The following is a 72,089-nucleotide window of genomic DNA, read 5'->3' as shown; positions in this document are numbered from 1 at the left end:
TCTAATTCTGGTTTTGGAATCTCTGACTGGCGAGGATATATTTTTGGTAATGATGTGAACATATTAGTTAAAGGAGAAGCAAACCCTAAAGTTAAAAAAACCCTACCCTACAAAGACCCTCCTCCCCTAGCCTAGCTGCTTCCCTTGGCAAATGCCCCCACGTCTTTACTTACCCCTCTGTGCAGATTCTGTCCAGTGGACTTCACGGACACCATCTTCAGCCACTTCGGTAATCTTCGGGTCTTCTCCTGGTGCTTCTGCAATTTTCGTGATGGTAAAACTGATAAAAAAAGATATGATAAAAAATGAAAACCAATTTCATAGTGTCTCAAAAAAACACTTTCTACATCATAATTAAAGCTAATTTAAAGGTGAACTACCCGTTTGAAGCCTTGTACACAATTCATGAGTGGCTATATCCGGCTATTATACTATATGTGCACAGGGAGCAGGAGTTATCAATCTAGATCCTGTATGACTTATAAATAAGGAAGACATAGAAAGCCCAGTTTATTTTTAGCAGCAAAAAGTAGAACTTGTCCTACACAAAACTATGGCTGAGACCTGGTGTTAGGTACTGTGCATCTACAGTAGTCTTCAATGTTTACTAGGCCATTTAAAGGGGAACTAAAGACGCATTTAAGCAAGAAGTCAGCTGCCAACTTTCCCAACTGAGGGTGGAGCAAGGCATCTGCACTATAAGCTGTTTTGTTGTGACTGCATCTGGGAAGAAATCACAGCAGTAATGATGTGACACTGTATGGACCCTCGTATTGTATCCATCTGTTTGGTGCGGGGAAAGTGTGGGGAAATTTATGTTTCCAGGTGGTACCATACCCGTACTATAGTGATGTGCAGGCCAGTCCTAAACCCGCGGGTCAGGCGAGTTCGGGCCGACTCCTGCACCAAATCTTCACCGACCTAGCGCTTCTGGCGCCTAAATTTATAGACTCGAGCCCGCTCCTTTTGTGACGTCACTGTGGGGCGGGTTGGGCGCGGGTCTATAAATAGGGGGCAATAGCGGACCAGATGCGGATTGGGAGGGGGAGGGTTAGGGTCGGGTCGAGAATTTCTCAACCCGCACATAACTACTGTACTATCGTTTTCACATCTTTTTCAATTATCATTTACGAATCTTTTAAAGATAGAATTTAAAGAATGTTTTAATGTATTAAAGGAATGCTTAAAACCGAATCAAAACTGGTTACATCCTAACATGCATTTTACTAGGGATGCACAGAATCCACTTTTTTGGAACCTCCGAACCCTTTGCGAAAGATTCGGCTGAATACCGATCCGAATCCGAGCCCTAATTTGCATATGCAAATTAGGGGTGGGAAGGGGAAAAAATTTTTACTTCCTTGTTTTGTGAAAAAAGTCACATGATTTCCCTCCCCACCCTAATTTACATATGCAAATTAGGATTCGGTTCTGCCAGACAGAAGGATTCGGCAGAATCCGAATCCTGCTGAAAAAGGCCGAATCCCAAACTGAATCCTGGATTCAGTGCATCCCTATATTTTACTCATCCTGCCAACCAAAAAAATTCACAATGCAGCAAAAAAAAACGTTGCAGGCAGTAACACTATGAGCAGCAAATGAAATACTGAACAGTAAACAGAACTAATTGTACATTTTTCTTTTCTTTGCAGGTGGTCCCAGAATGTCGTTAGTCATAAAGTTACATGGACTCTCCACTGAAGCAAGTTCTCTTGATATTCGGCATTTCTTCAGTGGTCTGAATATTCCTAAGGGGTATATTTATATCATTGGAGGTCAATATGGTGAAGCTTTTATTATATTTGCAACCTATGAAGATGCCAGGCAAGCCATAAATTATTCAGGCCGACCATTGCAAAACGCCCGTGTTCAACTTTCATTCAGTAGTGAAGCGGAAATGCAACAGGCCCTTGACGATTTAAGCAAGAGGTACAATGCTGCTAATTCTGTTTCTAGCATTGGAACACCTATATATAAGGAGACAGGTTATTTCAAAAAGCCTGACACTTCATATATTTATGTACATGGAATGCCCTTGAACACCACAAAGGTTGAAATAAAACCGTTTTTTGCCGGACTGTCGGTGGAGGATGTCATTTTCTTGAAATATCCTTCAGGTGTAAGGAACGGCAATGCAATTGTAAAATTTACCACAAGTGGAGATGCTCATGAAGCACTGAAGCGAAACGGACACTTAATGGGTTCCACCCCTGTATCACTCATGCTCTCAGACGAAACAGAGTGGACTAAAGCTGGAGGCACCCGTGCAAGGAAAAGGGAGAGCTCTCCAGTAACTTCTTCTCATGATCGAAAGAAAAGTGTTTCCCACTCCAGACATGAACTATCAAGGGCTCGATCTCCTTATGAAGAACGTTTCGTTCATCTTATAAACCTGTCATATGATGTAAACAAGAGAGATATCAAGGCTCATTTCGGCAATCTCGCCATGAAAGATTCCCAGATTACTTTTCTGCGTGACTGGTCTGGTAAAAGAACAAGGGAAGGGTTTGTGAAGTTGACAAGTTTAAGCCAATATCGCGATGCTTGTGCACAGCACGGAAGAGTTTTTTGCAGCCGGGTAGTGGATGTATTACCTATTTCTGAAAGGGACATGTCGGATTTAATTGCACGTTCAGAAAAAAAACCAGGAAGGAGTCGCTCTTCGCGAAAAGATTCACCCAAAAAATGTTCACAAGAATCACATTCAGGCGGAGGGAAATGTATATATTTAAGAAATTTTGCCTCCGATGTGTCTAAAACTGACATACAGAGTTTTTTTTCTGGCTTCTCTTTAAAAGAAGAGGATATATTTTTGTTGTATGATGATAATGGGATTGGTCTCGGGGAAGCATTGGTTTTATTCTCAACTGAAAAGGAAGCTGAAAGTACTAAAAAACTTCATTGCAAGAAATTCCAGGGAACAGAAATCCTGATAAGTTGCATTACTGAGCAACAGATGAAAGCTTTCGGTGTGGACGCAAGCGCAAGGAAATCTGAAGCAAAAATTGAAGAGCGGGCACCAGATGAAGTAAGAGCTCCAGCAAGCGAATCACAACAATCGGTCACTGAAGTAGGGGGTTTATTTAATCTGCAGTGTGAACATTTAGACTTACCAGCTAATTTACAGTCCTCTAAAATGCCCGTTGCTCACGAAAATCTTCAGTCAACAGAGTTACCATTTACTTCAGGCTCCACAAACTTTCCCAAGCAAAGTGATTTTGCTCAACACGCACCTTACACAGCAGAGGACAAACCTTCTATTGCTAAGGATGTCCCTTTCATTCAAACACACATTAGCAACGAAAGTCTTCCAGAGAGTTCGGTTAAAGATGCCATTCCTATTAACAATGGAAACCAAGATGGAGTTGGACTCGTTTTGGTCAGGAACTTGCCACGTACATTTACAGTTAGCGAGGCTCTCGATTTTTTCCATGGATACAAAGTGAGCTCAGTAAATCTAGCCCAAATTGACAATGGCATTGCTAGAGTACGGTTCCAAACTAACATTGAAGCCGTGGAAGCAGTGAAAGAACTAAATAACAAACCAGTCGGTCATACTAAAGTATCTATGACCATAATTTAATGACTTTGAAAACTTGAAAGGAATCTTGAGAGCGCAAGCTTGAGAGGACTGGTTCGAGGATGTTGTCTTTTGGATGTGACTTATATAAAAGCCCTCTGCTTTTGTGTAAAATACTTTCATTTCTATGACGTGCACAAATATGTTTAAGTAAAACAAATACCAACTACGTCTTCTTCATTCTTGATCCTACGCAATTAGCCAGTTCCATAGTGCCATAAATATAATGCCTACGGTTATCTGGCTCTGTTGTGGTACATTTATAATGTGGTTAATTCTCGGAAGTGTATTTGCAAAACGAGCAAAAACAGAAGATAAATTGTAATTCCTTGTGTTTTAACACCCTACGGTCTCCAGTAGTGATCAAGCTAAAATGTTAAAAAGGGCACAATTCATTGTTTAAGCTTAAAAACGTTTCAGTTGAGTGGCAAAATGTTTTAAACATTAGGGTTGCTTTAGAATTGTCACTGCTAGAATGTACCATGGCCTGGATGAATAAAAATTATCATAGACATATTTAAAAGGACACTTATGATTTTTATTGATGGGTTTAATATAATATTACACTGTGAGCACTGCAAAAAAAAAGAAAAACCCTACCATTCAAACTAATAAAATGTTTAAAGGGGTGGTTCACCTTTAACTTAATTTTTAGTAGTTTATAGAATGGCCAATCCTAAGCAATTGTTTTCAATTTGTCTTCATTAATTCTTTTTGTATATATTTTGAATGATTTGCTGTTTTCTTCAGATTTTTTTCTAGCTTTTAAATTGCGGGTCACTGACCCCATCTACTAACAAATGCTCCGTAAGGCTACAAATGTGTTGTTATTGCTACTTTGTATTACTCATGTTTCTATTCAGGCCCTCTCCTTTTCATATTCTAGTGTCTTAGTCATATCAATGCATGGTTTCTAGAGCAATTTGGACCCTAGCAACCAGAATTCTGAAATTGCAAAATGTAGAGCTGCTGAATAAAAAGCTAAATAACTTAAAAAAAACACAATTAATAAAAAATGAAAACCAATTGCTCATTGTCTAAGAATATCACTCTCTAAATCACACTTAAATTTAACTCAAAGGTTAACTCAATAATGGTGTGTGGGCAGCATTCTACATGACCCCATGCTTGCAGAAACAGCCAGCACAGCATCATGCAAGTCATTTCTGGCAGCTACTGCCTCCTATCTCCAGGTCCAATATGATACACTACTACTTTTTCAGCTGGTCGCTATTCTTTATTCATGGCTACCACAAGGTGGCAGTACCCTTTTGTTTAACACTGTATAAAGTATTTTGTATGTGGGTATATTGTTCTTGAGAAGTCTGTGTATCATTATTTACAAGCGAATCCAGAAAGCCTGAAGTTAAAGGAACAGTAACACCAAAAAATGTAAGTGTTTTAAAGTAATGAAAATATCATGTAGTGTTGCCCTGCACTGGTAAAACTGATCTTTTTGCTTCAGAAACACTACTATAGATCATATAAACAAGCTGCTGTGGAGCAATGGCGGAAATTGAAAAACGGCTATATGGCACAGGTTAAATAATGGATAACAGATAACACCATTAGACACACAAAGCTTATCTGCTATCTGCTTTGTAACTTGAGATTTTTCTCCTTTGAATGGCTGCCCCCATTGCTACACAGCAACTTATTTATATAAACAATAGTAATGTTTCTTAAGCAAACACAGCACTTTTACCAGTGCAGGGCAACGCTGCATTATATTTTCATTACCGGTACTTTAAAACACTTTTTATTTTTTTGACATTATTGTTCCTTTAAAGGCATATGGGGCAGTTTTTCAACAACCTTATTTTAACTGGAAAAAGCCTAAAAAAACCCATGCCCCCTCCTACTGACATAAATTGAAACTGCAGGTACCGAAAACACACAGAGCATTTTAATAACAAATGGAGGTTAGTGGCCACTAGTAACGTCACTCCAACTTGCAGTGCAGAAGCTTATCTGAGCACAAGGTTAAGGAGACATGGGAAAGTAATAAAATGGCTCAAATATCAAAATGAAATATATAAAAGCTGCTCTTTTGAAGCACCACATGACATTGTCCCTTTAATAACAATTTTGTTTTAATTAATTGTGTTTGGCAGACCATGCTTTAGAAGCAAACAGTATGGCATAAATGTAATTAGGCAGAAAAGTAATGTTTTGTGACAAGTTACACTCATATTTTACATAGAGGTAAAGTTTATTACGAGAGGCCAGCGTGACTGTGTGGGAATTGTTACAAACATAGCACACATATAATAGGGAGGTTATTTATCAAAAACTATCTCATTTTTTTCCGAAATATACCTCCAAATTTCTCTATTTATCAATACATTTTGCCGAAAAAATTCAGTGCGGGATAAAGATGAAAATCATACAAAAATTTGAATCATAAAATTTTTTTTTGCTTTTCTGCCAAAAAACATTTTTTTGGGATTTTTGCATGAAAACCACAAAATGTTTGGATTTTTGCACAAAACCCAGCGCAGATCAGGATATCTTCGGGACTTCTCCTATTGACTTATTTACAACCTCGGCAGATCTGAGATGCTGGATTTTCTGATTCTGACTTTTTCCATTCTCGGGGTTTAATAAATCACTAAAAATCAGAGTTTTTGGCATTCAGACTTTAATAAATAACCCCCTATTAGTGTAAAGATGGTGTCAGGCAGAGCATTTGGTTAAACCGTTCTGGGTTTCAGTACAATAAATAATTTGTTCAGAGGTTTCTAATATACAGTATATTTTAATAAGTGACTTGTGAATAAACATTTCCCTTTTACCTTGAAACTTGAGGCACCATTTTGTGATGTCCTTTGTGCATAATATTGTTTAAAACAATGGGAGGGGGGCTGATTGTGATTGGACTGGTAACTTATATGAAGCAGATGAACATACCTTCTGGCCACAGTTCTCTGTGCATTCAATATTTTGTGAGTTTGCCTTGAAATGAATGTGGTGAGCCTGTCTAAAAGCTTCCATTGATAAATTTCTAACTGCTCATATCTGTCATTTATTGCCCATAGTTAAAGGGGTGGTTAGCTTTTAGTTATAGAATGACTCATTTTAAGAAACTTTAAATTTTTTCTTTTTTATATATTTTTTAAATTATTTGCCTTCTGACTCTTCCAGTTTTTAAATAGCGGTGACTGGTCCCACTGAAAAAACAATGTATTGCTCCTCGGTCGATTCAGGTCTTCTCCTATTTTTATTCCAGTCTTTTATTCAAATTAATGCATGGTTGCTAGGATCTTTTGCTGGACTGGAGAGCTGCTGAATAAAAAGCGAAATAACCGCAAATAATAAAAATTCATTGCAAGTTGTCTCAGAATGAAGGTTCCCTTTAAAGCTACGTTTCCACAAGCAACAAATCTCCCTAAATGTGGAGGAGTCAATTTCCTTAGGTTAAGCCATAGGACATCTGTAGCAAACTTTATTTTTACCCTTTGATAAATATGCCCCAAAATGTATGATTTGATGCACCATGGTGGTACACTGGTTAGGATTGATACCTTGCAGCATGGGGATTCTAGGTCCAGATTCAGCCAGGGCATTAAATGCATGGAGTTAGTATTTCCTCCCTTTCCTTATACTTCAAAGAAATAGACTAATTGTCCCTAGTGTGAATTTGATAGGCACCTAAAATTATCCATTGAGGCAAGGAAAGGGGAATGATCTGTTATTTCTTACGCCCTGCAGAATATGTTGGTGCTATATAATTAAATGATTCATTTTACTTGCTGAGCTACCCTGTCCTGCGTTTAGAAGCAGATACATCAGGTGCAGATTCTGTCTAGCGGAGTTCACGGGCGCCATCTTTTTCGCTTTGGTAATCTTTGGGTCTTCTTTCGGCGCAAACCAGAAGATTGCTCCAACTGCGCATGCGCCAATACGCTGTTCTCTTCCCAAAGATTACCGAAGAGAAGAATATGGCGCCTGTGAACTCCGCTGCACAGAGTCTGCACCAAGGGGTAACTAGGTGCATATACCTGGGGTAACACCTAGGTTGGGGGAAGCAGGGAGGGGGTTTTTATAATTAAGGATTTGGTTCTCCGTTAAGGCCCCCATACACGGGCAGATATAAGCTGCTGATAGATAAGTCGGCAGTTTATTGCCTAGTGCAGTGATCCCCAACCAGTAGCTCGTGAGCAACATGTTACTCCCCAACCCTTTGGATGTTGCTCTCAGTGTCCTCCAAGAAGGCCCTTATTTTTGAATTCCTGGCTTGGAGGCAAGTTTTGATTCCTTAAAACCCAAATGTACTTCCAAACAGAGTATCTTGTAGCTGCCAGTCCACATAGGGGTTAGAATAGCCAATCACAACCCTTATTTGGCACCACCCAGGAACATTTTTTATGCTTGTGTTGCTCCCCAACTCTTTTTACATCTAAATGCTGCTTATGGGTGAAAAAGGTTGGGGACCCCTGGCCTAGTGTATGGTGCCCTCCGACGAGCGTCCATGATTGGAAGTTGGCCAGATGTCGCTGGGCTTACAAATCCTTTCAGAACGAGGGCCGCATCGTTTTGTTGATCCGACTGCCCATATTCGCCTTGTTGTGATTTGATTGTTGGACACTAGGGCCCAAAATCAGATCAGCCAAATATCATCCACCTGAAAGTGGGCATACCGGGGAGAGATCCTCCCTTTTGGCAACCTTGATCAGCTGAGCTTAAAGATCTTGTCAGACTGAGGACTGTATCGGTTCGTTGATGCGCTACTCAATCCGTCTGCCCATTTTCTCCTCATTGTGATCTTAAAAATCTATTTCGAACGAGGAGCTTGTTGTGATCTGACTGTTGAGCCCTAGGGCCCACGATAAAATCAGACCAATATCACCCACCTGTAAGTGGGCATATCGGAGAAGAGATCCGCTAGTTTGGCAAGGTCTCCATATGTATGCAAAAAATGGGGGGTTGTGGGTGCACTCCTGAGGCTAAATTATAATATGTTTAAGTACAATAGAAGTGCTACTGACCTGGCCAATTAATCAATGCACATTCCCTGGTCCCCTGTCTAAGTAATTCAATAAATATGCAAGTGCATGTATTTTAAAAAAACACAAAGTTATGATCATAAAATTGATAAGCCACCATACCACGTACCATATGTGATCTTCCAAGAGATTTTATATGGCCCCCAGTCTACATAAGGGCTCTGCTAACTCCTTAAGGTCCCCATACACAGGCAGAGATAAACTGCCAACACATTATGTCAGCAGCATATTGCTCAGTGTATGGGGCTTCCGATATCTGGTCGAAATCCGACTTTGCCAAACGAGCAGATCTCCATATGTATGGCCATCTTTAATGCAAATAGGCATAATTTTAATATGCTCTGGCCCTTTAATGCATGTACAGATAGCCAATCAGCTACAATTAAAAGTTGTACTGCCTTAAGATATGAACAAAATGTTGCTGCTCTCTGGGTTTAGCAAGCTATGGCAGACAATATCAGGGAAGGCAACAAACAGTATGAAATTATAATCATCACTAGCGAGAAGGATTAGAGGTGCGGAAGCACAAAATTATAACAGACAATTTTTTTTAAAAAAAATATTTTTTTAAATTTATTACAAAAGAAAGAAAAAACACTCAAGGCTATAGCTCTCCTTGTTTCTTGATAACATTTTAAATCTGCATTGTTTCAGAAGAAAGGCAAGTTCAGATCTACTTGGCTTACCAATCAGCTCACAAACCAAATTCACAAAGTAATAACCAAATGCACAAGGAACAAAGTGAGTAGACACAAAACTGTGTTGGAATGTGGCATATTTTTTTTTTCAATTCTTTATTTTTCTCTTTGCAAGAAGGAAGGGCTAAAGAAGAAAACTGAGATAGGGAGAGGAATGTGGCATATTTAAACTGCAGTTTCACAAATATAAGGATATTATAAGTTACCGAGGAGTTTCATGACCATATAAAAACACGAGGCCGAAGGCCGAGTGTTTTTATAAAGGTCAGGAAACTCCGAGGTAACTTCTAATATCCTCATATTTTGCAACAGGGGGTACTTTATTTATTATAATACACAAGTTTCGGTGAGTCATGTGACAGAAATGACATCAGAACTCACCGTTTATAACTGATGACATCAGAACTCACCGTTTATAAGGATATAATTTACAGGATATTCATGGCTTTTGTGTATTATAAAAGAATACTAATTGCGGTACCACTTTCAATCTAGAAGTATGGAAATGTTACAAAGATTGCCGTCAATTAGTCCATAAGCGTGAACAACAAATAAACTTGAGATTACAGTGGTACACAAGTTTGTTAAACATAATCCCCTGTATGTAATAAAAGACACTACATTTGCCCAGGAGCAGTAACCCATAACAACCAATAAAATGCTTTTAAACAGGTGACCAGTACATTTTACCTGATTGGTCACTATGGGTTACTGCTCCTGGGCAAACTTAGTGCCTTTTATTACATAACCCCCTACAGGCTTTAGGATAAAGAGGCAAAGAGTATTATGGAGGCGTTATCTGCAACTTGGCCAACTGGCCACAACAAAACTAGTCACAACCAGGAAGTGACATCATATCAAACCAGAAGTAAGGAAGTAAAATTAACTTATATCGAGACCTGTGGCCCAACCTGCTTACTCGCACCAATAATCTTGAATTCTGCGTTCTGTACGTGTGCAGTAATTGCTGAGTACTCGGGCAATATCTGTGTGGGTCTATGTGGATGAAAAGTGATCTTTTTTGCACAGGGGGTAATTGATGTAATCAATGGTGCTAAGTTTGCACTGGTACGGTTACCCCATTGCAATCAGCATCAAAAAAGTGTGTATATTCTCTACTCTTTCTTCATGAAGGTATTGCAGTCTTGATCATTCTTATAAACCCAGGAAGTATCCAATGGAAATTATACTAATGCTTGGCCAAGGTAGGCTCAAATGAAGCATCCCCAATAAAGGCTTTTATCTGGTCCTCTGTGATACTGTTCAAGAGCACTTCTTTTCCCATAAACCACTCCTTGTTCAGTCTTGCAGCACATTTTGCCACTTTTTCAGTAGGAAATCTGACCAGAGCTTCTCCAGAAAAGTAACCGGTTTTATCATATTTCAAGAATATATCATATTCTTCAATAGGAAATCCATCAAAGAACTCCTGAATGTGTTGCTTTGTGGCTGCAGGAAACAAGTCTTTCATATGAATACACCGCTGTGGACATGGGACGGCAGACATGTCTTTTGAGAGCGAAGTAACCGTATATGTGACAGCTATGTCCAACATGACTTTTTTCGAAATAGGAAGAATGGATATGCGATAATCATGTAAGTGTTTCCCATGAGCCAATAAAGCCATCTGATACTGGGACTCGTTCTTCAACTTTACAAATCCCTCTCCTTTTGCAGAGCTCTTCAGAATCGAAATGTTAAAGTCTTCTAACTGAGGAACCTCTAAGAGATCTCGTATGTCACTTTTTTTAACGTTAGGAGGCAGGTTCAATATGTATATATATAATGGCTGCTGTTGTATTGGCGGCTGTTGTATTGGCGGCTGATGTATTGGCGGCTGATGTATTGGCGGCTGATGTATTGGTGGCTGATGTATTGGCGGGTGATGTATTGGCGGGTGATGTATTAGCGGGTGATGTATTGGCGGGTGATGTACTGTAGCAATGGCTTTTGTGAAACCCTCCCTTATTTTAGAGTTTTTTTCCACTGTTCCACCAGCGTTAACCCACTGCTCCTCAGTGGCGCTTATTACACCCAAACTTTTATTATTCAACAGGCATTGGTTAAATCTGACGGCTTCACTCGCATGTGCTGCATTGGTAAACTTGACAAAACCATTGCCAGTTTTTGAGCCATCGCGGCCTTTACAAAATATTATCTGTTCTACAGCTAAGGATGTAAAGAAATCTATGATAGCTGCTTCTTTCGTGTCCTGGGAAATACCAGTTAAATATACATACAAACTGGCAGGTTGAGCTAAAAACATTTCTACTTTTCTTTTTCTGCTTTGTTGCTTTGCAGCCTCCAGAGTTCTTTCCACCTTTTTTCTATAGACCTCAAATGCGCAGAGCATTTCTGTCTTGTTACTCAGTGAAAGGACAATTCTTTTATTCTTTATACAGCTGCCAGACTTTTTCATGGCTTCCCGTGCATCGTTATCCGACACAAATACAATATAGGCTTCTCCGCGCTCCCCTCGAACAATCTGAATATCGGAAACATTTAGACCCTTAAAGAATTCTTCAATATCAGTAGTGTCGGCATCTGTATGGAGGCCCTCTAAGTGAATGATTGTCTCCATTCTTCATATAAAACACACACCTGCAGACACAAGGAAAGAAAGAAAACTGTTAATTCCTACAAACCATATTCCAGTATAAGTCTATAAGTACATATACTAGGACTTAAACGACCAGTAACAACAAAAACATTTAAAAAAAAAAATTGTTTCTATACTCCAAAAAAACAAACACCAACACATATTAAACTTTAAAATCGAAAGTCTTTATTTCGAAATAACTTACCGAATCTCCACTTGTGCTCCTCTTCAGAAAAGGCGACGATCCATCATGCGGCGCTCAATTTCTCCTCCCTGGCTATCTCCTATAAGGAAGGCAGGAAGGAGAAATTGAGAGCACCATGATGGATCACCCGATCGCCTTTTCTGAAGAGGAGCGCAAGCGGAGGTTCGGTAAGTTAAAAGTTTAATATGTGTTGGTGTTTTTTTTCCGTAGTATACAAACTGATGTTGATGTTACTGATCCTTTAACAACTAAAACAACTTCATGGTGTTAGATAACCTTTCCTCTGTGTTGTTGGCAAGGTGTGTGCTGCAGATGGCAAGTGCTTACTGGGTATTAGTTATGTCACCACTAGGAGTTTTATTTTTTAATAGGCTTGCTATTACTTGCTGCCATCTTCTGCCTTTTTTCAGCTTTTAAATGGGGCCACTAACAATGTAATTACTGACCTTTCTATTCAAGCTATCTCCTATTGATGTTACAGTCTCTCGTTCAAAACTAGGGTAAACTTGATCCTAGCAACCTAATAGCTGGTAAAGCTCCAAACTAGAGAGCTGCTGAATAAACAGCTAAAGTATTAAAAAACGCAAAACATAAATGAGAAAGACCCAATTGCAAATGGTCTCAGAAGATTACTGTCCATATAATACGAAACATTCATTTGAAAGTGAACTGCCACTTTAATCCAAATACCTATACCATAATCAGTACTGTCCCAAAACAATCATTCTAAAGGTGCAATGGACTATTCTATATAGCAAGTTTTGTGGCTGGAAAAATTCCTGCAATGCTTATGAGTTATGATGCTCTGTACATGCCTTAAAGGAGAACTAAACCTTAAAAATGAAAATGGTTAAAAATGGCATATTTTATATATAGAACTTATTGCGCCAATCTAAATTTTCAGCTTCTCGATAGCATCAATGATCCAGGACTTCAAACTTGTCACAGGGGGTCACCATGTTGCAAAGTGTCTGAGACACTCACATGCTCAGTGGGCTCTGAGAAGCTAAACTTAGGGGTCGTCACAAATGATCAAGCAGAAAATGAGGTTGGTCTGTAATATAAGCTGATGCTACAGGGCTGATTATTAAATTCTGATGCTAATTACACTGGTTTCTGTGCTGCCATGTAGTAATTATCTGTATTAATTACTAATCAGTCTTATATTGTGACATTTCTATTCTCTGTGTACTGTATATTGTGAGTGGGTCCCTAAGCTCAGTAAGTAAGTCAACATTTTGAGGCCCAGAGCATTGTAGAGATTTTTAACTTTGACACATTCTTTGACCCGGGGTTTCTGGTAAGTAAATACAATCACTTGCGGGTGCCTAACATTTGGCACCCCAAGTCCACCAAGCCTTTCCTTCTCCTTTAAGGTTTTTTTTTATCCTGCTCATCACTCAAAGGCATTTACAATCTGTGACATTGCATTTCAAAAAAACAAGGGATGGGGATGCAGGTGTTATTGTTAAAATAAACGTCCTGCTCTTTGATGCTTTTTTTTTTTTAATGAAATAAATCATTGCAGTAAATCTGCCTTTTATATTAACATTTAATTGTTGTATTGCTTCAGCGCTTCCCTTACACCCCCCCTCCCTCCACCACTTACAAAGACTTGTAACTACTTTGTTGAGAGGCCCCAGAAAGTCCCCTTCCCCCCGCCCTTTGTACTGACTGTGTGGAGCAGTGAAACAGATCTTTACATAGCTGTGCTGTCTCCTGTACTTCTACTAACAATCAGCTCTCGGCTGGCAGGCTTCAAACAGCAGAAGGTCCGATGTGGTGCTCACTCTGCAATCCATTGATCATGTCTGCTGTGCGCAGCCTGCCAGCCGAGAGCTGATTGTTAGGAGAGGTACAGGAGACAGCATGGCAGAGTTGCCAGGTTCAGCCAAATTGGGGTACTTATTTGAAGCCCAGGCAGATTTTGAAAATACAAATTAGCCAATTAGGTATGGATTTGTGCTACTTTTGGGCCTTTGGCTGGTTTGTACTTTGGAAATAGGGTTGCCACCTGGCCGGTAAAAATGATGGTTGATCCCAATGTTATTAATATGGAAGAAAGATAAATATATTGGAAGTCGGTATTTTCCCCCCAAAAAGGTGGCAACCCTATTTGGAAACCAGCCAAAGTTTTATCTTGCCCGAATGTGCCAAGCCTGCGTCTCCCAATGCATGTTGGGTAATGTAGTTTTTGTTTAACAATTTGCCAAGTTTAAAGTAAAACTACAATACCCAGCATGCAGTGGGACTGACTTGTGTAGAAGTCTGGAGTTACCTGATTTTGGGCTTTGTGCCCCATCTCCCGTCCCTCTTAAGCATTCTCACATTTTCCGGTTACTTTCCTCAACTTGAGACAATTTTAAGGCTACAATCTGCTGGCCACCAAAATGTCTAGAGGTTGACCTGTTTTACCAATATTTATTGAAATTGTATATGAATTAGGGCCTTAAAGAGGTCCCCCTCTGTACTTACTAGGGTTGCCACCTGGCCGGTATTATACTGGGCTGGCCGGTAAAAATGATGGTTGATCCCAATGTTATTAATAGGGAAAAGAGATAAATATATAGGAAGGCCGGTAATTTTTTCTGGGAAAGGTGGCAACCCTAGTACTTACACCCCTGGTGAAAGTAAATACCATTTTGCTTCATGGAAAAAATTTGCAAATCAGTGAAAAAGGCATATTTTCACATATATCCATTTATTTATTTTTCACTGCACGTATTGTGCTACTTTAAAAGTGTCTCTTGGCTGCTTTTGTAGCCGAATTTGGCTGGTTTTGCAAATTAGACCTGGCAACCCTGCAGCATGGCTACATGGACTACAAAGGGGCGGGGGAAGGGTGGGTGAGTAAATCCTGCTCCTCCGCTTGTAATCCCTCCAAAACTAAATCAGACAGAGCTCATAGTGCAGCAGACTTTCTATAATCACCCCTGCATGCTATTAAGTGACTTACTCTGAGTGTGGAACAGTCCCACGTTGTATAAGTTCCCAGCAGTATCAGTCGCCTTCATACACAGATCCCCAGCTTGCTTCACTTCCTCCCATGTGACTTCCCTCCCGGTGTCTGCAGGGTCCTAGTGCTCTCAGCCAATCTCTCTCCACTCACAGCACAAGCATCAGAATGCACTGATAAGAGTTTTAATCAATTCAACACAAAATCAAAAGTCCAAATGTACATGTAAGATTCCTAAACGCCTTTCATGTATTCAATAGACTTGCTCAGAGGCTTCCTGTGTACCTCGAGCTCCTCCCCTAGTATTTATGGGTTAAATGCCATAAGGGAACACTGGATTGTCCAATTTAAATGTCAATTTGCATAAACAGGGAAAACATTTTGCACTCGGTTAGTTAAAACCTTATGGTTTAGTAAAACCACAGTTGAAAATATATAAAATAAAATGTAAACTCATAAACACATTAAAAAAAAAAAACATGTTAAGTGAAAGTCAGTATTTAACCCCTGCGGTACCAATGTCCCCAGCTGGTATATCCATTTAGTTTCTTCTTGGGAGAGACTTTGTTTTGTGTCTCCTCCTCTCCAGTTGAGTTTGGTGCTGGGTAATAAAGGTGACTTCCTCCCTGTTCCCTTTATCTACCTGTTATTTTCTTCACTTTCTTTCCTCTCTACTGGGTGTATCCCCTTTACTTTTTGCCTGATCAATCATTTCAGCCCTGTAACCTTTTCCTACCAATTTAGTACACAGTCCCTCACAAGCCTCATAAAAATCTCCCTTTTCTGTACAGTTATGGTTTATTCCAGCTGAGAGCACTAGGACCCCGCAGACACCGGGAGGGAAGTCACATGGGAGGAAGGGACGTAAGCTACAGATCTGTGTATGAAGGAGACTGATACTGCTGGTAACTTATACAACGTGGGACTGTTCCATACTCAGAGTAAGTCACTTAATAGCATGCAGGGGTGATTATAGAAAGTCTGCTGCACTATGAGCTCTGTCTGATTTAGTTTTGGAGGGATTACAAGCGGAGGAGCAGGACTTACTCACCCACCACTACGGAAGCCATTTTAGGACATCCTCAGACAAAGTCTGTCCGTGCTATACGACCTCCTGAGCACATGGAATGCGGCTTCTCCTGGTTTGTTCCTCATCCTTCCAACAAGGCTCTATTCACTCCTCAGTCCTGGCAGCATATCTCTCTCCTCCTGTTCCGTTACTCAACCAAGTGAAGCTGTATTCCATGTGCTTAGGAGATGGCATGGCTGACACTCACTTTGGCTGAGGATGTCCTAAAATGGTTTCTACACACGGGCGCTACACTAATAAGGTCATTTAAGAAACTCACCTCAGGTGTCAGCGTCCCACTAGTTACCAGGGGTGGTAAAATTCCACGCCTGTAACTATAAGAGCTGAATTTCCAGTTTTCAAACTGGAAATGTGGCTCTTCTATCACAGAGAGCGCAATTGCTAGCCTCCTGGACCCCTCCACCGATGTTGTGCACCCCCTCCAGCACATAAAGGTGAGCGTATGGGGGAGGGGGTGGCAGCAGAGGGGCCAGGATTTCCCCTGTGTACTCCACTGTACTTATACTTTGTGATGATCTTGAAGAGACTCCATGTAGTGATTTGAGGGTTGGCCCAATAACCGCAGTACCCGCGAGTCGGTCGTGTTCGGGCTGACCTCACACCCAGGTCTGAACTGGGATTCAAAATTGGCCCTGACATTCCAGGTAAAGAGTGGCCCAATCAGTTCCCCACCAGCCCACTAAATAGTGACTTTCTATGGCATCTACTGGCAGCCCCTCTGGCATTTGCCAGAACCCACAGATTGCCATTCTGGGCCTGCTCACACCCCCATTTGCGGGTGGCGGGGAGAGCAGGAAGAAGACTCGCACATCGCTTACTCCAAAAGACAGTGTATTCCACTCACCCCTGAATGACAAAAGCACTTAAAGGTGGCCATAGACTCCAAGATCCGCTCGTTTGGCGATGGATCTTTCCCCGATATGCCACTAAACTGCATGGCTATATCGGGGGTAATTCGAACGTTCGGCCTTATGGACGAACGATCGAATTACGATGCGCCAATCGGCTCCGACGGGTCGGTCGGGTAAAAATCCAACCTTACCGATCGATATCGTGGCCAGATATCGATCGGGAAGACCCGTCGGAAGCCCCCATACACGGGCAGATAAGCTGTCAAATCGGTCCAAACGGCCGATATCTGCAGCTTTATCTGCCCGTTTATGGCCACCTTAACTCTTAACATCCAACAAGTAACTCTTATATATCTATGAAACATTGAAAAGGTTTGGAAGGAGCGCTGTTCAACTCCCTCTTTCAGTTATATTTTAAATACTGAGGCATATTGGTGCAATATATATATATTTTGAGAGTATAAGTGAACCTGCTGTCTAGAAAAGAGGGGAGCACTTTCACTTATTAGAAAATTTTAAAATGATCTTTGTCTGTAAAAGTAGCAAATCTGATGACCCCCATGCTCATTTATTTATTTATTTATTTATTTTATACAGTTTTGTGCAGTTGTATTGGTTTATAAAGGGTCTGTAAAATGACAAATGTATTTTTTATGTATAATTTATTATTATTATTAGCGTGTATTTTAATTTAATGTTGTTCTTCTTTATAGCTGCTAGTTAGTAGATAACATGAACGGAGCTGCATCATATTTGGGAGAACCATTGTATTTCTCTGAAATGAAAGCTATATTTGAAAAATGCTTTATTTTAGCTGACCATACACGGGTCCAATAAAGCTGCAAACTCATCTCTTCTAAGTTAGCTCATAGCTTTTTTCCCAGTGTGCTGAGGTTGCCAAAAAAGCTGATCTTCTTTTCAGAATTCACAACTGATCAATGTAATGTCACTTTATGAAAAATTAAGAAATCTTCAGAAATAGAAGAAATGTTTCTGTCCTGCTGAAGTGTTGCAACTTTAGTTCTGAACACACTTTGTTTTGTTTTTCCTTCATGTTTTGGTTATTGTATTAGAACTTACCCGGCACCAATTAAAATACTGCGCTAGAAGTTTGTCCATACTTCACCTAGTCTCCCTTTCCTATATTTCCGAGAGGATAAACATGTTTAACCATGCATTTATAATATTGCTTTGTCCCGTGGCTGCTCATTTAATGAATTTAAAGGTTTATATTTGAAAATCTGACAGGAAAAGAACTTTGTGATTGTGGAATCAGAAACTTACTAATGCTTGGATTTTTGATATATTTATTGCAAAATGCTGCAAGGCTGACTTTTCATCGTATTGGTAGATGTTTAACTATGGTGCTGAACTACGACCCTAGCTGTTACCCACAGCCAAAGGAGGAACTTAGAAGTGGGCAAAATGGCTCTTAGGCACTGAAAAAAAAATCTGACATCTGAAAAGGTTTGTTATTCAACTGAAAGACTAAGTGGACATGGTTGAATTTCAGCTCATTCACACTTGGAAACAAATTAAAAGGAATTGCTGGTTTATTGAACAATATGATCAAGAACCTCTGAGAATAGACTGAATTGCTTGTATTTTTGTGTTGTGTCCAAATATCCAGATATGGATTTCAGGGCTTTTGACTTGGATAAACAAGAATTCTGAATTTATTTGGCAGTATATAAAACTTATTTGCAATATTTGATATTCTAGTACCTGCTTGCTCCGATGATGTGTAGGTTAATGGTCACTGGTGCATTTATGTTTGGTTACATTGCTGGACACACACATAGTTTACGATTGGCATAGAATCCCCAGCTCATCATTTAAAACATGCAGAGTCTTAAGTCTGTTTGGTTGGCCACATTTAGGAAGGGGCATGTCTAAACAGACTGGCAATATAGTAAAGTGCACTTTGTTCTGCAATGACAGGTAGACAGAGATTTTTTGGCCACTGTTCTCAGCAGTTGACAAAATGACTGGTGTACCATAGGCATTATGTATCTGTTGCCATGGGAGATAAACCAGGGTTTATTCACCTTTTTAACATCTCTAGTGTAGCTTAAAGGAACAGTAACACAGAAAAATAAGTGTTTTAAAGTAAGGTTGAAACTACACAGGACAATGTTATCTGATGCATCTTGCTGAGATGCAATGCAGGCAGCCAGTCAGAGGTGCCGAATATAATGGGAAAGCTTCAAACTACATGCATCCAAAATGACCATTGAATGTGAACGCTACACGATGAGTTGTGTGTAATTTGTAGCTGCAACGTTTCTATCCCTTACATCCGTGATCTCCAACCAGTAGTTTGCGGGCAACATGTTACTCATCAACCCCTGGGATGTTGCTCCCAGTGGCCTCAAAGCAGGTGCTTATTTTTGAATTTCAGGCTTGGAGGCAAGTTTTGATTGCATAAAAACCAGGTGTACTGCCAAACAGAGCATCCTGTAGGCTACCAGTCCAATATTTGACATCCCCATGAATATTTGACAATATTTTTCATGCTGATGTTGCTCTTTTTTACATTTAAATGTGGCTCACGAGTAAAAAAACGTTGGGAACCCCTGCCTTGCATTATATTTGGGCCTCCAACTACGCATCGGATAACATCGCCCTGTGAAGTTCTGCCTTATTGAAAATATAATGTACACAGGATGCACAGCAGATAACAGATAAACTCTATTGCATACAATAGGATTCTTCAGAACAGATCTGTTATCTACTGTGTATCCTGTACTTGAATGGCTGCCCCATGGCTACACAGCAGCTTGTTTATATAAACTGTAGTAGTGTATTGTTTCTGAAGCAAAAACACTAGTACCAGTGCAGGGCAACAGTACATTATATTGTCATTCCTTTAAAACACTTTCATTTTTGGTGTTATTGTTGCTTTAAAGGTTTTTTTTTTATCCTAGTAATTTATAACATTTATGCATTATTATTCGCACATTTATATAAATTGCCAAAATATTCTGTAGCATTTTCAGCAGCTTTGCCACCCCTGTGGTAGTGCCAGCTATTAAATACTGAAATAAAAAAAATCCTAAATATAATCAGTTAAAATTTCTGACCCATAATTTGAAATCAATTACTCTTCACTATTTCCCTCTCAGTATCTGTCTCTCTTCATACAGGGGTTCGATTTTGGCACGTATAATACAGCCTTTGGGGGGGATTTTTTTGCCAAGAAGATATATTAAAAGCTCACTTTTATAAAATCCCCCCAAATCCTCTCTCTTTAACTGCAGGGTTTTTGCCAAAGTCCATTATTTTATTAGATTTTGTTTATGCTGGAATGTTTGAGTTATCTCTAATATATTTGATATTAGATCTGTCAAATCAAGCCAGGCTCCTAGCTCCTTCATGAAGGGAGACCCTTTGCTGAGATTGGGAGATAGTGAAGAGTAACTTATTCCAGAAATGGGCCAGAAGTTTTGGCTATGGCACAAGGTGCATTTTGCTGTCTGCCAAGTATTTGAGTGCCATTCATGATACGTGTGAGATGTGGGTCAAGCGGGTTCACAATTGAGATCCATAATCATTCATTCCACTGGATTTGTCACCCGCAGAGCTGTTAATCTTTTATTGTGTGTCAAACTGCCCAGAATTGTTCTGTGTACCATAGCCCATTAAGGGACTCTGAGCTTCTTTGGACAGTGGGTCTAATATCTAACACCCCTGCCATAATGTGAGATAATGTCTCCTGTTTGTCACAAATGAAATCTAAATAGTCCTTTTCCTGCTTGCATGAAGCACTTCCTTTGGTGGAACAAGTTTTTTTTTCTACTACTGTAATACAGAATATTCCACATTAAGGCACTTAATGTGCTTAAAAGCATGACTTTGATGCAGTGCACATATGGGTCTACCCTATGCATGTGTTACAGAATTAATGAGGAGCACCATACAGTATTTTTCTTAGTAAATTACACCCATTTACACTTTGGTGAAAATTTTTATTTCAGGTTCATGTTCCTTATAAATGTAAGTGGCAAGAATACTTTGCTGTGATTCTATGAAAAGGCATTTTCAATTCAATCCCATGAAGTATTGTTGTGGAAGTTTATTACTATTGAAACTTCATTCTTCTTCACTTCTAAGCGAAAGGCTCTGACATATGTTTTGGTTGGAGATCAATAATGATAAATATTTTGATTGAATGAAAATAAAGCATCAATAACAATCTGATCATTGCCCTGGGTCTGTTTTCGGATTTTTTTTAAAGGACCAGTAACATCAAAATATTTAAAAAAAAAAATTAGTATACTTAGAAAAAAAAAACACCAAGACAAATTAAAGTTTAAAATTGCAAAGCCTTTATTAAGAAATAACTTACAGAAACTCCGCTTCCCCTCCTCTTCAGAAAAGGTGACAGTACGACCATCCATCCTGCGGTGCTTGATTTCGGCTTGCGGCTATTCTACTGACCGCATGTGAATGAGCATGAAGAGCAACAAGGGAGCGCACTGAGGAGCATGGGGGGCTGCTGTCTGCACTCACGGCTCCCCTGTGGATCAGCTTGAACTTGCACCAGTTGTACGATTTCCAAAAACACAGGGTAAATATTGGCTCTTGTCTTTCAGATGTGGTGTCGGACGTGCTGAAGGAGGTGGAGGTGCAGGAGCAGCGCTTCATCACTTCCCTCAATGAGATGGACAACCGCTACTAGGGGCTTGAGGTGATCTCCCCCCACAGAGTTTGAGGTGGTACTTTACCTCAACCAAATGGGAGTCTTCAACTTCATGGATGACTGTTTCCTGCCGGGCTGTGCGGTGCTCAAGCTGAATGACGGCAGGAAGCGGAGTATGTCCTTGTGGGTGGAATTCGTTACCTGTCAGCCCGCAAGATCCGCTCTCACTTTTAGACTTGTCACCAATGTGGCCCTAGCCTGAGCCCTCTGCCCTAAATCCACCAAAGCCCAACATTTCCCATTCACACCTGACAAACGTGAAGCACTCAGATCAGCGCTTGCCTCTCTGTTCCACCCGACACAATGTGCAGTGATGTGAAATTGCCAGAAAAGATCACAGTGGATAAAAGGTGTGCCATTAATTCTGGAATAGCAGTGTCTGCCATGCCGAGCTCTGCGTGTATCTGTACAACTCAGAGCAATATAACCGAACATCTCTCATAATTCACATCACTGCACATTTTGTCGGGTGGAACAGAGATGCAAGTGCTGATCTGAGTGCTTCACGTTTGTCAGGTGTGAATAGGAAATGTTGGGCTTTGGTGGATTTAGGGCAGTGGGCTCAGGCTAGGGCCACATTGGTGACAAGTCTGGAAGTGGGAGCGGATCTTGCGAGTGAACAGGTAACCGGAGGCCGTGATGAATTTCACCCTCAGGGACATACTCCGCTTCCTGGCGTCGCTCAGCTTGAGTACCGCACAGCCCGGCAGGTAACCGTCATCCACAAAGTTGAAGACTCCCATCTGGTTCAGGTAAAGTACCACCTCGTACTCTGTGGGTAAGATCACCTCGAGCCCCTTGTAGCGGTTGTCCATCTCATTGAGGGAACAGAAGCGCGGCTCCTCCACCTCTTTCAGCACGTCCGACACCACATCTGGAAGACAAGCCAATATTTACCCTGTGTTTTTGGAAATCGTACAACTGGTGCAAGTGCAAGCTGATCCACAGGGGAGCTGTGAGTGCAGACAGCAGCCCCCCATGCTCCCTTGTTGCTCTTCATGCTCCTTCACATGCTGTGAGTAGAATAGCCGGGGAGGAGAAATCAAGCACCGCAGGATGGATGGTCGCCCTTTCTGAAGAGGAGGGGAAGCGAAGTTTCTGTAGGTTATTTCTTAATAAAAGCTTTGCGATTTTAAACTTTAATTTGTCTTGGTGGTTTTTTTCGATGTATACTAACACGCCTTTTTTAAAAAAATTTATTTTGATGTTACTGGTCCTTTAAAGGACAATGTTGTGGTTCCCTTTGATTTATTGTCACCTTTACCAGTTTAATTTATTGCCTTATCAAATTGATTGATTAAGTGATTTTACTTTGGGGAAAATTGATCAATGATCATAAAAAAACAGATTTTTTTTTCTGGTGTTTCATTTTACACAATCTGTAGTTTTTAATTATGTCTGTGGGAAGCAAAAATGGTTTAAATATAATTGACAGGCCTTTATAGTTTTCATCAGGGGATTTGCTGATAAAGCTTTATTTGTGCATCGGTTAGTTGTGTGCTGATACTTTTTCTGGTGTTTTTCATATATACGTAAGTTGCAAAATTAAATATTGAATGTAATTTTTTTCATAAGATTACATATGATTGGTGTCTAATTTTTCAAGGCAGAAGGCTTTTGGTGCACAAGTGGGGTTTAGTTAATCAGAATTGTTTTTTGGTAAATGTTCTATATTAAAACAAGCTTTTAAGATCATAGATTTTATTTTAAAGTCGATTTTAAGTTAGCTTAATTCTATGGTTTTTAACAAGATTGTGGGTTGAATATATTATTTATAATTTAATTTATTTCTTTAACACTAATGGAATTTTTTTTTTACATGATAGCTATGTTAAGGTATTATAATCAAAAATTCCTATTGTGTACTTTATTTTCAGGTGACAAATCCTGCCACAACCTAAGAATGGCAGTAGTCATCCGCTTACAGGGGCTTCCTGTTGTTGCTGGCGCAACTGATATCCGTCATTTCTTTTCTGGATTGCATATTCCTGATGGAGGAGTTCATGTTACTGGTGGAAAGCTTCAGGAGGCCTTTATTATATTTGCAACCGATGAAGATGCTCGAAGGGCAATGAGCCGCTCAGGAGGCCTCATAAAGAAATCACGAATTGGGCTTTTTCTCAGTAGTAAGGCAGAAATGCAACATACCCTTGAGATAAATAGAAAAGGAAACAAAGATTTGGGGGCAACACCTGATATTTCAAAACTGTTAAATGTCATGAAGAAAGGCAATTATAAGAAAAACATTGGCAATAAAAACCATGTAGAAGCTGGCTTTGATGGGAGCGGAGCAAAGCACAATGAAGAAAATGTTCCAAGGTCAAAATATCAAGAAAAGAAAGGCACAAGGCCATTAAAAGATAATGGTTATGGATATGTATTTTTGTATGGGCTTCCATACACAGCAGGTAAACTTGATGTCAAAGAATTTTTTCATGGCTTCGATGTGGAAGATGTACACTTTTCTGTTAATCAAAATGGGTCTAGAGATGGAAATGCTTATGTTAAATTTGCCAGTGTTGAGGATGCTAAGGCATCTCTTTCACGTGATAATGAATACATTGGTCATAGATACATATCTGTAAAATTGAGCAATGAACAGAAGTGGATTGAAGCTGGTGGCCCAACTGATGGGAGGCAGGAGTCTGCTTATAATAATATGGAATGGTCACCCAGATTTTCTTCAAAAAATCATTCAAGGTCCAGATCTCCAAAGATGCACAGAACAAGGTCACGCTCACCTCATGATCAGCAGTTTTACTTACACCTCTTAAACATGTCATATTCTGTGGATAGAGGTGATATTAAATTGTTTTTTGGTGATCCAGATATTCCCGATTCACAAATTAAATTCTTACTTAATAGAAATGGTGTCCGGACAAGAGAAGGCTTTGTTTTAGTCAAAAATGAAAAGTTTTATCAGAAATGCCTTGGCTTCAACAAAGGCCTTTTAAATGGCCGTGAAGTTTGGGTACACCCCATTACCCGAAAGGATATGTTAGAGTTAATTGAATCCACAGAGAGACCACAGCTAGAAAGAAACAACTCAGAAGACCCTTCTCCAAAGAGGAAATCCAGGGACCGTTCAAACCTAAAAAGATGTATGTATTTGAGAAACTTTCCTTTTAATGTTACTAAAAGTGAGGTTCAAAAATTCTTTGCTGGATTTCCAGTGGATGAACGTGATATTTTTTTGCTGTATGATAGTAGAGGTATTGGTCTTGGTGAAGCGCTTGTTAGATTTCCTTCGGAACACCAGGCTATCCTTGCTGAAGGATTGAATCAGCAGACATTCTTGGGAACAGAAGTGTTACTGAGACGTATCTCAGAAGAACAAATGAAAGAGCTTGGAGCCTTCCCCGAGGATCAAAAGGAGAGCGAACCAAAACGATCAGCTAGTTATAGAGATGAATATCCAGATACTGCTGAACAGAGTTTTGGGGATTCTGATTATGCACGTGGCTCGTATGACCAGCCCCGTCCTTATAGGGTCGATGACTTTGAACATAGTTCTGGAAGTGTAAGGCGTTCCGTGGAAAGGTTAAGAAGCCCATATGATATCAATCAAGATGCGCATTTTGGGAGGTTTCATATGGGAAACCAGAACATTATAGACGATGAATCTGGGCCAGTAAATCCGCCAAGGTCAGGTGGAGCGTCAATACGTTTGAAAAATGTTCCATATACTGCCACTGTTGAAGAAATTTTAGATTTCTTTTATGGTTATAATGTGGTTCCTACTTCTGTAGAAATGGATTACAACTCCAAAGGAACAGCTATAGTACATATGGAAAACTATGATGACGCTGCAGCTGCTGTTTATGAACTAAGTGAAAGGCCTATTGGACCACGTAAAGTTCATATGAGCCTAATAAGGAACTAAGACAAACCTGCAGTGGTAAATGCTATCGGTTATTTAGAAACGGTAAAATTAACCATGATATTGTCCCATTTCATAAAAGGTCATGCATTCTTGTATTATTTATAGTTAGTGTAGTTTCATATTTTTCGTACCTTGCATGAATAGTCACAAAGCCCATTAAAAGCTATTTTTTGGTTTAATTCCTTAGTTTGTCTCCATTAAGTTTAGTGACCTTAGTTATCTGATTCATTTTGTGACTATTTCTAAATATAATATTGTGATTTGTTAAAATATTTGGATTAATGACTGTAGTTCAGAGTCATTATGTGACTATTTCTTGACTTCTTGTTGTGTACTGATAACATTTGGGAATTAAAAACATTTGATTTACACAGCCAGTCTTTGTATTCCTCAGTGGAATATTTTCCCTATTCACTATTTAAAGTTTACATTTTTAGGGCAAGGTTATTTTCTCACTTTATTTCAACGGTAACACGATTATTTGTCAGTGTTAAAATGCAACGCTGACAAACTATGACACTGGAGTATCCCAATTTGATCTTGTGTGATGAGAGGCAAGCAGGTCTTTCCCAGCCGAAAGTCTTTTGCCTTTCTTTTCTGGAGGGGGTTTATGGATTTTGAAGGCTTTCATGAATGGTGAATATTCCTAGTTTGAGAGACATCCAGAAGAAAGGAAGAACAAAGAGGCACATTAGAAGAAAAGACTGCAGCAACAAATCACAATATAGTAACAAGGTTTATACTACAATGGTATTACCTTCTAAGATTGGGATACCCATTATGCCTATTGAAAAGTCTTTTCTGGATGTTAGTCATCTACTATACTTGAAGTTCATTTGAGCTCACAGTTTTTAATTAGAAGTTTAGTTCCTCACTAGTAACTAATGATAACAGAAGGTTCTTCAGAGCTATGTGGTATGCTTGATAATTCCAGGTGTTTGTTACCAGAGTTCACTCTTGCATCACTTCAGAGTTGATAAGATTTTATTTTGAAATGTCTGTCCTCAGTCCTCTTCAATTAGACCTTCAGGATTTTGATCTGATCCATTGTTCAGTTCAGACCCACAAGTGAATAATAAAGTTGTCTGGTGCAATTCAGAAGTATTCTCTGACTAAAAATAGCTGTTTGAATGGCATATGCTGCAAATGCTCTGTGTTTTGTATGAAACTGCTTTTTCAGTGTAAAAGAAAAATATTCTTTATTGGACCTAATTGGGCACATGGTGCCCTTTGGGTTTATTATTGAGGAAATAATAAATAATGAACACTTTGATTACAATTTAGACTACCACTTTTTCTTGGTGTTTGATTACCATGTGTGTTGTCAAACACTTCTAAATGATATTTGATAGTGTCTTCAAATTTCCAAAAATTTCAGATCTTCAAGGCACCTGTGGTTGACAACATTGTGGTGTCACCTAAACTAACTTCCTGTTTTAAGAAACCATATTAGTATGTGTTGCAGCTGCCATCACTTTAGCTGTCTCATGTTGATTATTTTTTTTTAAGGAGCAGCTCCATTTTTCAAAAAATAGTATATATGTGTGCTTTTTGCAAATTCACTGTGCACTTAGTCTGCTCCAGGATGAACACCCATAAATGAAGACCCTGGCAAAGAAGGTAACTGTCCAATGGATTCTTGCGTTACGGACACAATTGATGGTACACTTCAAACTCAATTTCTATTGGACTTGTTACTATGCTTCTGGAACTGTCAGTGATTTGAAACTTTGGAGCTACGTCTACAGCGGAAGGATAGGCGGTTATTGCTGGAAGCTCTAATTCCATAGTAGTGGCTTCTTTAACCTCTGGTTTGGGACCTAAAAATGGAACCATATGTTATTATGTGGGGCTCTGTGATACAGTTGGTAATAAAATAAGGATCACTGCTGACTTTCTTGGGTCACTAAGCTGATTTTAAAACTTAATCTGTTTTTTTTCCCCTTAATTAAAAAAAAAAATCCTAATCTATATTAATGAATAGGAATTGCTGTGGCATCCATGACCGAGAATGACAAAATTTGTGTATAACAAATTTAGAAAGGAATGCCTTATTGCAGATCTCATAGAGAACATATTGTTCTTTACAGCAGTAATTAGAGGCCCGTGGGCTGGATGTGGCCCTCAAGTGGATTTTATGCCCCACCAGTCTGCTTTTGTGGTATGAGGAAAAAATAGGCCCAATACAAGTAGATAGTTTAGGAGGACTGCTTTAAAGCAAAGGTTCTGAAGTTAACATTTAAGAAAAATCCGCTATCTATATAACCATCCTTTTTATTGCAGCACAGTTAATGGGCTTAAATGTGGTAACTTTATCTGAAAATACATGGAATAAAAAGTTGATTTATTATAGAGAAATTTTGCAAGGCGTGCTTAATATGGAGTTAAAATGGACAGTGCAGCATGTCAAAATAGGCCTTGCTGCCCACAATGGACATACTCGGACAAAACCATTGGTACATGGAATGAAGAGCATACAGCTTGGCTTCTGGACAATGCTCTGGAAAATCAAACAAAAACTGAAGCTCTACTCAAGTGTACATGTTTTGGACCATTCCAAACTCAAGATTCCCTTCTGATGATTGAATATTCATTATGGTCTAAGTGGCCTAAGCCAGGCAGGTCCTTATGAACAAGAACACAGAAAGTGATCACCTACTAGAAACTGCTCTAAAGTTCTCCACAGATGTATCCCAGCCATCTCAGAACCATAAAGCAGGGACTTTGCTGCACATCCAAGCAACATTTGCCATCTTGAGAAGAACTCTAAAACGTGTTGTCATTGGGTTGGATTGACCTTATCGGCTTGCAATCACATTGGATTTGTTTAACTGTTCAAACCTAACATTAGGATCAGAAGTTGGCCAGTCATTCAAGAATCTGAATTGACCGATGTGGTGTTCATGCACAGTTTAAAACTGGAGATCAAGTAGATACCCACCAACTTCAGAAACGTTAATCAGATGGATTTACAGAGACGGACAACCATAGGGTTTGGATTTGCTTCAAGAGGTAGTTCCTTGGCTAACCCGAATCTCTGTATTGCAGTTGATCCACACATTGCATTTTAGGATACACGTAGTTGTTTGCTTATAACTGTATCTAATACTGTACAATAAAGCTTCTTTTGGAGGAAAAGGGCTATTTTTATATATATATATATCTCTATATATCTCTATATATCTCTATATATCCTTGTGCATCTCCATAAGTGCAGGTGCTAGCATTATACATAAACCAGCCTCTATCAGAAACCCATTTTCCAGTTAAGCCCAGTAGTCTAACATTTGTGATCTGCACAGTGTCCTAATCTTCTGTACACCAAAATCAGAGTTTAGTGTTCGCTGAAAAGTAGTTTATAGAGATAGCTATAGTACTCCAGGCCAACTTTCAGCAATGTAACCACTGGGTGTACAGTTTTATCACTGCTCAATTTTGCGTGGACATTTATATAATTTAAAAATGCAACAAAGACTCAAAAATTCATAGGAAAGCGAAAGTTTTCTTCATAAAAGGCATGCAGGTAATTACCCTGTCTTCTAGTTTTTTTTTTAAATTTTAGTCAGTGTAGTTTCCTGTACCCTACAGTCTAAAATAGCAGTCGATACACTGGTAGATTTCAGCTTCTATTTGGCTCCTTCAAACCAAGTAGGTTGTTTATGACTGCACTCCAACGAGCCTACCCAGAAATGAATGATAATTTATTGATAAGGCAGGTTTGATTTTGGTCAGATTGGGGACAGCATCTTTGTGTTGGTGTGGTCCATGTCCCGAAAGCCCTGCATAGTGGCAGTTATGATCCAATCTTTGGCCTGAGGGGTGGGCAAGTCGGTCAAAGATCTTTACATGTATGGCCAGCTTAAACCAATCCCTAGCAACCAAATGACCCTAGCAACCATGCATTAATTTGAATAAGAATAGGAGAGAGCCCAAATAGAAAGATGAGTATTGTAAAGTAACAATAAATGTGTAGCTTTACAGAGCATTTGTTTTTTTTTTTTTAGATGGGGTCAGTGACCCCCATTTGAAAGCTGGAAAGAGTCAGAAGAAAAAGGCAAATAGTTATTCTTTCTTATCTTCATCTTTCTCTTAAGGCCCTCTTCTATTCTTATTCCAGTCTCTTATTTAAATCAATTCATGGTTGCTAGGGTTATTTGAACCCTGTGTTGTACTCCTTGATAACAAGATTCTGGGTTTTGCAACAGCAACTTATTTATTAAAATACAGTCCAGGAAAGAAGCATGGCTCACTGACAGCTCAGTCTCTGCTTCTGAAGCTGGTCCCATCTATGTGCTTCTTTTTCTATGACAAACTTTATTAACATCAACAACTATCAACTCCAACCCTAGGAACCAGATTTCTGAAACTGCAAACAGGAGAACTTCTGAAGAAAAAGCTGAATAACTAAAAAAACACAAATGATAAAAAAGGAAAACCAATTGCAAATTGTCTCAGAATATCACTTTCTATGTCATACTTAAAGTTAAATTATAGGTGAGTAACCCCTTTTTTAAGATGGTTCTGCTTTCTAAAAGTAGTTATTTATGGGTTATTATTCAGAGTATGCACCTATACTTACAACCCTGTTTGCTATATAGTATGAAGTATGAGTCTAAAGTAAATCAGCCTAAAGGAGATTTAGGTGCTTTGGTTTTGTGTTATTTTACCTTTTGTATTGTTTATAGGGTAGGCACTTACTTGTTTGTAGAGAAGGCAGTAGTAGTAAAAAAAAAACAACTTTATTAAAGTACAAGTGTGGATTACAGCCTTGCGCGTTTCATGTTCTCACAACAAGTAGGGGCAGATTTATCATGGGTCGAATTTGAAAAACTAAGAAATTCTAATTGTTTTATTTTTTGTCCGAATAGGTCCGTTTTTGATCTTATTAGAAAGTATGAATCCTAGTAATAGCGTATTTAAATCGTACAATTCAAAGTTTTTCCCAAAAAAAACCTTCAATTTTTCACCAATTGACTCCAAATGGGTTCTAGGAGGTCCCCCATAGGCTAAAACAGCAATTCAGCAGATTTTAGATGGTGAATGGACGAAGTCGAATTTTTAAACAGACCATACATGATAAATTTCGAATTCGGGTTTTCAAATTTAAATCGAATTTGGATTATTCCCTAGTAGAAGTACACAAAAAATTAGCTCGAAATTGGTTTTTTTTTTATTTGAGTTTTATTTGCTCAGAGCCTATGATTAAGTGTTGTGAGAACACAAAACGCTTAAGGCTGTAATCCACACTTGTACTGATTCTTTGAGTGCCTACCCTACAAACAATACGGTGATGTCCGCTCCCTTATGCTGAAGGCTTGGGGCAAAGCACCTGAGCCTCCTTTTTTAAGTGGTGAGTCTCTTTGAAAAGAAGAAGCCTGTCAGGGGAGAGCTGATTGTTAGTAGAAGTACAGGAGACAGCAGGCTACATAAAGATCTGTTTCACTGCTCCACACATTCAGTACAAAGGGCGGGGGAAGTCTTTGCAAGCGGAGGAGGGAGGGGGGTGTAAGGGAGGTGCTGAGCAGCTGTCAATCTGGTAACATAAAAAGCAGGTTTAAATGCAACCAATCAGGAAGCCACATGCATGACTGCCATTTTATTCACTCAATGGGGTTCCTACTCACTTTAATTCAAGTGTGCACCATGCTGCAAATAAAATCCATCCATGCATAAATAGTGACCAACTTTATGATATGCTTCTTGTTGGAGGGCTGGATAATAGTAAAAAGATGTAGTCACGTAGTAGCCCTAGGGCAGGTTGGGGCCATAAAATCCTCTGGAGGGCAACAGAAAGCCTTCTGGTCTCTTCATGGACAAAACTGACTTAAAACAGGTGGTGTCTTCAAACTAGGGAGCCCTAATATGTTACTGGAAGCATTAGGACTGATATGGTAAGTATGAAGTATACTTAAAGGAATAGTTCAGTATGAAAATAAAAACTGTGTAAATAGGTTGTGCAAAATAAAAAATGGAGTGACTGGATGTCTAACATAATAGCCAGAACACTACTTCCTGCTTTTCAGCTCTCTAACTCTGAGCTAATCAGTGACTTGAAGGGGGCCACATGGGACATATCTGTTCAGTGAGTTTGCAATTGATCCTCAGCATTCAGCTCAGATTCAAAAGCAACAGATATGACCCATGTGGCCCCCCCCCTCAAGTCTCTGATTGGTTACTGCCTGGTAACCAGGGTAACCAGTCAGTGTAAACCAAGAGAGCTGAAAAGCAGGAAGTTAGGCTATGCTCTGTTATGTTAGTCATCCAGTCACTCCAGTCTTTATACATTACATTTTGGCTAACTAACTATATTAGAAACATTTTTTTTATCTTGCACAGCCTATCTATTTACCCACTTTTTATTTTTACACTGAACAATTCCTTTAAAGTGGTTGCTCACCTTCCAAACACTTTTTTCAGTTCAATTGTTTTCAGATTATTTCCCAGAAATAACAACTTTTTTCAATTATTTACAATTAAATACCATTTTTCCAAAATCCAAGTTTGAAGTTAAATGTTCCTGTCTCTGATGTTTGAGTCTGGCAGTTCAGTAATTCAGGTGCAGACTCTGAACTGTTACAATTTGTTACATGTAGTTGAAACATTTTCAGCAGCATCTCTGAATTATTGGCAACTATTGTATCAATTCTAACAGCTGCCTATAATGAAACTCACGAGATTCTGCTCAGCAGGGAGAAACATAAGACATATATCAACTAAATGTATCAATTTAGAACAGTTTACAGGGTTGGTGACCCCCCTTCCCAGAGCTGCTTTAGGGGGTTAAAAAGTACACTTACAGGTGTAATAAATAATATAATGTATAGGCATGCGCCGAATCCACTATTTTAGATTCGGCCGAACCGAATCCGAACCCTGATTTGCATATGCAAATTAGGGGTGGAAAGGGGAAAACATTTTTACTTCCTTGTTTTGTGACAAAAAGTTGCCTGATTTCCCTCCCCATTCCTAGTTTGCATATGCAAATTAGGATTTGGTTCGGCCAGGCAGAAGGATTCATCCGAATCCTGCTGAAAAAGGCAGAATCCCGAACCGAATCCTGGATTCGGTGCATCCCTTATAATGTATGATAAATAATATAATTTATTATTTTTATACAGACATACTTGATTCCACAGATTAAAAGGAAACTATGATAGTCTGGTGACTGGGATCTGTTTATATTTAATGTATTTTTATATTCCACATTAAAAATACAATAGAATAACCATTTAAATTTCAGTCTTGTAAAACAGTAGCAGTAGTAACGGTCTTGTCGGAGGAACAGGAGTCCACTCAAGCCTCATCATGTTTGCAAATGAACCTCGCAATTAAGAGAGGCCCCAAAGAGATCAGGTTTAAACACTCCAGCTCATTCTAGGTGGCCCCTTCATACCTCCTCATATTCTTATTTTCTTTAACCATATAGCTTGTGGGAACTGGAGAGGACACCAAAGCTGGTCGCCATAGAAGAGCCATGGCAGATTTGTTTGCCTGATGTGATATTTGCTGTTGAAATTTATTACAGTGCTCCTTTTTTTTTTTTTCTTATTTATAAATCAACAAAAAGTGATGATACGTGCCAGTATGGAAATGGACGACACCTAGACCTGCTGTGCTTGTGAATATGTACTGGAACAGACCGAAGGCGTCAAGCACTTGGAGTACTTGTAGAATGGATATTCATGACACACGTGTTCCCAAGAGCTTGGCATGATGTTGGACTACTGTTCACCTATGAAAAGAAGAGAAATAAAGACATCCCTTTATAAGCTGTTCTGCAATTCAGTTCATCTTTTGGCTAATGTCACACTACGGGGCAGATTTATCAAGGGTCAATTAGAATTCTCGAGGTTAAAAATTCACACATTAGAATTTTAATGCCCCTATTCAAATGTAAATTAAAATTTGAGATTTATCACACCTCGACAATGAGTCCTAATTAGAATATTCGCCACCTAAAAACCTGCCGAGTTCATGTACAATTCAATGGCCGGAGGTCGGTTGAGGCATTTGGAGATGTTAATTATGGGGTGCCGTTTGTCCCAAATACATTCTGTATACAAAACTATCTCTAATACACAGAATTAATGTGTCTCATGGTATATAAGTATTTGTGACCATATACAGATAAAAATATACAAAAAACTTATTTCTATTTAAGAATGAGAACAAAATCTGGTTAGTGCACAAAAGGATGCCATTATATTACCAACTCCATTCTGTACATTTTAACAAGCAATCTGTCTCACAAATGTTAGACACATTTATGTGTAGAGTTACATAAATGTGTCCGTTACATGGATGTTATACATTTGTATATTTGTATATTTTTTTATCTGTGTATGGTCACAAAAACTTATATACCATGAGACACATTAATTCTGTGTATTAGGGATAGTTTTGTATACAGAATGTATTTGGGACAAACGGCACCCCATACAAATCTAGTCCCATGTGTGTTGGATCATGTTGGCTTCCCTGCACTTGAACCCCACTGCTACACTCACTGACTGGCATCAAGCAAATCCGTTCCCCAGGGCTCAGGACAGGGTCCCCCATTATTGGTCTCATTATAGCAGAATACCAAGTGGCAAGTAAGTTAATTAAGCAACACCATATCTTTGTCTAGAATAGGACTACTGTCTGTATTCAGTAAACAACTAGAAATAACAGTGTAATTTATTATAAACCTCACCAATTCAAACTTTTGCTGCAAGCCCTTATTCCTATAGGCAACGGCACAACATTCAGACTGTCATACTAATGAGACCTGTCAGAGAGTGTGACACGGGCGGGAGGAGGGTAAGGTATATAAAGGATGGGCACAGGGATAAGAGTTTATTAAGGGGTAAGAGGACTGGCCCATCTGCTTGAAGTAATCCACCAGGCCACTGGAATATAGGGAAATCTCCTCATCTACTAACCCCCATCGACTTTAGTTTCTATAAACTCATTCCAAGATTCAGATGCCAATAATTCCAAATTATTAAAAGTGTTAATTCATCCCTAATATCTAACCCTTGTCTTGACCCCTCTGCGTAACCTTGCTTTATTGGCTGAGCTCTTTTACTACCCTGGGGTGAATCCCATCCAGTCCTGCTCCTTTGTTCCCTTTCACATGTTCTACAGCCATCACAAGTAAAAAAAGACTCATAGACTCATATTTTTTATTTTTATTAAACATTTATATAATTCACATTATTTTTATAGGGAAAAAGGAAAGGCACATTGGAACTGTGGGGGGGGGCAAGGGGTCTTTAGCCCCCCGTTTTCAGAAATTGATGCACACAGGTGGGGAGTCAGGGAGGCAAGAAAAGTTTTGTACAGAATCTTCTCCCTCACAGCCCCCCACCCAAAATCTTCCCCAGCTCCTTCAGAATTTCTTTTAGGTCCAGCATTTCTTATTGGAATGCTCCTTTTGCAGGATGTTGGTCCAAGCCGCTGGTTCCGAGCTGAGGAATCTGCAATGAAAATCAGCATCCAGTTAGTACTTGTTTAATGGGACACTATTGCCCGGGCGGAGCATTCCCACCACATGCACCGTACAGCACCACGTGAGCCTGAGCCTGATAAGAGACCCTCCCAAAGAGAAGTTCTTATGGCCTGTGCCGTGAATAAATGTCACTCACCTGTCCATGAAGACCGGTAAGGTCACAGTGCTGGTCAGCTGATCCAGAGAAAGGGTTGGCACAGTAGAAATGTAGTTTCACTCTATACTGTGCTGGGACTCCATGTTGGATTATCCTTTCTTTCTCTGGATGATGTGCACTTGGAATGATTGGATCTCACAGTGATGTTCTGTTGTGGATCCAGTTTGTGATACCGTTAGCTCTGCAGGTTTTGATCCATTCAGCTTCAGTTGAGTAGAGCAAGAAGGAGGCTGAAGGATAGTTGCACTATAGCAATAGGGGTGCATATATGTACACCACATAACATGAGAGGTGCAGTATCAGCTCACACTCAATGAGGAGCCACTGTAAAGTCACATTACTGTGTGTAGAGGCCACACTGGGGCCTTTGCCTGGACCTTACTGCATTTAGTATTTCTCTCTTTGTCTCTCTTTTGTCTCTTTGTTACACTCCGTGAGTAACATTGAGCCTCTTTGGGGAATGGGGTTATCTCTCCCCTCTCCTCAATACCTTATGTATCAATCAATAAACTCCAAATTCATTAGAAAATTGTCTAGCAAACAGATTAGGGTTAATTCATGCCCAATTCATCAATTAACTAGAATCCATAGGTCTAAAGTGCAGTGCAATAAATGTTAATATAATTCCAATCCCCAAATAATTTATAGTAGGTTAAAACTGAGGAATTATGTGACCAACAATAAATTAGGATATATTATGGAACCAATGCGCTCAAAATCATACGAAAGTAGTGGGAAAAGGAAATAAATAATGGTGGAGTAATTTACCTTATCTCGTAATTTACATATCCTAATGTCCTATCCTAATGTTTAACAAGTGAGTAATCCAGTAGCAGCTCTGTACCTGGGTAAGTAATGGTAAACATTGGATTCAATTAGCTTGGGGTCGGTTCCTGCATGACCATTGGAATCAGCACTGGAATAAGGCACTGAACATGGGGGGTGGAAATTGCATTCATTTGCTCTGGAGGCTTTTCCTAATGAGTCTAAATACAGTCACACCCGCTGTCTAGGTTCATTCACCAGCATAACCCTTAAATAAGGGGTGTACCAAATCCACAAATATCAAATTCATCACAAAAGGTTTAGGCAAAAAAAAGACACATGCCTTTAACAGATAAGTAAACCTTTAAAATAAGTGAATTTAAAATAGATGAGGTTGTTATTCTAAGCAGTTTTGTAAATTACATGTATTGTTTATTTTCTTTTGATGCCAAGATATTAAGGGATACATGTACTGTTAATATGAATGAATTTTGTTACAACAGCACCACCTACTGGTCAGTTTTAGACCAGTCTGACCACCAAGTTGTCAGGAGAAAGAAAGAGGCTGCTCTGATGTTCTTCTGCTTAGGAAAGATGCGAGAAAGGTTTCTAATTTTATAGCTAAGCAGAAGAACATCAGGAATGTGACTGACAGTGTTGCTTCACAGAATGGATATGTTATCTGTTTTGTGAAACTGAGCTTTCATTTTGTGGAAAGAATGAATCCTGTACTATAAAATCTCGCTTTCTGTCACAATTAGTGTTGCCACCCGGCCGGTATTTTACTGGCCTAGCCGGGAAAACACCAGCCAAGGCCGGGGCCGGTATTACAAATTTACCGGCAATGTAGCTGCCGGTAAATTTGTAATACACTTAAAAAAGGCCCGTGGCCTGCTCAAAACTCACCTTTTTTCCTGGGCTTCTTGCCAAATGCGTGTGTTTGGCTCCGCCCCCTTGACGTCACGACCCGGCCAGCCAATAGCGTGTCACTGCCCCGCCCTCTTTAGCAGACCACCCCGCCCTTTTAACCTTTCCCCCTCCATCGTGCTGCACACCCCGCCGCCATCCCATGCAGTCAATTCAGTCCAGGAAAAAAAGCAAAAACAGCGGAGCACCGAGGAGGCCAGTAAAAATATAAGAAAATCAAAGTTTTATTTAGTATACATATAAAAGCAGATTACAGCAGCAAAATATGGTAGCCAGGGTTCATATTTTGCTGCTGTAATCAGCTTTTATATGTATACTAAATACAATTTTGATTTTTTATATTTTTACTGGCCTCTTCGTTGCTCCGCTGTTCTTGCTTTTTTACTAAAAGGAAAAAGGAAACTTGCTCAGACGCATCTACTATTTACTGTAGAACTGGATGGAAAAGCATCACTAGGGCGACAGAAGTGGTTTTGCCTACAACAGCTCATCTCATAATTTCAACCAATAGTCCCAGCAACATATTGATGTTGCTTCCAATGGATTTAGATCAGGTGCTTATTTTCAAATTCCTTGATTCCAAAGACAGAACATAAGCTGCTGCGGGCTAGCTGTCCATATGGGGATTAGTAACAGCCAGTTGTAGCCCTTATTTAGCATCTTATGGGGCATTATTTACACTGGCTCCCAAAGACTTTTCACATTTATATGTGGCTCACATATATAAAGGGTCAGTGACTTTTGGTTAAGCTAACCATACATGAGCTAATAAAAGCTTGGCTCCCTCCAGACTCCAGCTTTTCATCTTGTGTAGTGGACGCACTGGAGTTCCAGCCCCAATATATGGCCAAGAAAAACTATAGACAGGCAGGTTTGAAAACCCCCTTTTTTGGTCTCCACACGCACCCATTATGATCTGATCATTGGCTAAACAATCAGATCATCCCAATTTGTGTGACCATATTTGTGGCCAACAGGGTGAAGTTTCACTTTGGCAACCTTGTCAAACAAACAAGCAGATCCTACCATGTATCGCCAGCTTTAGAAGCAAGTCATATAACAGTCTTACCAGACAAGCTGCAGCCACTGCATGGCAAACCATTCTGGTCTCAATATCAAACCCTAAGAGAACAAAATGTTAGATGCATTTTAGGGTTCCATCCTGTATGTAATATCGGGTCTCAGCGGTTAAGTGCTTTGGACAGGATACTTGCTGCTGCAATAGCATATGCCTCCAGTGTAGAAAATATGCAAGTAAATAAAAAATGCTGCATTAGCTTCTATTGTTCATTTAAGCCTTAGTATATAAATATTACTGCCCTCGCTAAAAGTCTCAGAAACTGTTGCCAACATATGTGTTTTTAAGGTAGCACTATTTTAATTCCATGGTACATTTATAGATCACACAATGCCCAGGGGCCCCATACATAACAACAACTGCAAACATCTTGTACACTGTATAACTGGCCCATTACCTGGAAAACATTGGATGGCACTACTGTTGCAATTAGCTGAATCCATGAAATGATAAATACTTTATCACTTGATGCAATTTGGCGCAAATCATTTTATCATTTATCATCATTTATCATTATTTTATTATACATGCAATAATCCACACTTTTACAATTCATATGAAGCCTCAACAAAAGGTTTAGCTGAATATCATGCCTAAATTGGTCCCTGGACCTTTCCCATTGACTTATACATGAATTTGGGTGGTTTTAGTTGCTGAATGGCATGAATTCCCAAGATAAAGGTTTGATAAATCTTAAATTTCAATTTCGAATCGAGTTTGGATTATTTCCAATTCGAATTTGTGAGTTTTGACCAAAAAGGCGATTTGAAAATTAGAATTTCATATTCAACCCTTAATAAATCTGCCCCTTAGTATTGACAGCAAAAACTGTCAGACAATAGGGAAATGACAGTGCAGACTGGTAAGTATATTCTGAATAATGCCTCGGGCTGCTGTAAGATGCCATAGACCAGGGCTGTCCAACTGGAGGGCTGTGTGCCTCCAAAGAATTTTATGGCCCCAGTCTGCTATAAGGCTATATACTTCACTGTATGACATCATCATTTTAATTTAATCTGGCCCTTGAACATTCTTTATGAGAAATACTCGACTCTCTACATGTAATCTAACTGCTTTAGTCAATTTTTACTGGGCCTGCGGAGCATTAAAGGTTTGAGCAAAACCCACCGAAAAAAACTCGAACATCATGCGGGATATTAACATATTCAAATGGTTTAGGGGACCTCTGCCATTGACTTTAACATGACCGTCACATTCAATTGAATATTTCCAGGATCAGGGTATAATACATTTTCGAAAAATTCAAGTTTTTTTAATCAGAAAAATCGATTTTTGACCAAAAAATAACAGCAAAAACTCAATTTTTTGGCGGAAAACACAACTCGACCTTTGACAATGAACCTAATTGTTATTGGGAATTTTTATTACTCATCTCGCTATTGAGGCCCTCTCCTATTCATATTCCAGTCTCTTATTTAAATAAATGCATGGTTGCTAGGGTAATAAGCAACAAGACTGCTGAAACTGGAGAGTTGCTTAATAACTCAAAAACCACAACTAATAAAAAATGAAAACCCATTGCAAATTTATCTCAGAATATCACTCTCTGCATCATACTCTTTCCACTGAAAATATGAATTATCTGCTATATTAATCCACCAAGGATTTTGTGAAATGTGCTGTTTAAATGGTATTGTCTGCAATTTATATGTTTAATACATGTGAAGGACATATCCCTACTTTCAAGTTTAGGACAGAAATTAAAGGAATGCTTAAAATGGAAACAAATTCATTATTTGTGGGAGAAACCTGGACCGGCACCAAAACAAACCTATCAACAGGCCCGGATTTGTGCAAGGCCCGGGCCTAAGGCGGCAGAATTTAAGGGGCGGCATGGCGCCAAACTGCATCAGAATCAGCTACTAGCCCCAGAGACGCACGTCAGTCTCCAGTGCTGTTCCCAACTTTTAAGACTTGGGCGTACGCGCCTATGAGTGCACGCAAAGGAAGGGGACGGCGCCTGGCAGGGGGAAGGGGAGGAGACAGCGATGGGGCAGCAGAAAGGGGACAGAATCAGAGGGTAAGGGGGTTAACAGCAGAGCTGGCCTAGGGATGGCCAGTTTGTAAATCCGGCCCTGCCTATCAACACAAAATACACAAGAAGCCAATGTAGAGAACTGTTCTAATCTTGGCTGGTACATGGGGCATCAGTATATTTCTCATTTTCCCTCTCTCTATCTGTGATCATTTCTGTTTTGTGTTTTGGAATACTTTAGCGGCTTATTCAGCAGCTCTTCAGTTTGGAGCTTTACCACCTGTTTGATTGCTAGGATCAAATTTACCCTAGAAACTAGGCATAGTTTCGAATGAGAGACTGTAATATAAATTGGAGATGGCCTGAATAGAAAGTAAGTCAGTAATTATATTGTAACAAACAATATAAGTGGCCCCCATTTAAAAGCTGGAAAGAGGCAAAAGAAGACAGCAAATAATTGAAAGCATATTAAAAAAAATGGAAAAGTTGCTGAGATAAAATTTCTTGTGGTGAAATAACAAATGCCCAGTAAGCACTTGCCGTCTGCAGCACACACCTTGCCAACAACACAGAGGAAAGGGCATCTAACACCATAAAGATGTCTTAGTTGTTAAGTCCTTGTATATGTACTTATAGACTTATACTGGAATATGGTTTGTAGGAATTAACAGTTTGTGCGTTTGTATAAAAATTGAGACAAACATTCGCTTTAAGGGGCTTCATACAGATGCTGACTCGCCTGATATTAAAGAATTCTTTAAGGGTCTAAATGTTTCCGATATTCAGATTATTGTGGGGAATATGGAGAAGCCTATATTGTATTTGTGTTGGATAACGATGAAAAAGTCTGGCAGCTGTATAAAGAATAAAAGAATTGTCCTTTCACTGAGTAACAAGACAGAAATGCTCTGCGCATTTGAGGTCTATAGAAGAAAGGTGGAAAGAACTCTGGAGGCTGCAAAGCAACAAAGCACAAAAAAAGTAGAAATGTTTTTAGCTTAAACTGACAGTTTGTATGTATATTTAACCTGTATTTCCCAGGACATGAAGGAAGCAGCTATCATCGATTAGTTTAAATCTTTAACTGTAGAACAGATAATATTTTGTAAAGACCGCAATGGTTTAAAAACTGGCAATGGTTTTGTCAAGTTTACCAATGCAGCACATGCAAGTGAAGCCGTCAGATTTAACCAATGCCTGTTGGGTAATAAATGTTTGGGTGTAATATGTGATTGTTACAATACATCAGCAACCATTATATACTGTATATACCTATTGAACCTGCTTGCTAAAGTTAAAAAAGTGACATACGGGATCTCTTAGAGGTTCCTCAGTTAGAAGACTTTAACATTTCAATTCTAAAGAGCTCTGCAAAAGGAGAGGGATTTGTAAAGTTGAAGAACGAGTCCCAGTATCAGATGGCTTTATTGGCTTATGGGAAACACTTACATGATTATCGCATTTCCATTCTTCCTATTTCCAAAAAAGTCATGTTGGACATAGCTGTCACATATACGGTTACTTTACTCTCAAAAGACATGTCTGCCGTCCCATGTCCACAGCGGTGCATTCATATGAAAGACTTGTTTCCTGCAGCCACAAAGAAACACATTCAGGAGTTCTTTCATGGATTTCCTATTGAAGAATATGCTATAACTTTAAAATATGAAAAGAACGGTTACTTTTCTGAAGAAGCTCTGGTCAGATTTCCTTCTGAAAAAGTGGGAACAAGAAGTGGGAAAAGAAGTTCTATTGAACAGTATCACAGAGGACCAGATAAAAGCCTTTGGGCAGATTCCCTAAAGGGCGAAAGTGACTTTCTCACGAAAATTAACCAGCGTGATGTCATTTTGAAACTTCGCCAATTTCCTAACGGGCACAGGCGTCACTTTGCTAGCGAAGGAGATAGACGCTAGCGTTGCTTTGCACTCTAACGGCAGGTGAATCTTTGTTCTGGCCAACGGACGTAACTCCGCAAATTCACTAAGATGCGGATTTTACTGAACGTTACCTCATTCACCAGACTTGTCTTCACCAGGTCAGACCAGGCGAAGTGCAATGGAGTGCATAGGACTTGCTAATTTTTTAGTGCAAAAGTCCCAAAAAACAACGGCGTCTTTTCCTTTTTTCTGAGTGATAGCCTGCAAAGGTCTGTAAATTTTTTTTTGGGTAACTGGGTTCCCCTTCCATTTCCTAACATATGGAACATAAACTATACAGTGGGCTCATGTGTAGGGCAATATAACAACTCTATTTTATTTATTAAGGTTCCCTGGACTTGTGTAATGTAATGTATTTGCTGCAACATATACGTCCATGTAACGATCATTTCCCAATGTATGCAAATTAGGCAACACTAGCGAATCTTCGATTTGATTGCCAGAGTAACGCTAGTGAAAATTAGCCAGCGTTAGTCACCCTGGACGCAACGTCGCACTTATGAATTGGCGTTGTCCTAGTGAATTTACGCCTGGTGAAGTGTTACGATGGCTGTGAAGCTGTCGCTGGTGAATTTTTGCCGGTTAGGGAATTTGCCCCTTTATTGGGGATGCTTCATTTGAGCCTACTTTTGCTAAGCATTAGAATAATTTCCATTGGATGCTTCCTGGGCTTATGAGTATGATCAAGACTGTGATACCTTCAAGAAGAATGTAGAGACTATACCCACTTTTTTGATGCTGAAATGGTTACAAGTGGGGTAACAGAACCAGTGCAAACTTAGCACCATTTAGTATATTACCCAATGTGCAAAAAAGATCACTTTGCATCTACATAGACCCATACAGATACTGCCTGAGTACTCTGCAATTACTGCAACATACAGAACACAGAATTCAAGATCATTGGTGCAGTTTGGGCCCTAGGTCTCCTTTAGGATATTACTCCACGGGCGATTTCCACGCGATCCGACGCACTGCGCAAAAACGCAGGCATCATGTCAAATGCGACAGAAATAAGGTAAGTGAACGCATTATCGGATGGTGTCGCTGCGTCGATCCGAGGCGACACTACTGTCAGATGCAGACGCAGCCTCTGCATCCGACAGTCATGTCACGTCAGATTACGCTGCGACACTTGCAGCACAGATTGAAGAACCGCCATAAGCACAATTGTGTCTGTATCCTAAGGCAGTACAACTTTTTAATTGTAGTGGTTCGGTTATCTGTACGCACATTAAAGGGGCAGATCATATTAAAATTATACCTATTTATACTAATGCTGGCCATACAAATGGAGATCTGCTCGTTTCGGCGAGGTTGGATTTCACTAGATATCGGAGGACCCCATACACTGGGCAATATGCTGCTGACTTAATCTGTTGGCAGCTTTTATCTGGGGCCTTAAGGAGTTAGTGGAGCCCTTATATAGACTGGGGGCCATATAAAATCTCTTGGATGTTCATATATGTCCCATTGGACAGCTACTTGTATATCAAATTCCAGGAGGAACAATTTTTTTTTTTGAAGTGTAAGAGTAGATGCAAGGAAAGAGAGAAAATACTAACTCCATGGATTTAAAGGAACAGTAACACCAAAATATTAAAGCGTTTTAAAGTAATTAACATATAATAAACCATTAGAATGCACTGGGAAAATCTGTATGTTTGCTTCAAAAAGACTACGCATCCCATCTAATTAAAGCCATCAACATGAACAACGTGAACAATGGTGCTTTAGTAGGCTAATGAAAAGATTAAATGAGTTTAGACGACAGTTTCTTCAGTTTGTTGAGTCATGACGCATTTAACACAAATCCAAGTAGCTTCATCTGTAACATAACCAGCCATTCAAGCTGGAAAAAAGGAGGAAAGGCACAGGTTATATAGCACATAGCAGAGCAGCCCTGTCCAATACAACGGTGTTTTATCTGTTATCTGCTTTGTAAGCTGTGTCTTTTCTCCTATTTTTCAGCTTGAATGGCTGCCCCCATGGCTACACAGCAGCTTGTTTATATAACCAATAGTAGTCTTTCTGAAGCAAACACACCAGTCTTACCAGTGCAGAGCAACAGTACATTATATTTGAATTACTTTGTTACACTTTCAGGTTTTGGTGTTCCTGTTCCTTTAATGCCCTGGCTGAATCTGGACCTAGAATCCCCATGCTGCAAGGTGTCAATCCCAACCAATGTGCCGCAGTGGTGCATCAAATCAAACATTTTCATTTATCAAGGAGCAAATATAAAATTTGCTACAGATGTCCTAGGGCTTAATCTCAGGAAATTGCCTCCCTCCACGATTAATGCATTTTGCTTGCGTTGTTTGTAATGTTATTCAACTGAGTCTTCTTGGGGAGACTTGTCACCTCTGGAAATGTAGATTTAAAGGGGGGCTTCACGTTTAATTTGACTTTTAGTATGCTAATTTGGTTTTCATTTGGTATTATTTATGGTTATTCAGCAGCTCTACAGTTCAGCAAATTCCCCTAGCAACCATGCATTGATTTGAATAAGAGACTGGAATATGAATAGGAGAGGGCTGAATAAAAAGAGAAGTAATACAGAGTAGCAATAGCAATACATTTTTAGCCTTATAGAGCATTTGTTTTTTATTTTAGTGGGGTCAGTGACCCCTATTTTGTCGGATTTTCAAATAAATGAATAATTAATCATAAGAATATTTAGGTTCAATAATAACAATAATCAATAATAATTGTTTCTATTTTATATAATATGATCTATTATTTTATGTATACATGATTTATATATTATGCATGTTTGATCTATCATGTAGTAATGAGGAATAAGGGGCACATTTACAAAGCTCGAGTGAAGGATTCGAATTAAAAAAACTTCGAATTTCGAAGTGTTTTTTTGGCTACTTCGACCATCGAATGGGCTAGTTCGACCTTCGACTACGACTTCGACTACGAATCGAACGATTCGAACTAAAAATCGTTCGACTATTCGACCATTCGATAATCGAAGTACTGTCTCTTTAAGAAAAACTTCGACCCCCTAGTTCGGCAGCTACCGAACTCAATGTTAGCCTATGGGGAAGGTCCCCATAGGCTTGCCTGTGTTTTTTTGATCGAAGGATATTCCTTCGATCGTTTGATTAAAATCCTTCGAATCGTTCGATTCGAAGGATTTAATCGTTCGATCGAACGAATAATCCTTCGATCGTACGATCGTAGGATTAGCGCTAAATCGTTCGACTTCGATATTCGAAGTCGAACGATTTTAGTTCCTAGTCGAATATCGAGGGTTAATTAACCCTCGATATTCGACCCTTAGTAAATCTGCCCCTAAGTGTTTTATTTTGTTTTATACAAATTAATGTTGGATGGTAAAGATCCATGAAATTTATTTTCTAAAAAGGATAACTTAGTCTACCAGACTGCTGACCCAGGTGTTTCACAACTTTAAGCTTAAGCAAATTTCAAAGGTTGTATAATCCTTGGTGTCTGTTTAAGTATAAGATGGGAACATCTTAAAGAATTTTAAAAGCTATCCATAGAATAGAGCCTATATGTTTGTTAGGGTAGTAATTAATCAAGGACACACTAATTTTGAATGGCTAGTGTGTTCACAAGTATATTGTATGTACCAAAGGTATTAAGGAAACATAAAGCATTGTTCCAGTCTGAGGCAATGTCAACATTAATGTTTAACACCAGACTAAGGAGGTCAAAGGCTATTTTGTATTTTTTTGGATATCTTTAGGCCACGATGTTTGAGGCAATAGTGACTTTCCCAGCATTGCATACTGGGAATAATCTGTTTAATTTGGGTTTATTTTCCCTTTTATTAGTACATATATATTATGATGTCCAAGCTAGTGACTTAATGGGAAAGTAAAAGATTGAGGGTAGAATTCCTTAAACAGACCAGCTCAGTCACATATTCCTCCTTTGATTCCAAGTTAGATAATACCTTATTATTAGTAAAAGTGTATATTGTCTTGCGGATGCTTGCCGTGTTGATGATTTTGGTCTTATTGATTAATAACTGGTGGTAAATTTTATTTTGAGTTTGAACTGAGTGGATATCAAGAAGTATTTGTTGGATTTTGTAAGAAGTAATAATTTGATTTGTTATTATTATATATAAATGAATTAATTATTTTGTTGAATAGTTGTCCTGATTTTTCACCCTTTGTACCAATTGATTGGGAAGGCTCGATATCAAATTCAGAGTCGGGCATATATTAGTTAAGACTCCTCCTGTTAATTACTTATAAGGAGCCTTAAATTCTTTTTTGTGATTTTATCAAACATATGTTTAAATAGCCCAACAATTTGAAAGCTGAAAAGAACCCGAAGAAGGCAAATAATTCAAAAACTATAAAAAGAAACAATGAAGGCCAAATAAAAAGTTTCTTAAAATGAGTCATTCTATAACATACTAAAAGTTAACTTAAAAGTGAACTACCCTGTCACCAAAACGGGACTCTCAACCACACATAACTCTTGGGTTTGGCTATAAGGGGTTACACTCAGTCTCCCAATCACCTTACACACACGTTAGACTAACATCAGACACCCCAAAACACACCAACACCCACAAAATTCATTCGCTGCCACCATCTATCGTTAACAGGCGATAGAAACCTACTGTGAGAACCTATCAAGGTAATAACTCACACTACAGAAATGCATCAAACACTCTCTCCTATGGAAGTTAGTCCGGGTAAGATTCTACTAGTCCAACAAGCATTCCAGCAGCCAAAGGGTTAATCTACATTCAAACACACTTTCCTGCTGGCCGTACTAGTTATTCAACATATAAATAGGCAACTTTCCCTATCACAAGGGGGCCCAGGAGGTATAGGGGCCTATAAGGTCCTAATACATATACAAATTTAATAAATATCTGTAAACCAGGTCAAACTCTAGACATTTTGGTGGCCAGCAGATTTTTTGCCCCCAAATTGTCTGAAATTGGGGAAAATATAAGAGACAGGAGACTTGGGTACAGAGACTTAAACCTGGTAACTCCTGAAGTCCTATTGCATGCTGGGTATTGTAGTCTTACATTAAACTTGCCAGTTGGCAAATTGTTAAACAAAAACTACATTACCCAACATGCATTGAGAGACGCAGGCTTGGCACGTTAGGGCAAGAAAATTTTTTGGCTGGTTTCCAAAGCACAAACCAGCCAAAGGCCCAAAAAATAGCCCAAATCTGTACCTTGGCTAGTTTGTCCTTTCAAAACCACCTGGGCATTAAATTAGTAGCCCAATTTGGCTGGAAAACCACCAACCTGGCAACCCTGATGTAAATGATATATGCCTTACTGTTTGCTTTTAAAGCAAACGCAATTAATTCAAATGAAATTGTTATTAAAAGGGACACGGTCGTGTGGAAACTTTTTTTTTTTTTTTTTTAATAGTGCTTCAAAAGAGCAGCTTTTTTTATATTTAATTTTGATATTTGTGGCAAGTTATTTTATTACTTTCCCATATCTGATAAGCACAAGGTTGGTTATTAAAATGCTCTGTGTGTTTTTGGTACCTGCAGTTTCAATTTATGTCAATAGGAGGGGGCATGGATTTTTTAGGCTTTTCTCTGCCAGCTAAAATAAGGTTATTGAAAACGGCTCCATATGATACAGAGACTCCACTTTATACAGTGTGAAACGACACATCAAACATATAATACACAGTGAGAGGCAGCGGGACCCCCCAAATACATTATATACAGTTAAAGGTAGAGGGTACAGACCCATAACCCTTCCTAAGAGCAGGTTAACTAAATGCTGCAGAAGGTTTCGTATTCTGCAAGTTATATTTAGATCCGAAATCATTCTGCACTGCTGAAAATAATCCAGTGTGCCACCTTGTGGTAGACATGAATAAAGAATAGCGACTGCCTGAAAAAGTAGTAATTTTATATTGGACCTGGAGATAAGAATTTAATAGTTCAGGCAGTAGCTGCCAGAAATGACTTGCATGATGCTGTGCTGGCTGTTTCTGCAAGCATGGGGCCATGTAGAATGCTGCCCACACACCATTATTGAGTTAACCTTTTAGTTAAATTTATGTATGATTCAGAGAGTGATATTCTTAGACAATGAGCAATTGGTTTTTATTTGTGTTTTTTTGCATTATTTAGCTTTTTATTCAGCAGCAACCATGCACTGATTTGAATAAGACAGTGGAATATGAATAGGAAAGGGCCTGAATAGAAAAAGTAATAAAAAGTAGCAATAACAACACATTTGTAGCCCTACAAAGCATTTGTAATTAGATAAAGTCAGTGACCCCCCCATTTGAAAGCTGGAAAGAATCAGAAGAAAACAGCAAATAAGTCAAAATCTATAAAAATTGAAATAATGAAGATGAATTGAAAAGTTGCTTAGAATTGGCCATTCTATAACTGTAGTACATACTAAAAATTAACTGAATGGTGAACCACCCCTTTAAACCTTTTATTAGTTTAAAATTGTAGGATGATAGTTTTTTCTTTTGCAGTGCTCACAGTGTAATATTATATTAAACCCACCAATAAAAATCATAACAGTATGTCTGAAGGTTTTTATTCATCCAGGCCATGGTACATTCTAGCAGTGACAATTCTAAAGCAACACTAATTAAAACTAACAGTTTGCCACTCAACTGAAATGTTTTTTTTAGCTTAAACAACAAATTGTGCCCTTTTTAATATTTTAGCTTGATCACTACTGGAGACCGTAGGGTGTTAAACCACAAGGAATTACAATTTATCTTCTGTTTTTGCTCGTTTTGTAAATACACTTCTGAGAATTACCCACATTATAAATGTACCACAACAGAGCCAGATAACCTTAAGTGTTATATTTATGGCACTGGCTAATTGCGTAGCCTAAAGAATGAAGAAAACGTAGTTGGTATTTGTTTTACTTAAACATATTTGTGCACATCATAATAATGTAAGTATTTTTCACAAAAGCAGAGGGCTCTTTTACAAGATTTAGTCACATCCAAAAGACAACATCCTCGAACCAGTCCTCTCAAGCTTGCGCTCTCAAGATTCCTTTCGAGTTTTCAAAGTCATTAAATTATGGTCATAGATACTTTAGTATGACCGACTGGTTTGTTATTTAGTTCTTTCACTGCTTCCACGGCTTCCATGTTAGTTTGGAACCGTACTCTAGCAATGCCATTGTCAATTTGGGCTAGATTTACTGAGCTTACTTTGTATCCATGAAAAAAATCGAGAGCCTCGCTAACTGTAAATGTACGTGGCAAGTTCCTGACCAAAACGAGTCCAACTCCATCTTGGTTTCCATTGTTAATAGGAATGGCATCTTTAACCGAACTCTCTGGAAGACTTTCGTTGCTAATGTGTGTTTGAATGAAAGGGACATCCTTAGCAATAGAAGGTGTGTCCTCTGCTGTGTAAGGTGCGTGTTCAGCAAAATCACTTTGCTTGGGAAAGTTTGTGGAGCCTGAAGTAAATGGTAACTCTGTTGACTGAAGATTTTCGTGAGCAACGGGCATTTTAGAGGTTTGTAAATTAGCTGGTAAATCTAAATGTTCACACTGCAGATTAAATAAACCCCCTACTTCAGTGACCGATTGATGTGATTCGCTTGCTGGAGCTCTTACTTCATCTGGTGCCCGCTCTTGAATTTTTGCTTCAGATTTCCTTGCGCTTGCGTCCACACCGAAAGCTTTCATCTGTTGCTCATTAATACAACTTATCAGGATTTCGGTTCCCTGGAATTTCTTGCAATGAAGTTTTTTAGTACTTTCAGCTTCCTTTTCAGTTGAGAATAAAACCAATGCTTCCCCGAGACCAATCCCATTATCATCATACAACAAAAATATATCCTCTTCTTTTAAAGAGAAGCCAGAAAAAAAACTCTGTATGTCAGTTTTAGACACATCGGAGGCAAAATTTCTTAAATATATACATTTCCCTCTGCTTGAATGTGATTCTTGTGAACATTTTTTGGGTGAATCTTTTCGCGAAGAGCGATCCCTTCCGGGTTTTTTTTCTGAACGTGCAATTAAATCCAACATGTCCCTTTCAGAAATAGGTAATACATCCACTAGCCGGCTGCAAAAAACTCTTCCGTGCTGTGCACAAGCATCGCGATATTGGCTTAAACTTGTCAACTTCACAAACCCTTCCCTTGTTCTTTTACCAGACCAGTCACGCAGAAAAGTAATCTGGGAATCTTTCATGGCGAGATTGCCGAAATGAGCCTTGATATCTCTCTTGTTTACATCATATGGCAGGTTTATAAGATGAACGAAACGTTCTTCATAAGGCGATCGAGCTCGAGCCCTTGATTGTTCATGTCTGGAGTGGGAAACACTTTTCTTTCGATCATCAGAAGAAGTTACTGGAGAGCTCTCCCTTTTTCTTGCACGGGTGCCTCCAGCTTTAGTCCACTCTGTTTCGTCTGAGAGCATGAGTGATACAGGGGTGGAACCCATTAAGTGTCCGCTTCGCTTCAGTGCTTCATGAGCATCTCCGCTTGTGGCAAATCTTACAATTGCATTGCCGTTCCTTAGACCTGAAGGATATTTCAAGAAAATGACATCCTCCACCGACAGTCCAGCAAAAAAAGGTTTTATTTCAACCTTTGTGGTGTTCAAGGGCATTCCATGTACATAAATATATGAAGTGTCGCGCTTTTTGAAATAACCTGTCTCCTTATATATAGGTGTTCCATTGGTAGAAGCCGGATTAGCAGCATTGTACCTCCTGCTTATTTCATCAAGGGCCTGTTGCATTTCCGCTTCACTACTGAATGAAAGTTGAACACAGGAGTTTTTCAAGGGTCGGCCTGAATAATTTATGGCTTGCCTGGCATCTTCATAATTTGCAAATATGATAAAAGCTTCACCATATTGCCCTCCAGTGATATAAATATACCCCTTAGGAATATTCAGACCACTGAAGAAATGCCGAATATCAAGAGAACTTGCTTCAGTGGAGAGTCCATGTAACTTTATGACTAACGACATTCTGGGACCACCTGCAAAGAAAAGAAAAATGTACAATTAGTTCTGTTTACTGTTCAGTATTTCATTTGCTGCTCATAGTGTTACTGCCTGCAACATTTTTTTGCTGCATTGTGAATTTTGTTGGTTGGCAGGATAAGTAAAATGACTTTAAGCATCCCTTTAATACATTAAAACATTCTTTAAACGATAACTTTAAACTATTCCTAAATGGCAATTGCAAAAGATGTGAAAATGATAGTACAGGTATGGTACCACCTGGAAACATACATTTCGCTACAACGAAGAGATGGTTACCTTACAAGGGTCCATACAGTGTATGTATGAGTGCACACTTTTGTATTGTTCTGTTCTTTCAGGCCAACCATCCCCTTTCCAATTGCTCTGCCAGACTCCTCGCAGGGCCCATCTTCCAGTACCAGTGCCAAAAATCCTAAGTTGTACAGCACTGTCACATTCATTACTGCTGTGATTTCTTCCCAGATGCAAGCACAACAAAACAGCTTTTAGTGCAGATGCCAGTTGGAAAGGTTGGCAGCTTCCTTCTTGTTTTAAAGCTTATTTGGTTCCCCTTTAAATGGCCTAGTAAAATGCTAGTGTGAATGAGCTAGAAAAGCTAAATTACATATACAATTCCACATATCTCCTATGACACATTAAAGACTACTGTAGAGACACAGAAGCTAACACCAGGCCTCAGCCATAGTTGTGTATAGGACAACTTCTACTTTTTGCTGCCAAAAATAAACTGGGCTTCTATGTCTTCCTTATTAACAAGGGATCTAGATTGATAACTCCAGTTTGGAGTATCCCGACATAAGTAAAAGTGGCTCAGTGGCCAGTTAGATGGTGGTATACATAGACATCATGCACTTCTCCTTGTGCAAAGATAATAGCCTGACGTAGCCTTTAATCAGTTGTGCACAAGGCTTCAAAGGGGTTGTTCAGCTTCTTCAACTTTTATTATGATGTAGAGAGTGATTTTTTGAGACAATTTGCAATTGTTTTTTATTTTTTATCATATGAGTTTTTAGAGTTATTTAGCTTTTTATTGAGCAGCTCGCCAGTTTGTAATTTCAGCAGTCTGGTGGCTAGGGTCGAAATTACCCTAGCAACCATGTACTGGAATATGAATTGCAGAGGGTCTGAATAGAAAGATGAGTAATAAAAAGTAGCAATAACAATACAATTGTAGCCTTTCAGAGCATTTGTTGTTTTTACATGGGGTCAGTGACCCCCATTTGAAAGCTGAAAGAGTCAGAAGAAAAAGGCAAATCATTTAAAAACTAGCCATTCTATTACATAATAAAAGTTAACGTGATGGTGAACCACCTTTACCTTCCTTTATGAGGGGGCTGACTCTGAAGGGACAGTCAGGTTGGCAAAACAATCAGGTTTAGGAACTTCACGTGACAATTACTTACAAAAGAAGAACTATGAGTGAAAAATTATCAACATTTAATTTTTAGTGTATCACTTTAAGAGTGTCACAGTGGAAAAACAGAGGACAGCCAGCCAAATCATTGCAACAGTTCTGATACGGGCATATTGGGGCATATTTAGGCAGAAGAAGTTAGGGTAGTGGCAAATGGGGAGATTAGTAGCCCAACGACTAATCTCCCCAAATGCAAATGCCTTCCCGCCGGCAAGAATACGAATCGCTGGCAGGATGGCATACATATCCGAAGTTGCCTCACAAAGAAACTTCGGGCGACTTTGTAAATCCGAATCGATTCGTATACCATCCCGTCAGTGATTTGTATTCTTGCCTGCGGGAAGGAATTTCGGGAAGATTAGTCGCCCGAAGAGATTTGTCGATGGGCGACAAATCTCCCTGTCTGCTATTACCCTTAAAGGGGGATTTGTATCCTTACCGGCATTCATCTGCACTGAGAGGAAAGAGTAGGGAAGTACCGCGACAAATCTCCTCTTCTTCGGGCCTTCTTGCCGACTATGTGAATGTGAATCACTGGCAGGATGGCACTCGGATCACTTTGTTTTCCGAAGTTGCCTCACGAGGAGACTTCAAGCAACTTCAGAAAGCCAAAGTGATCCGAGTGCCACCCCGTCGGTGATTCACATTGTAGCCAGCTGGGAAAGCATTTCCGGGAGATAAGTCACCAAGAAGAAGAGGAGATTTGTCGCTGGACGACTAATCTCCCCGAATCGGAGCGTGTGCCACCACCCTTATAGACTTCACATACAGATCTGCTGATTTAATTCTCCACCTCTCCTTTAGCTCATCACTCAAATGCATTTACAATCTGTGACATTGCATTTCAAAAAAAAAAACAAGGGATGGGGCTGCAGTTGTTATCTAAATATAAATGTCCTGCTCTTTGATGTGTTTGCCTTTTTTTTAATGGAATAAATTATTGCAGTAAATCTGCCTTTTAGATTACCAGATCGTTGTATTGCCTCAGCCCTTCTCTTACACCTCCCTCCTAGGGTTGCCATTTCTGGAAAAAAAATACTGGCCTTCCTATATATTTATCTTTTTTCCATATTAATATCATTGGGATCAACCATCATTTTTACCGGCCAGGCCAGTAAAATACCAGCCAGGTGGCAACCCTAGTAAGTACAGAGGGGCCTAATTCATGTACAATTTCAATAAATATTGGTAAAACAGGTCAACCTCTAGACATTTTGATGGCCAGCAGATTGTAGCCCCAAAATTGTCTGAAATTGAGGAAAATCGCCGGAAAATGCGAGAATGGGACGGGAAATTGGGTTACAGAGCCCAAAATCGGACTTCTACAGAAGTCAGTCCCACTGCATGCTGGGTATTGTAGTCTTACGTTAAACTTGGCAAATTGTTAAAAGAACTACATTACCCAACATGCATTGGGAGACGCAGGCTTGGCACAAACTTTGTCTGGTTTCCAAATAGGGTTGCCATCTTTTTGGGGGAAAAATACCAGCCTTTCTATATATCTTTTTTACCTATTAATCAGCTCTCGGCTGGCAGGCTGCACACAGCAGACATGATCAATGGATTGCAGAGTGAGCACCACATCCGACCTTCTGCTGTGTGAAGTCTGCCAGCCGAGAGCTGATTGTTGGTAGAAGTACAGGAGACATCACAGCTACATAAAGATCTGTTTCACTGCTCCACACAGTCAGTACAAAGGGCGGGGGGAAGGGTGGGTGAGTAAGTCCTGCTCCTCCGCTTGTAATCCCTCCAAAACTAAATCAGACAGAGCTCATAGTGCAGCAGACTTTCTATAATCACCCCTGCATGCTATTAAGTGACTTACTCTGAGTGTGGAACAGTCCCACGTTGTATAAGTTAGCAGCAGTATCAGTCTCCTTCATACACAGATCCATTGCTTACGTCCCTTCCTCCCATGTGACTTTCCTCCCGGTGTCTGCGGCGTCCTAGTGCTCTCAGCTGGGATAAACCATAACTGTACAGAAAAGGGAGATGTTGATGAGGCTTGTGAGGGACTGTGTAGTGTGTACTAAATTGGTAGGAAAAGGTTACAGGGCTGAAATGATTGATCAGACAAAAAGTAAAGTGGATACACCCAGTAGAGAGGAAAGAAAGTGAAGAAAATAACAGGTAGATAAAGGGAACAGGGAGGAAGTCACCTTTATTACCCAGCACCAAACTCAACTGGAGAGGAGGAGACACAAAACAAAGTCTCTCCCAAGAAGAAACTAAATGGATATACCAGCTGGGGACATTGGTACCTCAGGGGTTAAATACTGACTTTCACTTAACATGTTTTTTTTTTTTAATGTGTTAACGAGTTTACATTTTATTTTATATGTGTTCAATTAAGGTTTTAACTAACCGAGTGCAAAATGTTTTCCCTGTTTATGCAAATTGACATTTAAATTGGACAATCCAGTGTTCCCTTATGGCATTTAACCCATAAATACTAGGGGAGGAGCTCGAGGTACACAGGAAGCCTCTGAGCAAGTCTATTGTATACATGAAAGGGGTTAAGGAATCTTACATGTACATTTGGACTTTTGATTTTGTGTTGAATTGATTAAAACTCTTATCAGTGCATTCTGATGCTTGTGCTGTGAGTGGAGGGTTAGGCTGAGAGCACTAGGACCCTGCAGACACCGGGAGGGAAGTCACATGGGAGGAAGTGAAGCAAGCTGGGGAGCTGTGTATGAAGGCGACTGATACTGCTGGTAACTTATACAACGTGGGACTGTTCCACACTCAGAGTAAGTCACTTAATAGCATGCAGGGGTGATTATAGAAAGTCTGCTGCACTATGAGCTCTGTCTGATTTTGTTTCGGCGGGATTACAAGCGGAGGAGCACTAGCACTACGGAAGCCATTTTAGGACAAAGTCTGTCCGTGCTATACGATCTCCTAAGCACACGGAATGCGGCTTCTTCTGGTATGTTCCTCACCCTTCCATAAAGGCTCACTGCTCTGTCCTGGCAGCATATTTCTCTCTTAGATCTCCCCCCTCCTGTCACGTTACTCAGCCTTCACATTTCAACTTTACTACTTTAACGATTTCCCCCTTGAAAACTCAATCGTCAGCCTTATTGTCAGCCAGGGTCCTAGGGAAGACAAAGGGGCAAATTTACTAAGGGGCGAAGTGGCTAACGCTAGTGAAAAGACACCAGCGTCACGTCATTTTGATACTTAGCCGATTTACTAACGGTCCCTGGCGTACATCCGCTAGCGAAGTAAACAGACTCTAGCGGTATTTCGCACCCTTACGCCAGGTGAAGTTTTGCTCTGTCGAAGGGACTTAACTACGCAAATTCACTAAGTTGCGGATCTTACTGAACGTTACCTCTTGCGCCAAACTTTACTTCGCCAGCTCAGACCAGGCGAAGTGCAATAGAGTAGATAGGAGTTTCTCTAAAAATAGATGACATTTTTTCTAAGTCCCAAAAAACGCTGGAGTTTTTAAATTTTTTCAGGGTGATAGGCTGAAAAAGATCATAATTTTTTTTTGGGGTACCCTCCTTCCCCCCCTACATTTCTTAACATATGGCACATAAACTATACACTGGGCTCATGTGTAGGGCAATATAACAACTCTATTTTATTAAGGTTTCCCGGGCTTGTGTAGAGTAATGTATTTGCTGCAGCATATTCGTCCATTGTACTTTAACTTGGCGTTACCTTTCGGCTCCCTGGATGCAACTTCGGATTTTAGTTAATTTGCACTGCCCTGGCGAATCTACGACTGGTGAAGTGTTGCGAAGTGAGAGAAGCCATCGCTGGCGCAACTTCGGAGCGAAGTAAATTTCCCCCAAATGAGGACGCACGGCTGAGGGAGGAAATCGTATGTTTGTGTATTTTTATTTGTATAGCGCTGTTGAGGGCAAAGCACTGTACAGAAAAACAATAAATTAGTAATAATAAACAAGGGGTCACTGCAATAATAAGTAACAATAAGTGCATTATCAAAAAAACTGTTCACATAAATATAAAATATAATTACTATACAGATTAAGTGCTCAGTGTCTAGGAGACAAAAGGCGGTAGGACCCTAGCCCGTAGGGCTTACAGTCTAAATGGGAGGGTAACTTAAAGTTATTGTACGAAGTGAGGGGTTAAAGATGAGGGACAAGGGCTGAGAGAGGATGGAGCAAATCATTAAAGCGGGAAAGCTGAGACGTGAAAGCTAAGGAATGTTACAGGAGGGGGAGATGTGAGTGAGATATGTGGCCAGGACGGAGGAGTGAATAGAGACTTATTTGAAGGGTGAGAAACATACCAAGTGAAGCTGTATTCCATGTGCTTAGGAGATGGCATGGCTGACACTGACTTTGGCTGAGGATGTCCTAAAATGGTTTCCGTACACACGGCAATGAGGCAAGTTGAGAAACTCGCCTCAGGTGGCAGCTCCCCACTAGTTCCCAGGAACGGCAAAAGGCTGCTCTTGTAACTTTAAGAGCCGAATTTCAGGTTTTCCTGGACCCCTCTACTGATGTTGTGGACCCCCCCACCCCCTCCAGAGCATAAAGGTGAGTGCGTGGGGGAGGGGGGCGGCAGCAGAAGCAAGTTGCCTCAGGCTTTATACTTTGTGTTTATCTGGAAGAGACTCCAACAGACTGGAAATTCTACTCACACCTGAATGACAAGAGCACTTAACTCTTAACATCCAACAAGTAACTTTTATATGTGTATGAAAAAGGGTTTGGAAGGAGCGCTCTTCAACTCTCTTTTAGTTATATTTAAATACTGAGGTACATTGATACCATATATATTTTGAGAGTATAACTGAACCCGTTGTCTAGAAAAGACACATTCACTTCTTAGAAAATTTTAAAAAAAATCTTTGTATATAAAAGTAGCAAATTTTTATTTAATTTTGTTTTTTTATAACTGCCTTTGTGTGTAGGTACATGCAGGCTATATAGTTGCTCTTGTTTATCCTTCAGTATATGCTCTGCCAGACTTAATTTTTTGTTTTTAATCGTGTCTTTGGCCTCTTACATATTATATTTAAATATGAGTAGTGTCTTCCCATCTTCAAAACGGAATTAAAATATCTGTGGACTCCAGTAAAACCGTGCCAGTGTGAAAAAAAACATATTAAGAATTGCAGATTGCTTGCATGCCTTTGCTGAGCAATAACATGAACGGAGCTGCATCGTATTCGGGAGAACCATTGTATTTCTCTGAAATGAAAGCTATATTGGAATTTAAGATGACCATACACGGGTCCAATAAAGCTGCAAACTCATCCCTTCTAAGTTAGCTCATGGCTTTTGTCTAGGGTTGCCACCCGGCCGGTATTACAAATTTACCGGCAATGTAACTGCCGGTAAATTTGTAATACGATCAAAAGGAGCCCTCGGCCTGCCCCCAATCCCCTGCAACTTACCTTTTCTTTTGCCTCTTCTAGCATCCGTGGCGTGGCCCCGCCCATTTTGACGTCAAGTCCCGCCCCTTTGAGGCCCCGCAGCCGGTAATTTTTTTTTTTTTATAAAATGTGTCCCAGTGTGCTGAGGTTGCCAGAGCTTCTCATGCTTATCTGAGCAAGATAAATGTTAAAACAGCCTTTCTTGTTTTTCAGAATTCTTGCAACCTTAAGGGGCAGATGCATCAAGGGTCGAATATCGAGCGTTAATTAACCCTCGATATTCGACTGGGAATGAAAATCCTTCGACTTCGTATATCGCAAAAATTTCGATCGAAGGAATAATCGTTGGATCGAACGATTAAATCGTTCGAATTGAAGGATAATCCAACGATCGAAGGATTTTAATCCAACGATCGAAGGATTTTAATCCAACGATCGAAGGATTTTAATCCAACGATCGAAGGATTTTAATCCAACGATCGAAGGATTTTAATCCAACGATCGAAGGATTTTAATCCAACGATCGAAGGATTTTAATCCAACGATCGAAGGATTATCCTTTCGACCAAAAAAAGATAGCCAAGCCTATGGGGACCTTCCCCATAGGCTAACATTGACTTCGGTAGCTTTTAGGTGGCGAACTAGGCGGTCGAAGTTTTTTCTTAAAGAGACAGTACTTCGACTATCGAATGGTCGAACGATTTTTAGTTCGAATCCTTCAAGTCGAAGGTCGAAGTAGCCCAAAAAACACTTCGAAATTCGAAGTTTTTTTACTTCGAATCTTTCACTCGAAGTTAATGAATTGGCCTGTGTTGCATCTTTATTTCTGTACACTGTTCGTTTTCTTTTTCTTCATGTTTTGGTTATTGTATTAGAACTTACCCAGCAGCAAATAAAATACTGCACTGGAAGTTTGTCCATACTTCACCTAGTCTCCCTTCCCTATATTTCAGAGAGGATAAACACGTTTAACCATGCATTTATAATATTGCTTTGTCCTGTAGCTGCTCGTTGATGCATTTATAGTTTTGCATTTGCAATTATTCTTCACTATCTCCCTCTCCGCATTTGTTTCTCTTCATACAGGGGTTAGATTTTGATTTAATACAGCCTTTGCCTAGAAGATATATGAAAAGCTGACTCTGTTAGATTTTGTTTATGCTGGTATCTATGAGTTAAGTTCCCCATAGACGCGACGATTCTTCTTGCCGAACGACCGATTTTAGGGAAGTCCGACCAATTGTTTGAAATTATCGTGCAGTTAGTGGGATTCGAACGATCGTACATCTTACGATTTTTCGGCTGACATCTGTCAGGAAATTGATCGGCCAGGTCAAAAAATCTTTGTCGGTCCCAGTGCAATCTATCTATGTTTGCAGGGCCGAGCAGGCAGCTCCCCTTTGTTTTCCTGGCAAATTGGTCTTTTTAGTTGATGGAAATTCGTATGATCGTTCTGAGAAGATCGTGGTCTCACGATCAGGATCTGATCTTTTAAAAATCTCAACATCTATGGCCAGCTTTAGCTCTGATACATTCGATTTTAGATCTGCCTAATCAAGTCAGGCTCCCAACTTCTTCATGAAGAGAGACCGTTTGCTGAGATTGGGAGATAGTGATGAGTAATTTATTCCAGATAAGGGCCTGAATTTCAAATTGATTATATTTAGAAAGTCTCTTATTTTGGTATGATGAAGCTTACATCACATTTTCTCAGTAGTTCCCCCACTTTTGCTGTTTGCCAAGTATTTGATTGACATTCGCGATACGTGTTGAGATGTGGGTCAAGCGGGATCACAATTGAGAACCATAGTCCGTAAATTAACTGGTTTTGTCATCCGCAGAGCTGTTAACATTTATTCGGTGTTGAACTGCCCAGAATTGCTCTGTGTGCCATAGTCCATTAAGGTAAACTGAGCTTCATTGGGCAGTGGCTCTGATAATTGACAAAATATCCCTGCCATAATGTGAGATAATGTTATCTGTTTGCCACAAATAAAATCTAAATAGTCCGTTTCATGTTTGCATGAAGCACTTCATTTCATGGAACAAGTTTTTTTTTATAGTACTGTAATATAGAATATTCCACATTAAGGCACTTAATGTGCTTAAAAGCCTGAATTATTTTTGATGCAGTGCATATATGATTCTGCCCTATGCACGTGGTTACAGAATTCAAGGGGAGCACCATACAGTATTTGTCTCAGTAAATTATACACCCATTATACACTTGTCGGCAACCAGAGCCCCAGTCTGTAACCTGCCTCTGCAAGAAACTGTCCGTTAAAAGTTTGCCCTGGCTCATAGCAATGCTGTGTACCATGGCTACTTCTTGCAGTACAGGCCATTCATATGCTTATCATTGTTATGGGTGTCTACTAGCCACGAGTAGCAAGCAAGTTTAATATTGATTCCCATTGCTGAGAATCACAAGTTAAGGTGGCCATACACGGGCCGATAAAAGCTGCCGACAGACCAAGTCGGCAGCTTATTGGCCTGTGTATGGGGGCCCCCGACGGGCTTCCCCGATCGAGATCTGGCCGAAAGTCGGCCAGATCTCGATCGGATGGGGTTAAAAATCCCGTCGGATCGCGGCCGCATCTGTTCGTTGATGCGGTCCCGCGATCCGACCGCCCGTTTGGCGAACGCTAGGATCCGATCGTTGGGCCCTAGGGCCCACGATCGGATCAGCCCGATATTGCCCACCTCAAGGTGGGCATATCGGAGGGAGATCCGCTCGTTTGGCGACATCGCCAAACGAGCGGATCTATCCGTGTATGGCCACCTTTAGTGAGACATCAGCTATACAAGTGGTAGCATGGGCGCTGCTCCAATTGGTTGAGTTGAGAAACTCACCTCAGACGGAGTCACCCCACTGGTTACCAGGATTTTGCTGCTGGTTTGAAAACCGGAAATTTGGCTCTTCTAGCTCAGAGCAACAACAAACGTTTGGAAACAGATCCACACACACTCGAGATTATGCAGTCGGGGAGTGGAACTTTTTTATTATGCCACCAAAAAATCAACGTTTTGGGGGTAGGGGGGGACGGGGGGGGACGGGGGGGGGGCGCCCTCTCTTCATCAGGATACAATTCTTAGTGCAGAAACCCATTTAAACCCAATTTACCCCACCTCCTTTTCCCAACATGCAATACTGTAAAGTGCTTAACCCTCACATGAAACTCACAAACAGTCATTAGTCTGTCATGCCAGGGCAGTATTGCTCTAGCATCATAAGAGTTATAACCGGAAATATTTGGTCTCAGGCTCACAAAGAGACCCACCAGGGGGCTGTGGAAAGGTGACATCCATATCTGCCTTCTGAGACAGTTTGGAGTCACACCATTTAAGCAAGGAAGCTGGGCCAGTCAGTTGATCAAAGAACAGAGCTGTGGACCTAGAGCAGCGGGGGGAGGGGGGGTAGTTAGTAGAAAAATATGGATTATAAGAAAGGATCCATATCTCCTGTGTCATAGGATTCACATCCTCATAACATATTGGTTATGAGGAGGTCACATGATTCCTAATGATACCAAACAGGGCCAGCCTATACCCACTAGTTAGCAGGGATGGTTCCTGGGGGACTGGAACTTGCAACCCCATTAGTGTTTGGTATCAATCTGATTGCCCACTTATGGATATCAGCCTGCCCATGTTTTTACTATAATATTGGGTACTGGCAAGTACTGCTATTATATTGGGGAATCTTGACTGAAAATAGCAACCTCCCTGCAGGGGATTGTAAATGACACTCCTACCTCATGTATAAGATAATGAGGGGAATGTCCCAGCAGGCAATAAAAAGGTGATAGACCCAGTACCCAATGTCATGCAAAAGAGGCTCCATGCATGTGGATTGTATGCCCATTGTTTCCTAACTCTTGCCTCGGAGGATACAGCAAGAAATTCTAAACTTGGTACAGTACCTAGGGTCTTCTTTGTGTTTTTACTCCCTTTAATTTTATTTACTGTTTTTGCAATTCTTTTTTAATATATGTCTTCTTGGTAATATACTTTTTACATACAGTATATGCACTGTTACTGCGGTAATATTAAAAATATAATTTTTAATAACTTTTCTCCTTGTGCTCTAACGAACTCATAGCCCATAAAAATGCTTGTGCCTAAGTGTATTAACTCTTTGTAGGTGTGGAAAGGGAAAGTTGCCTATTTATATGTTTAATAACTAGTACAGCTAGCAGAAAAGTGTGTTTTGAATGTAGATTAACCCTTTGGCTGTTAGAGTGCTTGTTGAACTAGTAGGATCTTACCCTGACTAACTACCATAGGAGAGGGTGTTTGATGCATTTCTGTAGTGTGTGTTATTACCTGTTATAAAGGGCAGGCGAGTAGTCACATTGGGTTTCTATCACCAGTTAATGATAGTTGGTGGCAGTGTGTTTTAGGGTGTCTGATGTTAGTCTAACTTGAGATGTTGTGTTTTGCTTCATAGAAATGTTTTGCTAATAGGGTCTCTTTATTTAAATTTCTCTTTTTCTTTCTCCTTTTTCTGGCCAACAGTGGCTTCCTCCCCTTTAGCTTCAGGTTTTAAGTTTCTTATTTTACTTGTATGCTCATTCATTCGGATTTTAAAGGCTCTGGAGGTCTGACCAACATAGCAGAGGCCACACGGGCACTTAAGCAAATACACAACACCTTCAGTGTCACATTTTGCAAATTGTTTTAATTTGTCATGGCCCAAAGTGGGGTGTTGGCCCCATTGCAATGTCCACAATGGTAACATGGATAAGTGCCTTTCTTATTAGATATTGGTTTCTGTACACAATCAGTTCTAGTGATCCCATTAGCTATACTTTTTCCTTTTTTATAGCTAAAGAGGGGTTTGTTATCAAAAAGTCTGCCAAAGGTTTTAATCATTTTTATCTGCAAATGTCACTTGTACATGTAAATAATTAACTGTGAGGGGACCTATTGTCATGGTGAATTTTACAGTGTCATGTATACCATTTAAATACATAAAAAAATAGTCATAATAGGGGGGCGGGGGAGTCGGAGGGGGCCCTGGACAGTAGTCCCGGTGGGCCCCGGTCCCCCCAGTCTGACCTTGGCTGCTGGGCTTTCTCCTGCCTGCAGTGAATCGAAGGTGCGATCCTGTGAGCCCATGGATAACACACTTGTTCTGTTTCTCCGACGTCAAGGCACTCCCCGATTGCATAATAAGTGTGTGCGGATCCGTTTCCAAACGTTTGTTGTTGCTAAGGGACCCGGCCAGGCCAACGGAGGACCAGCACCACCATTGCAGTGTTGCTGAATTACAGGTGTGCGGTGAAAAAATGTTTCTAGCTCAGAGAGTACACTCTCTGGGCTAGCATGGTGGACAGGGCCGCCATGAGGGGGGACTAGGGGGACAGTTGTCCCGGGCCCCGTGATTTTGGGTCTTAGGGGGGCCTGGCCGCTGTACTCACGCTGTAGCCGGGCCCCCACTGCTGTCAGGAAACTGCAGAATGGTATGGGGAGGGCGGAGCTTCTTCTACATGTTTTTCCCCCAGCTTCTAAACTATTGGTAGTTTCCCTATAGCCGCATGGTGTCTATCCAATCCCTGTGTAGATCTACCGGGACTAGTAAGCACTATAGCTCCGCCCCCCTAACCGTTTCTGTTTCTGCTCTCTGAGAGCAGGGGGGGACTTCATGTGTTTTTTTTGTTTTTTTTTAGTTTATTGAACCCCTGGCCACCAATGATTTTTTTTTTTTATTATATTCTACGGGTCCCCTGACCACCAATGTTTTAGTAAAACTTTTATGGGGGCTGTTTTTTAATTTATTGGGGAGCCCTGACCACCAATTAATTTTGGGCTTGGGGGCAGGATCTGGGGTGGGGACCAGGGGGCCCAGAAAATTTTGCCGTACGGGGCCCCGTGATTTCTGATGGCGGCCCTGATCGTGGAACCCACAACCTCCTCCAGAGTCAAAAAGGTGAAGGGGGCCAGCAGCAGCAAGCAAAGGGGCTAGGGTCACCCGAGTGGCAGAGCTCTCAAGCATCACCTAGTATCACTTGAGGTTCAAAGCAGCCTGGCAGCTCCAGTGATGTACCTACTCCAGGTGAGTTAGGCACCTAGCACTAGCCACAGCCAACTTAAACAGCAATACATACAGTAAACTTGCTGATAATAAAGATTATAATGTTTGTTATAATGTAGCCGCTAACAGGGTTAATATATGTAGCAGCACAGCGAGCGTTACTCACAAATGCATGTGCTGTGTGCAATTTGCACTGATTAGTTTCAATAATCTTATGAGCAGCAATAGATCCTCACTCAAGCTACAGCTGAGCAATAATGAGCTCGTGATGCGGCACAGCCTCATTTTGCCATGCAGCACATGTTTTGTGCCATATTTTGGCAAGTATAAAACATTGCATTCCTACGTCGATTAAACGTCTTATTTCACACCTCCGTTTCACTCTGTACCGCCCACGTCTGTCTTTTCGACGGCTCCCATGGGTGTGGGCAGTGAGAAGGCAGTGGGAGAGGGTGTAGAGGTTAGAGGCAGGGTAGCATTAGCCAGTCTGCTGAGCAATTGTGTTGCTTGTGCTATGGGGATTCTGCGCAGTGGCTCTATCGTCTGCAGGAACTGGTCTTTCTGCCGGTTTGGCTAAACTTTAACTCCACTCCTGGGTTGTGGGCCCCATCGGGGGTGCAGGGGCATGGGCCATGGTGCAACTGCACCCCCAGTAGTTCCGCCACTGTACTGTTCAAACTTCATTCTTCCTCATGTCAAAGAGAGATGCATAGAAAGGCTCTGACATATGTTTTGGTTGGAAATCAAGAAAAATTATGATAAATATTCATACTTGAATGGAAATAAAGCATTCAATAACAGTCTGATCTTTGCCCTGGGTCTGTTTTTGGAATTTATTTAAAGGAACAATAACAATTTTTAAAGGAATTAAAAGCACTAAAGTACTGTTGCCCCGTGCAGGTAAAACTGGTGTGTGGTGCTTCAGAAAGACTATTATAGTTTATATAAACAAGCAGCTGTGTAGCCATGGGGTCAGCCATTCAAGCACAGGATACACAGTAGATAACAGATAAGTACTACTATAGTTTATATAAACAAGCTGCTGTGTAGCCATGAGGGCAGCCATTCAAGCACAGGATACACAGTAGATAACAGATTAGTTATGAAGAATCCCATTGTATACTACAGAGCGTATCTTTTATCTGCTGTGTATACTGTGCCTTTTCTCCTTTTTCATCTTTGAATGGCTGCTCCCATAGTTACACAGCAGCTTCATAATATAAACTACAGTAGAGTTTATGAAGCAAACACACCAATTTTACCAGCGCATGGCAACGGGACATTATATTTTCATTACTTTAAAACACCGTAATTTTTTTATATTGTTCCATTAAATAAAAATGTTGTGGATTCCCTTTGATTAATTGTCACCATTACCAGTTTATTTTGCTTGCCTTATCAAATTAGTTGTGTGATTTTACTTTGTTCTAGTGTTTCTTTTTAAATAATCTGTAGTTTTTAATTATGCCTGTGGGAAACAAACATGATTTAAATATAATTGACAGGCCTTTATAGTTTATCAGTGGATTTGCTGATAAACCTTAGATACCTTTTCTTTATTTGTGCATCAGTTAGTTGTGTGCTGATACTTTTCATATATATATGGTCAGATGCTAAATTAAATATCCAATTTTTTTTTTTTTTATCAGATTACATATGCTTGGTGTCTAGTTTTTCAAGGCAGAAGGCTTTTTGGTGCACAAGTGGGGTTTAGTTACTCAGTGGTAAATGTTCCATATTAAAGCGAGCTTCTTAGATCATAGATTTTAATTTTAAATATTGTTAATTCTAGGCTTTTTAACAAGATTGTGGGTTGAATAGACTAATATTTATCATTGAATTTATTTCTTTAACACTAATGGAACATTTAAAGAAATGATTTTAAATGATAGCTATGTTATGGTATTATAATCAAAAATGCCTATTGTGTACTTTATTTTCAGGTGACAAATCTTGCCACAACCTAAGAATGGCAGTAGTCATCCGCTTACAGGGGCTTCCTCTTGTTGCTGGCTCAACTGATATCCGTCATTTCTTTTCTGGATTGCATATTCCTGAAGGAGGAGTTCATATTACTGGTGGAAAGCATGGGGAGGCCTTTATTATATTTCCAACAGATGAAGATGCTCGACGGGCAATGAGCTGCTCAGGAGGCTTCATAAAGAAATCGCAAATTGATCTTTTTCTCAGTAGTAAGGCAGAAATGCAACATACCCTTGAGATGAATAGAAAAGGAAACAAAGATTTGGGGGCAACACCTGATATTTCAAAACTGCTGAATGTCATGAAGAAAGGCATTTATCAGAAAAACATGGTCCATAAAAGCAATGCAGAAGCTGGCTTTGATGGGAAGGAAGAAAATGTTCCAAGGCCAAAATATCAAGGGAACGAAGGCACAATGCCATTAAAAGAAAATGGTTATGGTTATGTATTTTTGAATGGGCTTCCATATACAGCAGATGAGCATGATGTTAAAGAATTCTTTCATGGTTTCGATGTGGAAGATATAAACTTTTGTGTTCGTCAAAATGGGGATAAAGATGGAAAAGCTTATGTTAAATTTGCCACTTTTCAGGATGCAAAGGCATCTCTTTCACGTCATAAAGAATACATTGGTCATAGATACATATTTTTAAAACTGAGCAATGAACATGCGTGGATTGAAGCTGTTAGCAAAACTAATAGAAGGGAGGAGTCCGTTCATAATAATAGGGAATGGTCACCCAGATTTTCTTCAAAAAATCATTCAAGATCTCCAGGTCATGGATCCAGATCTCCAAAGATGCACAGGACAAGGTCGCGCTCACCTCATAATCAGCAGTTCCACTTACACCTCTTAAACATGCCATATTCTGTGGATAAAAAAGATATTAAATTGTATTTTGGTGATCCAGATATTCCAGATTCACAGGTTAAATTCTTACTTGATAGAAAAGGTGTTCGGACAAGAGAAGGCTTTGTTTCGGTCAAAAATGAAAAATTTTATCAGAAATGTCTTGGCTTACACAAAGGCCTTTTAAATGGCCGTGAAGTTTGGGTATACCCTATTGCCGGAAAGGACATGTCAGAGTTAATTGAATCCACAGAGCGACCACAGCTAGAAAGAAACACCTCCGAAGACTCTTCTCCAAAGAGAAAATCCAGGGACCGTTCAAACCTAAAGAGATGTATGTATTTGAGAAACTTTCCATTTAATGTTGGTAAAAGTGAAGTTCAAAAATTCTTTGCTGGATTTCCAGTGGATGAACGTGATATTTTTCTGCTGTATGATAGTAGAGGTGTTGGTCTTGGTGAAGCGCTTGTTATCTTTCCTTCGGAACACCACGCTATCCTTGCTGAGGGCTTGAATCAGCAGACCTTCTTGGGAACAGAAGTGTTACTCAGACGTATTTCAGAAGAACAAATGAAAGAACTTGCAGCCTTCCCTGAGGATCAGAACGAGAGACAATCCAAGCAATCAACTACTTATAGAGATGAATATCCAGAAATTGCTGAACAAAGTTTTGTAGATTCTGATGCATGTGGCTCATATGACCAGCCCCAACCTTACAGGGCAGATGACTTTGGACATGTTTCTGGGAGCGGAAGGCGGTCCACGGAAAGGTTAAGAAGCCCATATAATATGAATCAAAATGAGCAGTATGAGAGGTTTCATATGGGAAACCAGAACGTTACAGACTATGAGTCTGGGCCAGTAAATCGGCCAAGTTTAGGTGGAGCATCAATACGTTTGGAAAATGTTCCATATACTGCTACTATTGAAGAAATTTTAGATTTCTTTCATGGTTATAACGTGGTTCCTGATTCTGTAAAAATGGATTACAACTCCAAAGGAACAGCTATAGTACATATGGAAAACTATTATGAGGCTGCAGCTGCCATTAATGAACTAAATGAAAGGCCTATTGGACCACGTAAAGTTCATATGAGTCTAATAAGGAGCTAAGACGGACCTGCAGTGGTAAATGCTATTCGTTAATAAGAAACTGTCAAATTAACCATGATATTGTCCCAATTCATAAAAGGTCATGCATTTTTGTATTGTTTATAGTTAAGTCTAATTTCATACTTCCTTGCATTAATAGTCACAAGGTCCATTAGAAGCAATTTTTTGTTTAATTCCTTGGTTTGCCTCCATTGAGTTTAGTAACATCAGTTATGATTCATTTTGTGACTATTTTTAAATATAATAGTGTAATTTGTTAAAATAGATGTGTATTGATAAATTTTGGGATTAAAACGTTTGATTTAAACAGCCAGTCTTTGTATTCCTCAGTGGAATTTTTCCCAATTCACTATTTACAGTTTAAATTTTTAATGCAAGGTTTTTTTCCACTTTATTTCAGCGGTAAGTAGATTGTGGGTCAGTGTTACAGTGCAAACGCTGACAAACTGTGACACTGGAGTATCACAATTTGACCTTGCTTGATGAGAGGCAAGCAGGTCCTTCCCAGCCGAAAAGTGTTTGCCCTTCTTTTCTGGAGGGAGATTATGGTTTTATGTATGGTGAATATTCCTAGTTTTAGAGGCATCCAAAAGAAAAAAAAAAGAGGCAAATTGGAAGAAAAGCCTGCAGCACAAATCACAATATAGTAACATGATTTTGGGATACCCATTATGCCAATTGAAAAGTCTTGAAAAGTCTTCACTAGATGTTAATCATCTACTATCCTTGAAGTTCATTTGAGCTTACAGTTTTTAATTAGAAGTTTAGTTCCTCACTAGTAACTAATGATAACCGAAGGTTGTTCTCAGCGCTATGTGGTATGCTCCGTTATTTCAGGTGTTTGTTACCAGAGTTAACACTTGTATCACTTCAGAGTTGATGAGAAGATTTGATTCCAAAATGTTGGTCCTTTCATCAGACCTTCAGGATTTTGATCAGATTCATTGTTCAGCTCAGACCCATCAGTGAATAGAAGAGTTTTCTGGTGCAATTCAGAATTATTCTCTGGCTAAAATTAGATGTTTGTTTTAGTTTTAGTCATCTGCTGCATATGCTCCAAGTTATGTATGAAACTGCTTTTTCAGTGTAAAAGAAAAATATCCTTGATTGGACCTAATTGGGCACATGGCGACATTTAAATTTATTATTGAGGGGAATGTTTTAACTCTCCTGGTGAACACTTTGATTACAACTTCTGATTACCACTTTTTCTTGGTGTTCGATTAACATGTATAATCAAACACTTATAAATATATGATATTCTCTTCAAATGCAAAACATGTCCGATCTTCAGGCACCTGTGGTTGACATCTTTGTGGCGTCACCTAAACGAACTTTCCCATTTTGAGAAACCAGAGTATGTGTTGCAGCTGCCATCACTTTAGCTTTCTCATGTTAGTACATTTTTATTAAGTAAAGAAGCAGCTGCATTTTAAAAAAAATAAATAGTATATATGTGTGCTTTTTGCAAATTCACTGTGCACTTAGTCTGCTCCAGAATGACCACCCATAAATGAAGATCCTGGCAAAGAAGGTAACTGTCCAATGGATTCTTGCGCTACGGACACAAATGCTGGTACGCTTTAAACTCCCATTTTTATTGGACTTGTTACTATGGTTCTAGAACTGTCAGTGATCTGAACTTTGGAGCTACTTCTACAGCGGAAGGATAGGTGGTTGCTCCTGGAAGCTCTAATTCCATAGCAGGGGCTTCTGTAACCTCTGGGTTGGGACCTAAAAATGGAATCCTATGTTATGTGGGGCACTGTGATACCGTTGGAAATAGATCACCGCTGCGAAAGTTTCTTGGGTCACTAAGCCGATTTCAAAACTATATATAAAAATAAATAGAAAAGGAAACAAAGATTTGGGGGCAACACCTGATATTTCAAAACTGCTGAATGTCATGAAGAAAGGCATTTATCAGATAAACATGGTCAATAAAAGCAATGCAGAAGCTGGCTTTTATGGGAAGGAAGAAAATGTTCCAAGGCCAAAATATCAAGGGAACGAAGGCACAATGCCATTAAAAGACGATGGTTATGGATATGATCTTATTTTTTCCTCTTAATTTAAAAATAGAAATCCTGATCTATATTAATGAATAGGAATTGCTGTGGCATCCATGACCAAGAATGACAAAATGTTTTGTATATAACAAATTTAGAGAGAGAACATTGTTTCTTTACAGCAGGAATGTGTAATGAGAGGCCCATTGGGCTGGATGTGGTCCTCCAGTGGATTTTATGCCCCACCAGTCTGCTTATGTGGTATGAGAAAAAAATAGGCTTTACAGCAAAAGTTCTGAAGTTAACATTTAAGAAAAATCCGCTATCTATATAACTATCCTTTTTATTGCAGCACAGTAAATGGCCTTGAATATGGTAACTTTATCTGTAAATACATGGAATAAAAAGTTGCTTTATTATAGAGAAATTTTGCAAGGCGTGGTTAATGGTAAAGTAAAAATGGACAGTGCAGCATGTCAAAAATAAATTGCTGCCCACTGTGGTCATACACGGACAAAACCATTGGTCCATGGAATGAAGAGCATACAGCTTGGCTGCTGGATACCACTCTGAAAAATCCCACTGAAGCTCTCCTCAAGTGTTTTGGACCATTCCAAACTCAAGATTCCTTCCTGATGATTGTATAATCATTATGGTCTAAGTGGCCAAAGTCAGGCAGGTTCTTATGAACAAGAACACATAGAGTCATCACCTACTGTAAACTGCTCTAACGTTCTGCACAGATGTATTCCAGCCATCTCAGAACCATAAAGCAGGGACTTTTCTGCAAAAAAAAAACCTAATTGGCTTGCAATCACATTGGATTTAATTGTTCAAACCTACCATTAGGATCAGAAGTTGGCCAGTCATTCAAGAATTTGAATTGACCAACTCTTAATGTGCTGTTCGTGCACATTTTAAAACTGGAAATCAAGTAGATACCCACCAAATTCAGAAACCTTAATGCAGGCGGCTCTACAGAGTCAGACGTCCATAGGGTCTGGATTTGCTTCAAAAGGTAGTTCCTTGGCTAACATGAATCTCTGTATTGCAGTTGTAGCACACTGATCCACACATTGCATTTTAGGAAACACATGGGTTATGTATCAAAGGTCAAGTTTTGGAGCTATACAAGCTTTTTAAGAAACTCGTATGGAAATAACCTGAATGACCGAGTCCGGGGTTAACCCGAAAAACTAGAATTAATAGAGTTTTCTGTGTGAAAAACTCAAATTGCACGTATTATTCAAGTTTTCAAATGGAAACCCTCCAAAAAACCTTGAACGTCATGAAGCATATTAACATCTTCAAATGGTTCAAGGGACCTCGGTCATTGAGTTCTGCATGACCTGGACAGATTTGAGATGGTGTATTTTTGGATTTAACCTTTTTGTTTTTGTTTTTAAAAAAAAACTCACGTTTTTCAAAATCTATTTTTGAATGAAAAATCACCTTGAAAACTCAAATTTTCTCAATTCGACCTTTAGTAAATCTGCACCATAGTTTTGTTTGCAAAAAGCTGTATTTAATAGTGTACCATAAAGCCTCCTTTGAAAGAAAAGTGCTATTTTGATATGTAAAAATCTTGTGCATCTCCATAAGCGGAGATGCTAACATTATAAAGAAATGGGCCTCTGTTAGCCATTTTCCAGTTAAGCCCAGTAAAGGTCTAATATTTGTGATCTGTCAGGACAGTGTCCTAATCTTCTATGCACCAAAGGCAGAGTTCAGTGTTCGATGAAACTGTTGCTAAAAACATAATTTATTCAGATATCTATAGTACTCCAGGTCACCTTACAGTAATGTCACCGCTGGGTGTACAGTTTTGTCACTACTCGATTTTGAAACTTTTCTTCATACAAACACATGCAGATAAGTACCCTATGTTATGTTTTAGTAGCCGAGGATAAGTAGAGTATACCAGTGCTTTAATAGCAGACTCATGCAGCCATTGCACTACAGTAACTTCCAACTCTGTCACTCTTAAGCAGTATTGATAGTACTATGTATACACAGTATAACTCGTGTACAGTGACAACTGCAGGTCATTTGTATAAACACCACACCCTATCTTCTAGTTTTTTTAAAGAAATGATCCAGTCAGAGTCAGGCACTACCCCACTAGCAATTCTTGTCTGAGCCATTCCTACCTTGCTTTTGTATCCTAAAGCACCTATTACTGGATCAGGCCCTTACTAGCTAACCCTTTTAACTTTATCGGACTCCCTTTATTAGAGTTCCCTATAGATGTTTACTGGTCCCTTTCTGTGTTTCAAATGAGGGGTGGGTGTGTCCTACCATAGGAGGTACACTGCTCCGTTGGATAATAATTCAGAAGCATTTTCAGGGAGAGGACTAAAAGGGGTTAATCTCCCATAAATTAGCTGTTTGTGCTGTAGCTCTCTAGTTTTGGT

General features: G+C 39.7%; 5 protein-coding genes, 1 long non-coding RNA gene and 1 pseudogene across 16 annotated transcripts in view; 5 read left to right on the top strand and 2 right to left on the bottom strand.

Moving 5' to 3' along the window:
• Positions 1 to 3,749, top strand: part of LOC108719333 (RNA-binding protein 12B) — a 5,683-nt gene extending 1,934 nt beyond the window's left edge. For all 3 annotated transcript variants that reach the window (XM_018268130.2, XM_041566549.1, XM_041566550.1), the window contains exon 2: positions 1,653 to 3,749. In XM_018268130.2, the coding sequence (XP_018123619.1) occupies positions 1,653 to 3,583 (1,931 nt within the window). In that variant the 3' untranslated portion in view covers positions 3,584 to 3,749. The remainder of the gene's footprint in view (positions 1 to 1,652) is intronic.
• A 5,625-nt stretch (positions 3,750 to 9,374) lies between these two features.
• Positions 9,375 to 15,067, bottom strand: rbm12b.1.L (RNA binding motif protein 12B gene 1 L homeolog). The gene is given in 3 exon segments (NM_001127826.1): positions 9,375 to 11,885; positions 12,089 to 12,167; positions 15,045 to 15,067. A coding segment is annotated over 1 exon segment (1,392 nt). The 5' UTR covers positions 11,866 to 11,885; positions 12,089 to 12,167; positions 15,045 to 15,067; the 3' UTR covers positions 9,375 to 10,473.
• Positions 15,068 to 15,829: 762 nt separating this feature from the next.
• LOC121393078 (RNA-binding protein 12B-A-like) lies at positions 15,830 to 25,939 on the top strand. Its single transcript, XM_018268128.2, has 2 exons — positions 15,830 to 15,985; positions 23,565 to 25,939. The coding sequence occupies exons 1-2, from the start codon at positions 15,928 to 15,930 to the stop codon at positions 25,568 to 25,570; spliced, it is 2,064 nt and encodes a 687-aa protein (XP_018123617.1). The 5' UTR covers positions 15,830 to 15,927; the 3' UTR covers positions 25,571 to 25,939.
• Positions 25,940 to 30,002: 4,063 nt separating this feature from the next.
• On the top strand, positions 30,003 to 33,339 carry LOC108719334. The gene is made up of 2 exons (XR_001936209.2): positions 30,003 to 30,064; positions 33,138 to 33,339. It is a non-coding gene; the product is annotated as an uncharacterized LOC108719334 (long non-coding RNA).
• A 6,602-nt stretch (positions 33,340 to 39,941) lies between these two features.
• On the top strand, positions 39,942 to 42,059 carry LOC121394505 (annotated as a pseudogene).
• A 6,389-nt stretch (positions 42,060 to 48,448) lies between these two features.
• On the bottom strand, positions 48,449 to 54,513 carry rbm12b.2.L (RNA binding motif protein 12B gene 2 L homeolog). Of its 2 annotated transcripts, NM_001096013.1 has the most exon segments (3): positions 48,449 to 50,897; positions 54,144 to 54,293; positions 54,478 to 54,513. In NM_001096013.1, coding segments are annotated over 2 exon segments (2,007 nt in total). In that variant the 5' UTR covers positions 54,214 to 54,293; positions 54,478 to 54,513; the 3' UTR covers positions 48,449 to 48,960.
• Positions 54,514 to 54,782: 269 nt separating this feature from the next.
• On the top strand, positions 54,783 to 67,979 carry rbm12b.3.L (RNA binding motif protein 12B gene 3 L homeolog). Of its 8 annotated transcripts, none has more exons than XM_041565251.1 (3): positions 54,783 to 55,071; positions 57,726 to 57,788; positions 65,664 to 67,979. In XM_041565251.1, the coding sequence occupies exon 3, from the start codon at positions 65,690 to 65,692 to the stop codon at positions 67,664 to 67,666; it is 1,977 nt and encodes a 658-aa protein (XP_041421185.1). In that variant the 5' UTR covers positions 54,783 to 55,071; positions 57,726 to 57,788; positions 65,664 to 65,689; the 3' UTR covers positions 67,667 to 67,979.
• Positions 67,980 to 72,089: the final 4,110 nt, after the last annotated feature.

This window comes from Xenopus laevis, chromosome 6L (assembly GCF_017654675.1).
Source record: "Xenopus laevis strain J_2021 chromosome 6L, Xenopus_laevis_v10.1, whole genome shotgun sequence".
In the NCBI taxonomy this organism is placed as follows: Eukaryota; Metazoa; Chordata; class Amphibia; order Anura; family Pipidae; genus Xenopus; species Xenopus laevis.
This window is presented reverse-complemented; position numbering and strand designations above follow the sequence as displayed.

Bases quoted from the DNA above. Each gene is read 5' to 3' on its own strand.
- rbm12b.3.L (XM_018266208.2), top strand. From the start codon at position 61,510: ATGCAAAAGAGGCTCCATGCATGTGGATTGTATGCCCATTGTTTCCTA. The intron at 61,598-65,663 runs GTACAGTACCTA...CTTTATTTTCAG, and splicing joins AGCAAGAAATTCTAAACTTG to GTGACAAATCTTGCCACAAC.
- LOC121393078 (XM_018268128.2), top strand. From the start codon at position 15,928: ATGAAGGAGACTGATACTGCTGGTAACTTATACAACGTGGGACTGTTC. The intron at 15,986-23,564 runs GTAAGTCACTTA...CTTTATTTTCAG, and splicing joins GGGACTGTTCCATACTCAGA to GTGACAAATCCTGCCACAAC.
- rbm12b.2.L (XM_018266703.2), bottom strand. From the start codon at position 50,886: ATGTCGTTAGTCATAAAGTTACATGGACTCTCCACTGAAGCAAGTTCT.